General features: G+C 40.2%; 1 protein-coding gene, 1 non-coding gene and 1 pseudogene across 2 annotated transcripts; 1 reads left to right on the forward strand and 2 right to left on the reverse strand.

The window, feature by feature from the left end:
• Positions 1-19,876: 19,876 nt before the first annotated feature.
• LOC122897817 lies at positions 19,877-19,978 on the forward strand. Its single transcript, XR_006382654.1, has one exon. It is a non-coding gene; the product is annotated as a U6 spliceosomal RNA (small nuclear RNA).
• Positions 19,979-30,930: 10,952 nt separating this feature from the next.
• LOC122897014 lies at positions 30,931-32,142 on the reverse strand (annotated as a pseudogene).
• A 1,587-nt stretch (positions 32,143-33,729) lies between these two features.
• LOC122897104 (translationally-controlled tumor protein-like) lies at positions 33,730-34,215 on the reverse strand. The gene has a single exon (XM_044235262.1). It carries the CDS (start codon positions 34,198-34,200, stop codon positions 33,730-33,732), a length of 471 nt encoding a protein of 156 aa, XP_044091197.1. The 5' UTR covers positions 34,201-34,215.
• Between the last annotated feature and the right edge of the window lie 33,732 nt (positions 34,216-67,947).

A 67,947-nucleotide genomic window follows, 5' to 3' on the forward strand; every position in this document is an offset into this window, starting at 1 on the left:
TGAGAGACTCTTAAATATATTGATCCTGTGGTTCCCACAACAGTCTGTATTTCACATCCCAATTCCTTTCACCAAAACAAAAAAAAAAAACTGAGAGGATGAAAGATGACTTAAGGTTTCAGGAGTTACACATACCTAAGCTCGCACTTGGAGATCAGGGAAGGGCAAAGGCAAGGGCCTTAAACAGAAGAGTCTAGCTCACCTTATCTAATCTCCACACCTTAAATATTTACTCTGAACCTCCTAGTCCTATTTCCTCTTATCCAGTTGGAATTACTCCCATTTGCCTGCTCTTTCTCAACCCTTCAAACCCTAGCTGCAGTCTGAAAACTCAAATTTATATAAACATAAAAATCAGCCAATACATACTCCGATTTCCTTTTTTGTACTATTACTGAGGCAGAGTAACAATGGGGCATGTGAGGCCCAGGAAACATAAATGACTTGTCTGAGACCAGCCAGCCTTCTGTGGCAGAGCCAGGACTAGAATTTCTAGCTCCTGACATCAGGCCTATTGCTGTTTTAAAGAGCAGTCTGAGGAAGGGAAGCCAGGAAAATAAATAAAAAGGAAGAAGGTAGGACGCTAGTCCACCTTGCTCACCCCGCCACCCATTCCAGATCTGAAAGTACAGCAGTGGAGGAAACACTGGTTTGGAATGCTAAGGATCTTGGTCTGATCTTGGCCCTGAGTTCAACACTTGATCTTCCTGACCTTGAGTAACTAATTTTCTTCCCTGGCTTCCTTTTGTTCATCTGTCAAATAGGGCAAATGTCGTTGACTTGGATGGGAGGATGTGTGAATGTGTTCTACAAGCAGCCTTAATCATGAAAGGCAAGATGCTCTTTCTCTGGCTAATCTGTTTCCACCAAAGAAACCCAGAGGTGAACACTGAGGCTTCCTTCAGACAGACAATTTAAGCAGCTTGAGTTTTCTCAAGTTCATTGTGATGATTTCTGACAGGTTGAGCAAGAAATCAAAGTCAACTCCAACTGGAGAGTCTCTAGGTGTTTCAATGATTCCTCCTCTGGTATTTCCTGCTGTTAATTTATATAAGAAGAAAGACACCATTTCCATTGAGAATCTTTTTTTTTTTCCCATGGAGAGGGGAGGTCCAGTAATGCTAATGCTTCTTGGTCTTCCCATATTTGCCCTATTTTTCTGTTCTATCTGGGAAGCTAGCCTTTCCTTATCTCTTCTTGCTATTCTAGCAATGATTACTTGGGATTGACATGGGTCTGGAAAGCATAAGAGAAAAAGTTAATGATGGAAAGGATTATGATAAATAGCTCAGACACGCCTTTATTTTATGGGTCTGAGATGATTTAGCAGATGTAAGAGGTAATTTGCCCAAGCTAGTAGAGGGAGTTAAAGACATTAAGAATTTAAACATACTTGATTTAAGAAAGACCTATTAGGAGACTTCCTCTCCTCCCAGGCAAATTAGAAAATCCACTCACATGGACGTTAATAAACTCAGTGTAGGTACCTAAAACTATGTATCACTCTATGCAATGTTGCAACTGTAATAGAATTAGGATATGGCAATGATTTACTAATTCTACCCATATCGGAACCACATATGGGACTTGTTAAAACCCAGGTTGCTAGATCCCAATCCCAGAATTTCTGGTATAGTAGGTGAAATCTAATAATTTGCATTTCTAACAAATTCCCAGGTAATGCTGATACTACCGACACAGAGATCATACTTTGAGAACCACGGGACTATGGATATGCTAATTTTCATTTTTCTAGGATTCGACAAAACCGTATTAAGAGAAATCTGTCTTTTATCTTGTGTTAGTACATTTTCTCCCAAATCTTGGTTCTTTGCTAACAAATAAATACACTTAGAATATTGGTAGAAAAAGGCTTAAGGCAGAGGTTCAAAACTGTTAGTCTGAGTCATGTAAGTGCTTGTTAGAGATGCAGATTCCTGCCACCTTCTCCCTAACCTGACCCCTCAGAATGCAATGACCTAGGCTCTTTGATGTCAGAGATTTTGTCCTGATCATTGTTTATAGCACTAGGGTCTGGGTGTTCTATAAGGGACTGTTGAATGAGTGAATGAATGAATAATCATGGAATCATACCTTCTGGTAATAACATCATTTTGCTGTACCCTCCCACACTTCTTTCATTGTTTTAAGGTTCTACTCTAGGCTTTGCTGGTAGATATAAAATAAACACAGACAACTGTCACAAGCAGGGTAGTACACACAGAATCTCAGCTGTAGAAACCATTTCAAAATATAAATTTGCGGGTACCTGGGTGGCTCAGTGGTTAAGCCTCTGCCTTCAGCTCAGGTCATGATTTCAGGGCCCTGGGATCAAGCCCTGCATCAGGCTCCCTGCTCCGTGGGGAGCCTGCTTCCCTCTCTCTCTCTGCCTACTTGTGATCTCTGTCAAATAAATAAATAAAATCTTTAAATATATATATGCCAAAAAAATATATATGCCAAAGAACATATGTATATGTATAAATATATGTATGTCAAAGAGCAAATTTATATATATATGCCAAAGAACAAATTTTTATATATATATATGTAAAGGGCCCTGTACATACATACACATATATGTGTATATATATACACATATATGTGTATGTATATATATATATAAATTTGTTCTTTGGCATACACTGTGTCAAAGGCTGCCTATATTAATACATATATACACACATACATATATGTATACATGTGTGTACACACACGTATATACATATGTATACATGTATGTACATACATGTGTACATATGTACAGGGCCCTTTATATATATATAAATTTGTTCTTTGGCATACACTGTGTCAAAGGCTGCCCATATTAATAACATTATTATAAGATAGTAATATTTCCTTTAATAAGCAGGACAAAACCCATCCATGATCTTAAACACATATCCATCTCCTTGCAACAATTCCCATCTCTACCCAGTCATCACAAGTCACTTCTACATCTTCACAGGTGCAGAGGAGACTGGGCTTGGGCCATGTGACTTGTACCACCAACAGGACATCAGCAAACATGATGCAGAGACTTGATAAGCATTTGCATAGGAGTGAGTCTTTCCTTTTTGGAACCCAGCTGCCATGCTTTAAGAGAGCCAATCAAACCTACCAGCAGATGGGAACCCATGTGGAGGAGAACTATGCACTCTTGCTGACCAACACCAGCTTCCAGAAATGTGAATGAAACTATCTTGGATATTTCAGCCCCAGTAGAGCTCCCAGCTGATTGCAGCTACTGAATGAGCAACCCAGTTGAATGAGTGACCTTAGTCAATATCACCCAAAGCAGAAAAACCACCCAGCTGAGCCGAGCTAGTATATAGATCATGACAGATAATAAAGGGCTATTCTTCTTAGTACAAAAATAGATGTTGAATGAGGGCATTCTCTACTCTCAATGGGATTATAATCATTCATTTGCATATTTTTTATTTAATTTAATTTTTAAGATTTATTTATTTGAGAGAGAGAGAGCACAAAGGCAGAGGAAGACAGACTCACCACTGAGGAGGGAGCCTGACATGGGCCTCGATCCCAGGACTCTGAGATCATGACCCAAGCCCGAATCAAGAGTCAGACACTTAACTGACTCGGCCACCTATGCACCCCTTGCTGATTCTTTTTTAAAAAGTATGCCTTTGAAAAGAAAAGGTAACTATAGTTTAGTTGTTTAGGCTCCATATCTAAACTGATTAGGAAAATTTTTGGAAGAAACTATCATTTATTGCACAGGAATGACGTGTAAGGAAAGAGGAATGACGATCTTCATTTAAGTACATTCATAGCCTTTTTACTGGGAAACTCTCCTCTCTTAGGAAACATTCCATTGAAAGCACTTATCTTCAGGGACACTTCTTATTTGTGAAGAAACATATGGATGTAATTTCTTAAAGGACTGGGAAGAATTTTTCAAATTGTCTAGCTCAACTCCATTTATTAGAGCTTGAAGAAAAAGGCAAAGATCTCAATTACTTGCCAAGGTCACTTAAATGTAGGAAATTGCCCACCACGTGAATTTACTGCTACTGATGACTTAGAGAATAAGCCAAAGAACTCAGAGCAGAAGCCAACCTACAATGAACCAACCTACAATGAATCAACTGTGCTCTTTTCTGAAAGCAAATATATAAACATTATATATATAAATAATTAGGCCATCACTGAAAAAAAAAGCTGCAATCTTTTAAATTTTATTTTGTAAAGTAAGTACTACACCCAACATGGGGGTTGAACTCATGACCATGATCTTGATCTCATGACTTGAGATCAAGAATTGCATGCTCTACCAACCCAGCCAGCCAGGTAACCCTGTGGTCTTTTTTCAGAGTTTTCTACCGTACTTTTTGTACTCCATTCACCCAGGCTCCATTCCTCACCACTGTGCACAAAACTTAGGTCTTTATTTCTTTCATCAATCTCTCTATGTTAGAGAATGAGGAATTAAAAGCTATAGAGAAACACCAAACGTTGGCAAAGATGTGGAGCAACTAGAACTCATTTGTTGCTGGTGGGAATACAAAATGGTTCAGCCACTTTGGAAGACAGTTTGGGAGTTTCTTACAAAACTAAATATACTTTTACTGTATAATACAGCAATCATGCTCCTTATTATTCACCCAAAGGAGGTGAAAACTTGTGTCCACATAAAACCTGCACCCGAGGCTTATAGCAACGTCATTCATAATTGCCAAACTTGCAAGCTAGTAAGATGCTTTTCAGTCAGTGACTGGATAAATTGTAGTCCATCCAGACAATGGACTATTATTCAGTGCCAAAAGTAAATTAATTATCAAACCATGAAAAGACATGGAGGAAACTTAAATGTGTATAACTAAGTGCAAGAATCCAATCTAAAAAGCCTACTTACAGTGTGATTCTAACTAAATGACAATTTGACCAAGGCAAAACTACAGAGACAGCAAGATCAATGCTTGCCAGGGGTTGTTGGGCATGTGTGGGGGAGACTTAGGGATGGATAGGCAAAGTACAGAAGATTTTTAGTGCAATGAAACTACTCTTTATGATACTATAATGGTGGATACATGTCATTATACATTTGCCTACACCCAGGTAATGGAAACACTAAGAGTGAACCATAATGTAAACTATGGACTCTAGGTGATGATATGTCAATGTAGCTTCATCAGCTGTAACAAATGTTCTACTCTGGTGGGGGATGGTGATGATGGGGAAGGCTGTGGATATGGGGGCAGGGGGTATATATGAAATCTCTGTTATTTCTGTTCAATTTTCCTGTGAACCTAAAACTGCTCTAAAAAAATAAAGTCTATTTTAGGGCACCTGGGTGGTGCAGTTGGTTCAGCCACCAACTCTTGGTTTCAACTCAGATCATGGTCTCAGAGTTGTGAGATCAGACCCCACACCGGGCTCCACACTCAGTGCAGAGTCTGCTTGGAATTCTCTCTCCTTCTCCCTCTATCTCTCCTGCTAGTGCTCTGTCTCTCAAACAAATAAATAAATCTTTAAAAAATAAAGTCTATTTGAAAACCTGTAGAGATAGTTTCGACATATTTGAATGGCTTTGGCCTCTACTCATGTTCCTTGGCTGACTGTGCATTACTGGGCATTGATTACCTAGGTTGAAAACTCACCAGCTTCCCTTTCATTGCCATTTCAATTCTCTGATTTTGACCTTCTTTATTTTTAACCACATGGCTTATGTTGGCTATTTCCTTGCTTATGATAAAATAAATTCTATTAAAATTCATTCTGGTTGTACTTAAATAAGCTTAGACATTTAATTTTTTAAAAGGTCATTTTAAAATTTTGCAAAAATATTGGCACACATGAAATCACTGGCTTATGGGGAACAGAGGGGTTTTTTTCTTCTTTTAAAAACACTTGGTCCCTTGGGGTGCCTGATTGGCTCAGTCAGTACACCATGTGACTCCTGATCTCTGGGTTGTAAGTTTGAGCCCCATACTGGGTATGGAGAGTACTTAAAAATAAAATCTTAAAAAAACAAAAACAGTTGGTCCACAAATCCCTGCTCTTCAGAAATTTGTCCTACATACTTTGTACTTAATGTTTTCAAATACTGTATACCTTAACTTCTCCACTACCTTCATATCATTTTCCCTAAGTGCTGTTAATAACACTGCAGTCTGTCTACGAATGGAAATTTTCTCTTTGTAGCCTGTGTCTGGCTGCCTGGAAATGATGGTGATGTCACAATTGCTGACTTGCAGTTAGGCAACATAGCAAGAGGAACATAGTTAAAGGAGAAATAACCTCTATTTGTAAATTAGCATTTGTACGACGAGAAGAGCATATATTTGTATGGCTCTCCTTTCATGACTCCCTCTTCTTCTGGATGGGGAGATATGACATTTCTGCCTATTCAGGAGAACTTGCTATAATCTAGTGCCAATGTCTAGACACTTTGGGATGCCTGCATATTCCACAGGTGACAGAGTCCATACTGCTGTGACCTTTGGAAGCCTCCTATCTGCCAACTTTGCAGATATGGATACCCAGGCTGACATATGTGTTCAGGAATAGGGAACAGAGTGACTACATTTAACTTATGATTCACAGCTATGTGGTTATGATACTTAAAGGGACAAACCCCATTTCAAGTAAGGATTTGGGGCTTTTGGTGGTACCCCAGTGAAGTGTTTGCAACAGAACAGTATCCCCCCATAATAATGTTTATTATTTGGGAGTCTTCTCTACTACCAAGTATAAGAGAGCTTATTATGTAAACTATACTCAGGGAACACTTTATTTTCAATCTTTTGTGTTTTCTGCCCTTGTTAAAATTCTACTGAAATGCTCTTTTCTAAAGGAGGAAATGGAAATGAGGCATTCCAGCAAGGGTAAAACACCATAGATACTTATAGTTTATTTTATAACTATTAAGACCAATGTTTCCATGACTGTAGAGTGACAAGTCCCCAGTTAAAGTCTTGCCCCCTTCCAAAGGTATACAGGTTGAGTTATAGCAAAATGGAGGTTTTCCTAGACTCATTCCCTTAAAAATACCACATCCTTGGCTTTTGGCCCTTGTACTCAGGCACTTCTTGGCAGTATTCCTTTATCCCTCCCTGTCCATTGTAGTTTTGCTCTATTGTTGCAATAAGGGCTTCCAAAGTGTTCACTCCACTCTGCATGTAGGCCCTTGCTTAGTCTCCATCACTCTGGGTCTATATGCCATGATTTGTCTTGGCTAAGGGGACACTAGTAACCATGACGTGAACAGAAACTTAAAATGGGCTTCCTCATTTGGGCTACTCCTCTTTTGCTTCCTCTTTGTTAGTCCTCAAACCACCATGTGGGGAAGCCTCGGCTAGCCTGTTGGGAGGTGAGAGACCCCCATAGAGGAGTGACAAGTCATTGCCACTAAGGCCCTGCTAGAAAAACGGATTAGCAATCACTAGAAATGTGAGGCCATCCTAGAACAACCAGCATCAGCCCAGCCAGACAAGACCAGAAGAGCCATCATGAATGTCCCAAAGATCTGAGCCATCATATTCCACAAAATTGCCAGCACCATATTTTTTTGTTAAACCCCCTTTAACTTCAAGGTGGTTTCTTATGCAACAAAAGCTACATGACACACGTCATGTTGGTGTGGTTTTCTATCATGTGACGGGATGCCAACCACACAACTGGCTGCTCTTCTTTCCTCTTCCTCCACTATGGAAAATATCTTAGTCCAGTTCTTCAGTTACAAGGAACAAAACCCACTTAAGCTAGCTAAAAATAAAACGCTGTGTATACCTAGGTGCATGTGTACATGGGCACATGTGCACACGTGCACACACCGAGTGGGAGATGACAGATGGTTTTAATTACAAGATTGACAACTTCTTAGACACAGACCTGCCGCTCAATGAGGCTCTGTATATGCTGGTGCTAGAGGCCTCTGGGAACTGAGTTTACTCTAGTCATCTTTTTGTTTTTGTCTTTCTGGGACTCTTCTCTTAAACTCTTAATTTTTAAAAAAGATTTTATTTTTTATTTTTTTGACAGAGATCACAAGTAGGCAGAGAGGCGGGAGGTGGGGGGTGGGAAGGCAGGGAGCCTGATCTGATACAGGGCTCAATCCCAGGACCCTGGGATCATGACCTGAGCCAAAGGCAGAGGCTTTAATCCACTGAATCACCCAGGTGCCCCTCTCTTAAACTCTTTGAACATGTGTCCTGTTTTCTCAGTTCATTCTCAAGGCTGGCTTTCCCTCTCTATTTATGAGGCTGCTCAGGGCTCTGAATGACACCTCCAGTTCCGAGTCTAGCTGGCCCTGTCCCTTACCGATTAAAATTTGTTTCCACATACAAACCCTTGAGAAGATGCTTTGATTAGCTCATCCCATGTACCTTTTGCTTCCTTTTAATCAGGTGGTCACCCTGATCTGGTCAGCAGTGGTGACATGGGACATATAGGGTAGACAAGAAGTCTTTGTGCATCTACTCTTTGCCTGAGGTTCTACTGATCAAGGCTAGGCTCAGCTGGATGTCACTGCTTCAGGATGTAGCAGCTAGGATGGCCCTTTTTCTCACCGCATGTCACATACTGAATGGGGTGGGTCTGCTCCATGTGTGTTTTTTTTCCCCTTGGTCAAGGTGGCTTGTTCTTAGGCATGTTCATCCTATGAAGATGGCATAAGTGCAAGAGAACAAATAGCAACGTGCAAGGCCTTGGCTCCTCGTTTGAGGCCTAGGCTCAAAATTGTCATGGTGGCACTTCCATATAGATATTATTCACCAAAGCAAGTTACATGGCCAAGGCCAAAGTCAAGTGGCAGGGAAATTCACTACACCCAGGATAAGACCATGGCAAGTGCCTGCCTGCTGGTAGGGGTGAAAAACTGGGGCCAGCAATGCAACCTAGTATGTTTGTCCCTTTTCATGTCTTTGACATGCTCATCTTTGGTCCAGCAGAGATAGCTGTGGTGGAGACCAATGGTGATGAGGTGGAAGAGAGCAGTCCAAGGGCTAGAGGAGCTCACTTATCTATGGGAATGGCTTCTGAGATTGTCAGCAGTCGGCAGGGCAGGTTAGAGAGATGCTGGATAGTGGCTGGCTCTGGATCAAAACTATCATTCCAGAACATTCAATATAGTGCCACAGTTGCAATCTCTAGACCATGTCAGGGCCCTACAGTGGAAAGGGCCAGCCAGGTTGGTCAGGGAAGTGCTGTACTCCCTGGAATGAGCAAACAGCTGTGCACATCGAGAAGGCAACACAGATATACAGTCATGTCTGGCCAACATGTAAGAGGTCAGAGGCAAGGTGTTAACATGACAGTAAGCACTGGCACAAGGCTAACAGGACAAGATTACTTCAGGCCCCATGCCTGCTTTTGTCAGGCTTGGCTAGGGTCAGAGATGCAAGGCTATTGAAAGTCTTCAGGGCATGGCAAAACAAAAACAAAAACAAAAACAAAAACAAAAAACCCATGGACTGGTCCTGCTAACTCATCTGTCTTTTTTGTCTTGTAAACCCTCTGCCTCCTGCACCCAGCCCACCACACCACTTGTCCAAGTGACTCATTTGGTGATTTCTCATGTTTCACCTTAATGGTTTATTTGTCATGTATGGATCACATTGAAATCATGTAACCATTAAAAAAAGTGAAATTCAAAGCAGTCCTATGTCTGTAGATTCTGATTGTTTAAATCAGGGTGACAAAGTTGGAAGACCTAGTAAGGATGACCACAGAGGTGGTTGTTTGTTTGTTTTTGACATCAAACAGATTGTAGGAGGAAAAGGCAATGAGAGTAAATCACTGGCAGGGGTTTACTCTGATAGTCCCCAGAAGAGGTTCCTGATGTAAGCTAGTTACTGATGGCAGAAAGGAGGCTGGGGCCTGACTGGAAGTGTTAGGAGAAAAGGGGGAGGAGCTTGTTCTGAGTACTTAGGGGAAGGCATGGACAAGGGCCAAACAGCAGTGGGAACTCTTTCAACTTCCTCATCTCCAAATTCAAAGTAAGCTCTTGTTTACCTTTCCAGCCACACCCCCCCCACCAACTTCCCTTTCTGTACTCTACCCCTGCCAATGAGTGTGCTTTCCATTCCCTCCAAAGACAGTCTGCTCTTTCCCCGTTTCTGTCTGTGCCTTTGACTGGGCTGCTCGCATCATCTAGGATGCTGTCTTGTCAATGTTTGCCTGTCAAACTATTCTCATCTTTCAAAGACTATCTCCAGTTCCACTTTTTCCATGAAGTGGATTCCTCAAGCAAATATGACCCGTCCCTACTTTACCTTCCAGAGTACATCTCATCTGTCTTGTATTATCATTTTACCCATATTTGTTTTATCCATTCTTACTCCTCTTCTCCCCTGGGTACCAGGTATCTATTGGATGTCCTATAGTTTATCTGGACCTATGAAACTGCATGTCCTCAAAGTGTCTTCTTCTTAAAGCCTCTGGTTTATCTAGAGGGAGATGCAGACTGGTAAATGGGAATTGCGACACGTGGTAAAGACCAAACAGAAGTAAACGTAAGTACTACTGGAGCCTCTAAGATGGGAATTTGAACCAGCCTTCTAGAATCTGAATCCTGAGGGTAAAAGGCAGAAGTCATTCCAGCACGGCCAGCAGCATATGCAAAGACCCTGGGATTATTCAAAAACTACCGTAAGGAGTAATACATAAAATATTTATGTTCAGTTCTTGATACATTAATAACCTAAATGTATAAATTACATAAATACTTCCCTATTTGTTTTATTTTCTGGTAGCCTTCAATAAGCGATCATTCACCCCTGTTTATAAGTGAGGAAACCAGGTCAATCTGGGGGCGATCAAATTCAAAGTAGCAGAGTAAGGATGACAACAGAGATTTTTTGATGCCAGAGCTGTGCTCTTTGCTCTAAATCTTGCCTCTCAGATCTGGCTCCTGCCGATAGAAGAAAACTGGGCAAAAGGTCAAGGAGAGGATCTGGAAGAAAAGATAGAAGCTGGAGGATAAATGACATAACCTTCACAATTTTTGCCCAACACTACCTCTGCTTATGGGAAGTATACAAAATCCAGTGTCTAACAGGTAGACCAGAGTATCTTAATCCCTTCCATGGGCTGTACTTGTAAAGGGTCACACCGCTGGGGCCTCTGGATGGCTCAGTCAGTTGGTTGAGCGCCAGACTCTTGGTTTTGGCTCAGTTCCTGAACTCATGGGTTGAGGGATAGAGCCCCCCAGTGGGCTCCATGCTTAGTGGGGAGTCTGCTTAGATCTTCTCTCCCTCTTCCCCTTCCCTCACCCATGCTCTCTCTGTCTAAAAATAAATAAAATCCTTAAAAAGAAATAAAGGTTCACACTGCCATTCACATAGGCAATAAAAAAAGGGGTGTCTATGTGCAGGATGACCTATAACCTACTTAAAGAACTGACGTGGACATAGAGATGGCCGCCAACAAGAATGTCGTAACACTCTAGTGTAAAGAATTGGCTTAGAGTTGCACAATCACCTGACAGGAATTAACCTCAGTGCCCGGGACATCCTAATGGTGCCCCTCAAAAAAAAAAAAAAAAGAGGCTATTACTATATTCTAATGTAAGACAAAGTTTCATTTCATTTTCATTTACAAAATACCCCCGGGCCTTATACAACATGTAGCAGACCTAATAAAGGTTTTATGAAATCTACCAAGATTATTTTAACTCCAAAAGTTCTGCTGTCCACGGAGACAAGCACTGCCACCATCAGTAAAAGATGGAGACTGCAATTATCAAGCAAGAATATTGTACCTTAAATATAAATTGCTCCCCTAGTTAACAGTCTTGAATGATGGAATATTTGCATAGGAAGAAAACTTGGAGGTCACTTCTCACTTTCTCCATTACAGTTTTGACTAAGAGAAATTTGGTGACTTTGCCTTAGAAACATTCCTTTGGGATTGTCATCTACATGATGACATTTTATCTTTAAAACCTCACCAAGTGGACATGACAGGTGGTATTCCGATTTCACTCAAAGATCTTTTTTTTTTTTTAAAGATTTTATTTATTTATTTGACAGAGAGAAATCACAAGTAGATAGGCAGGCAGAGAGAGAGAGAGAGAGGGAAGCAGACTCCCCGCTGAGCAGAGAGCCTGATGCGGGACTCAATCCCAGGACCCTGAGATCATGACCTGAGCCGAAGGCAGCGGCTTAACCCACTGAGCCACCCAGGCGCCCCTCACTCAAAGATCTTAAGCCTTGTGGGCGCCTGGGTGGCTCAGTGGGTTAAGCTGCTGCCTTCGGCTCAGGTCATGATCTCAGAGTCTTGAGATCGAGTCCCACATCGGGCTCTCTGCTCAGCAGGGAGCCTGCTTCCCCCTCTCTCTCTCTGCCTGCCTCTCCGTCTACTTGTGATTTCTCTCTGTCAGATAAATAAATAAAAATCTTTAAAAAAAAAGATCTTAAGCCTTGCTTATCAGCACAATAGTAATGAATGACAATGCCAGGATTTTTCTGCTTTTTCCTGCACCATGTGAACCTTCATGAATTTTTACTGATCTAAAGGAAATGACAGTAAGCAACAATAATAACAAAGAAAACACATGGCATTTCACTGTTTTCTTTTTAAAAAATTATTTGTTTATTTATTTATTTGAGAGAGCATAACCAGGGGTGGGAGAAGGGCAGAGCAAGGAGCAGACTCTCCACTGAGCGGGGAGCCCCCCCACGGCCTCAATCCTGGGACCCTGAGATCCTGACCTAAGCAAAAGGAAGGTGCTTAACTGACTGAGTCACCCAGGCACCCCTACATGTTTTCTTATCAATCCAAAATGGAGATGGAGAGGGTTCCAGACTGGAGCTTGAGTTTTATTTTCAGGAGTTATGGGCCTTGGGCTAACTTCTTACATGTGTTCATCTTTGGAGTCACAAGTGTGGAACTTGACCTGTCTCACAGGGTTGGTGTGAGTCTCAAATGAGATAATGGATGGGAAACTACTGCATAAACAACAAAATGTTAAGTGACTAAGTGGTGAAAACAAGGTCTGCATGACCCATGTTTCAGAAATGTCAGGGATGATAGAAACATTAACTGTTTGCTACTAATCTGATGAGGGGCATCTGTAACTTATAAAAGAGGACTGGACATCTTTAACAGCAGAAACGAGAATCCTGAGCACAGGAAGAAATATATATGCTCTTGTTTAGGAAGATAATATAATAAAAAAGGTATCTCACAAGTTAATTTCTATGCTTAATTCATTTCTTTTTTTTTAAAAGATTTTATTTATTTATTTGACAGTCAGAGATCACAAGTAGGCAGAGAGGCAGGCAGAGAGGAAGAAGCAGGCTCCCCGCAGAGCAGAGAGCCGGATGTGGGGCTCGATCCCAGGACCCTGAGATCATGACCTGAGCCGAAGGCAGCGGCTTAACCCACTGAGCCACCCAGGCGCCCCTGCTTAATTCATTTCTGATTAAAATACCAACAGAGTGCTTAAGAGAACTTGACTATCTGTCAACTTTTTATAGAAAAAACATGTAACCAGGGGGCCTGGGTGGCTCAGTGGGTTAAAGCCTCTGCCTTTGGCTCAGGTCATGATCCCGGGGTCCTGAAATAGAGCCCCACATCAAGCTCTCTGCTCGGCAGGGAGCCTGCTTCCTCCTCCCTCTCTCTGCCTGCCTCTCTGCCTACTTGTGATCTCTCTCTCTCTGTGTGTGTCAAATAAACAAATAAAATCTTTAAGAGGGGAAAAAAAAGGAAAAACTGGAACCAAGCAATATTCTTAGAAGAGAAGGTAACAGTGTAGGATTTACTCTGTCAAACTTTAAACAATTGCCATAATTTTCTGATACTAACCTAAATAGAGAAAATAGAATGATAAAGTAGAATAGCAATAAAGAGAAGATGAATAACATTTTTAAGATGTCAAAATGTGATATGTGAGGTGATGCAAAGTAATAAAAATAAATCACTAATAAATGTGTTAAAGAAAATGAATATGAAAATGGAGAAAAATAAAACAACAGAAATAACTTGTATCACATCCTAAATATTTCAAATTAGTTAATGAGTTATATATTAAAAGCCACCCACAGACAATGCTAGAAGAAAGTGGAATCACAGATCTTAAGTCAGTTGTACAAGGGAGGTAATTTTTTGAGAATTAAAGTAATAAAAATAACTGTAGTGAAATGGATCTAATAAGTGAAATGTTTTCCCACAACGATGAATAATAAAATGAAAACAACTGAATGAGAAAGATACTTAAAAAAAATTATTTATCTGAAACAGAGAGGTAGAGAGCACAGGAGAGAGAGCACCAGCAGGGGAATAGGCAGAGGGAGAAGCAGACTCCCTGCCAAGCAGGGAGTCTGATGTGGGACATGATCCCAGGACTCGATCCCAGGACTCTGGGATCACGATCCAAACCAAAGGCAGACACTTAACTGACTGAGCCACTCAGGCACCCCAAGAAAGATACTTGTAACTGATGTGTAGGAATGGAAATTTTAACACCAAAATATGTAAGCAAGGGAGATACTGGTTTATAAAGGCAGTAACTATTTTCTAATGGAAGCATGGTCAAAGAATATGAACATACAGTTATGTAAAAAGAAATATATCAAATGTTATTCAAAAGTTAAACTTCCGCGGGTGCCTGGATGACTCAGTCATTAAGCGTCTGCCTTCTGCTCAGGTCATGGTGCCAGGGTCCTGGGATTGAGACCCGCATGGGACTCCCTGCTCAGTGGGGAGTCTGCTTCTCCCTCTACCTCTCCCTCAGCTTGTGTTCCCTCTCTCTCTGTCAAATAAATAAATAAATCTTTAATTTAAAAACAAAACAAACAAACAAAAAATATCCACAAAAGTTAAGCTTCTAGAAGAATTTCAAATTGTGTGAATCAGAGCAATTATGTGGTGTCATCTTAACTATATTTAATTAGTAAAAATAAATCAGTTGTTGACAGAGTTGTGTGAAAATAAGCTATTTTTATACTTTGTTAATGAATTCTAATTGAAATTGGAAGGCATCTGAAAAACCAACATGGAGAAATTTCTAGGCAAATGGCTATCTGTTTGAGCAATGAATTAATATTCCCAATAGAAATGACACCTTGGGACCATATAGATATGTAGAAGTAAATACATAAAATAATGATACCTAAAACAAACAATTAATACAATTGAAAAACGTTGGTACCAGTCTTATAAAACTAATGAGTCGCTGAACACTACATCAAAAACTAATGATGTGCTACATGTTGGCTAATTGAACATAATAAAAAGAAATAAAAATAAATTCATAGTATAAGCCACAGAGTTGGAAAGGACCCTGCTGCTAAATAAGAAATAATTTTTAAACAATGGTTTCTCCTCTCATTTAAACATTTTGGTTTGGCTCTATACCATTTAACTAAAAAGTTAAAACAAAAAAATATGAAAATACATTTAAAAAGTTAAGAATAAATAAGACTCTCCCCTGGGGCTGTGCATTATTATTCTCAATTTTTAAAAAACATCTATACATTGTGGCTTATTTATTGCTACTGACTGGATGTTTCTGCCCCACACCTCCAAATTAATATATTGAAACCTAATTCCCAATGTGATGGTGTTTGGAGGTGGGGCCTTTGGGAGGCGATTGGGTTATAAGGGCAGAGCCCACATAAATGGGACTAGGGTCCTTATAAAAGTCCCCAGAGAGGTCCTTTGTCCCTCCTGCCGTGTGAAGTTTTAGTGAGAAGAGATATGAACCAGGAATCTGTCTCTTGCCAGACAATGAATTTTGGTGCTTAAATCTTGAACTTCCCAGCTTTCAGAAGTGTGAGAAATAAATTTTTTTTAATAAACTACATCTATGGTATTTCATTATGGCAGCCCAAATGGACTCAGACATTAACTGTTTGTAATTGTGATATCTTTGATCCTTTTATCTTTTTTAAAAACTTTATTATTATTTATTAAGAAATCTCTACACCCAACCCGAGGGTCAAACTCACAGCCCTGAGATGAAGAGTTGCACGCACTACCACTGATCCAGCCAGGTGCCTCTGATCCTTTTTTCTTGTGTCAACTCACTGTAGACTTGGAATTAGATGTGTTCTTAGAGATTATCTAGTACAACCTAATTGTGAGAATGAGGACATTGAGGCCCAGGGAGATTTGCTCAAAGTCACAGAACTTGTCAGTTGTGAATTAATTTTTAGATTATATACAAACATTACTTATTTTGTTATAATCAGATTTGTCATTCCTCCAAATGAACATGTGAATCATCAAACAAAGCAACTAAATGTCAGAAGTATTATTCCCTCAATCCTGTTCATAATTAAAGAAATGAAAATCAAAATAATGAAATGCTGTGTATCACTTAAAAGGTTAGTAATAAATTAAAAATATATTATGGTGGGGCGCCTGGGTGGCTCAGTGGGTTAAAGCGTCTGCCTTCAGCTTAGGTCATGATCCCAGGGTCCAGGGATAGAATCCCGCATCAGGCTCTCTGCTCAGCCGGGAGCCTGCTTCCACGTCTCTGTCTCTCTGCCTGCCTTTCTGCCTACTTGTGATCTCCGCCTGTTCAAATAAATAAATAAAATCTTTAAAAAATATATATATATATATAATGGTATCTAGTGATGATGAGAGTTTGGGGAAATGGACATTGCCATATGGTGATGGAGGGAGTGTGAAATGATACAGTGATTTCTGGAGGATAGTTTGGCAATAGCCAACAATCATTTAAATGCACTTTGTATCCCGTAATGCCACTGCTAGAAACATACCCTAGATGTATGCTTGCAAAAGTTCTTCAAGTTGTGTTCAAAAAGATGTTCATTACAACATTATTATAGAGGGAAAAAAGAAATCATGAACACATTCATTAATTCTAAATTGGTCAAATAAATTGGGAATAACCTTCAGATAGAATACTATACAGCCAATAAAAGTGAGATTTGTATGTCACATTGGCAAAGATCTATAACATAAGTTAGAGGAAAAAAATCAAGGTATACAATCATGAATGGTCTCCTATATGTGTGGGATAGACACATACACAAACACACATGTATATATATACAAACACACACACACACACACACACACACACATATATGCAAATTCTAAAATAAACCCACAAGAAGCCTTGAAGAGTAGTTACCTTTGGAGAGAGGAATATGGAGGAAGGAAAAGAGGGAAAGCTTTTACTTAATATCTTGTACTAATATGTACAGTATGGATTTACTGCCTATTTACATCCATTAATGATATTTTAAAATTATCAGCAGACTTTACACAGATTGTAGAGTCATGGGTTAATATTTGTTTATGTATCTTGCCTCAACTTAGTCCTTTTCTATGTATTTTCTTTAATTGCTTTGATAAAAAGAATAAACATTTAACTTTTATATGGAGTTACATCTGAACTAACCTGAAAAAACATCCCTAGTATTTAAAGGGAAAGAGAAAAGTTGCAAAGTGAAATTTTTCATTAAAAAAAAAACCTGGGGAAGAATACATATCACATTATAACATTAGATGGGCAGGATTGGTGAAGCAGGACAAAAAACCTCTTTTTTAAAGTAAAAAAATCTAATAAGGTAAAAAAATTAAACATAAAATATTGCCAAGGAGCCATAGGGGGCCTGTTTTACTTCCCTATGGCTGCTGTAACAAATTACCACAAACTTGGTGGCTTAAAGCAACACGTTTATTACCTTATAGCTCTGAGGCCAGAAGTACAAAATGGGTCTCACTGAGCTTAAATCAAGGTGTTGTCAAGGCTGTACTCCTCTTGGGCACTCCAGGAAAGAATCTGTGTTCTTGCTCTTTCTAGCTTCCAGAGGCTGCTTGCATTCCTGGACCCAGGCCATTTTCAGAGTGAACAATGCCAGTCCCATTGTTCTCATTTGGTATCATTCTGACACTCTTTTTTCCCATTTTTAATGACCTTTGTGATTACACTGGGCCCACCGAATAATCCAGGAAAATCTCCCTGTCATGGTGTCAACTGATGAGCAACCTTAATTCAACCCCCAACCTCAATTCCCATTTGCCATGGAAGGATACTTTTGTGAAGACTCCAGAGGTTAGGACACGGAACTTTGGGAACAACCATTATTCTGCCTAAGAATGTCAGGACACCAGCCACTTCCGGGACTACACAATGATGGTCCCAACATGAGCCACAGAAGCTGGAAGGCTAGTAATTTATCTGGAGAAGCTGAATGTGGCTTTATAATCTCAGTCTAATCATATGTCTAGTAGAGTCTAAAGGAAAACCTGTTAAGACAGTTTCGTGCCTACGTTGAACCTGGAAGCAAAGAGGACGCCCAATTGTTCAAACCCCTTTTCTCCTCTCCCCCAGTTAAAAATTTGCCAGCCCTATGTTCACACCGGCGCTTCTGCTCTTTTGGGGGAATCCATCTACCAACACAACCACATCCCTAGGGTGAAAACAGGTCCATCTTCAGCACGTTTCCTGAGAAAGTTCTACCACTCACGAGAACCCCTGCTGAAATACCTTCCAATACTCTTCACTGACAGATGGTGTGTGAGGAACGCATACACAAAATCTTCTCTGGAGATTTAGGTAGGAAAAGAAATGGAGAATACAACTTGACTTCAAATAGAAATCCCATGCAAAATTAAGAAGTAAAAGTTAATTTGAAGATAATAAGAGACATTACCTCTACAACGAAACAAGACTGTACCAGTTAGGAATAACCATCTTTTCTAAGGTCTCAAGGGCATGTTTTTGTGAACAAATATATAATTCCCCCCCTAAATTTAATCATCCCTTCTAATTTAATGGCATTAGTAGTATTAGTAGGAAAAGAAATGGAGAATACAACTTGACTTCAAATAGAAATCCCATGCAAAATTAAGAAGTAAAAGTTAATTTGAAGATAATAAGAGAAATTACCTCTACAATGAAACAAGACCATACCAGTTAGGAATAACCATCTTTTCTAAGGTCTCAAGAGCATGTTTTTGTGAACAAATATATAATTCCCTCCTAAATTTAATCATCCCTTCTAATTTCATGGCATTAGTAGTATTCAACTCGGAATTTGAAGATGAGGTCAGAAAGAAAATCCCTATCTGAGAGGAAGCCAATGTGAATCAAGATGGGAGAAATTAATCATGAACAGATTCTACTTAGAGAAGTGGTATGGGTTGTGAGGGAAGTAAGTCAGCACTTAAGTACCTACCTTTGGGCTCCCAGCTCCAGAAGTTTTACTCTTTGAAGTGGAGACAAAATACTGATTAGTTGCATTTCAGAGGGATGGGCAAAGCTTCGAGGTTGAGGTGGCTGTCCCAAAGAAGAGAATCCTGGTTTGGCAAAGAACACAAGGACAGTCTCCTGTTCGGGAAGCCACTTCCTATATTGGATCTACTTGCTATCCGCTAACCGTGGGGGCTCATCACAGTCTCTTAGTAAATATTCACTTGCTGATTGATGTGAGGCTTTTCTCATGTAATGTTCTTTTTAATTTGATTTAAATGTGATATACATGAGAAACCAGGTGACAGCCTGTACAGTAGTTGATTCACAAAGAAATGATGTCAGGAGAGAGGGGATGCAGAGGGAGTAGGGTGCACTAAGGTGTGGAAATATTGCATGGCTTTGGGCATGTTAATCTGGTGCAGGGCAACCGAGAAACACAATTCCTATATCATTTTAAGGCAACATAAAGAGCTCCTTTTGTCTGCATGGGGCTCTTTATGTAATGTGGGTGTGTGTATTGGGTTGGGGCGATAAACAAGGAACATGTGTGCCTTTCTCCAAGCGGGCCTACTAGAACATTCCTGTCACCCCTGCCTTCCTCTCTCTCATTTCCGCCCTCTGTATGCACCATGTGGAAAGAAGGGAAGCAACAAAGCCCAACTCAAACTACACTCAGTAAAAAGCCAAGTATCCTTGTGCAGTTAGCATATGTTACTTAAATATGTTACTGTTGTGCTTGATTCAGCAGCACATAGATTAAAATGGGAAAGATACAGATTCGCATGGCCCCTGTGTAAGGATGATAGGCAAATTTGCAAACTGCTCCCTATTTTTGTATGTTAACTAACTAGAATTAAAATTAAAACTAGGGGTGCCTGGGTGGCTCAGTTGGTTAAGCATCTCCCTTCGGCTTGGGTCATGATCCCGGGGCCCTGGGATCGAGCCCCAGGTCGGGCTCCTTGCTCAGCAGGGAGTCTGCTTCTCCCTCTGTCTCTCCGCCTGGCTTGTACTTCTTCTCCTTCTCCCTCTCTCGCAAATAAATAAATAAATCTTAAAAAAATAAAAACTTAAAAAAATGAGTATGTTGCTGGAGCTGATGACATATCCCCAAAAGGTTATGTAATCTGCTTGTGAAATGCACAACAAAGAAAGGTTATATCTTTATTGGCAATTGTAAGCCACACACCTCTGGTTTTTCCCCTGTACTCAGAGCGACTGTATATCAACTTGTCCATCAACTTTGGAGTCCAGAACAAAGGGCACATGAACTAAAAGAGAGAAAGAGTTTTATCCTGTTAAAGAATAAAAGAAGGTCAATCTAGTGACTTCTCTAAAGCTTTATTTCCTGAGCTAAGAGCAAGGAAATATATTTAGCATTCAAAATCTAATGGTACCATGCTTTGTTTTCTCTTTGCCAAATAAGGTTTAAGTCAAGACTTATCTTTTTTGTCTGTGGATTCTTATTGCTGGAAATTTTGCATGTGTTCTATGCTTACCCTGACTATAGGTCAAAACTAGTTAAATGTCCTTCAGCAAGAAAGAACATGTTGAGAAATCGCAAATCATTGCTGTGTCTACATTTCTACTATAAAAGTTAAATATTTTTTCTAAGTCAAAGATTATTATTTTCAATCACTTCTTTTAATGAAAGTCATTTAGTGAAGCTACTCCAAAGCTAGGAAAACATGAAAATTCTGTCTTTTTTTCTTATTCTATTATGCAGAAGCAATTAGAATTCAGTCCCTGCTCTAACTTGCAGAGACCCCTAACTTACTACAGAACTAGATTTTTTGGTGTATTTTGTCTTTATTGGACAATATCTAATGGGTTTTTTAAAAAGACTTTTTTCATTTATTTGAGAGAGAGAGAGAGAGAGAACATGAATGAATTGTGGGCAGAGTCAGAGGGAGAGGGAGAAGCAGACTCCCTCCTCCAAGGAGCCCTGGGATGTGGGGCTCACTCCTAGGACCCTGAAATCCTAACTTGAGTCACCCAGGTGCCCCATAGATTTGTTAATTATTCTTTGGAAATCAAGAGGTAGTTAAAGAAGACCAAGTGGGGGGGGAGTAGAGAAAATAATTACTCAGGTGAGGAAGTCTGCAGACTTAGTTTGAAGGCTGTAATTTATTAACTGCATAACTTTGGGCAATAGATTAATCTGAATCACCTCTCTGATCTGAATGATAGGAGTTACAGATGATTTGAAGGAATGGTAACTGTAAAGCCCTAGTATGGAATACTTAGTATACTAGTATACTGATTAGGTCCTAAAAAGGACTCTGGAGTTAGACTGCTTGGGTTCAAATCCCAGCTCAAATGCCTAATGCACCATAAACAGCAGTAAGTTCCGAAACCTCTCTGTGCATCACTTCACCGTCTATAAAATGTAGACAAAAGTAGCACCTACCCACAGAGTTACAATGATTCAATGAGCTAGGATATAAAGAACACATAGAGCAGACTATGTAAGAGCTAGTTTTTATGCTGAGTGGTTTTCATATTGAAATTGGTTAATGATCATCCCATTAACAGAATAATTTGTCACATATCATACTTGAATGTGACCATCAAGAATGAGAAGAGAAAAACCTTAAAGGGTAACAACCTAAACTATATATGCCCACAGAGCTTACTGTCTACACTCACTAATGTGACTTTCTTACTTCAAACTTTGTTGTCGTCACCTTAACTTGCTGTTTCAGCACACTCTTGCCCAAGAAGGTAATAGTTGCAAATGACTTTATTGCTCATTCTGGGAACTTCCTGAAAGACATATTACTCCCTGCCAGACTCTGAATTCCTTGCCTTAAAATCCTCACCTTGTTGGGGTGACCAATCCTAAATCATGACATCACCATCCTTACATAATCCTAACCAAGACTTCCTCACCAAAAAGGCCTTCCTTGAGCCAGACTCGAATATCTCATAACATCCTGGCTTCACCTCCCCACCCCAAATTCTGTCAAGGTTGCTGTCTTTTACTGCAGTAAGAATAAGCTCAGCTTTGTCTTATCAGCAATTCATCCCGGTGATATCTACAGAGAGCCGACATTCCACGTGGATTAGTGAACTGAAGTTTGGAACCAGAATGACAAGGGAGGAGTTGAAGTCAGAGCTCTGGCACTTGGACAAGTCACTAATTTTTAGGTGCGTCTTCTAATTTTCAGGTGTGTAATGTATGTGTATAAAATATACATGTAAATGTATAGTGTGTACACAAGGGCTTATGTGGTAAAGAACACTTAATAAATGTTTCTTACGTTGCCCTTCCTTTGCTTTTAGGTTGCCTGCTGGGGAGGGGTAAACTGGGTAAATGACTATACTGTCTGCTCAAGCCATCACTTCCAGGTAAACTCTTGTGGGCCCCGAGTCAGCCACCATATGAATTCAGCCTGTGATGTGAAGACCATGGAGGATGGGGGTATTTGTTCCTGCCCGGCACCATAGTTAGTTTTCTCTCTCTCTTTTCTTTTTTCTTTCTTTCTTTCTCCCTTCTTTCCTCCCTCTTTCCCTCCCTCCCTCCCTCCCTTCCTTTCTTTCTTCCTTAAGATTGGTTCATTTATTTTAGAGAGTGAAAAAGAGCACACACACGAACAGGAGGAGCAGAGGGAGAGGAAGAGAGAGAATCTCAAGCAGACTCTGCATTGAGCACAGAGACCAGTGCAGGGCTTGGTCTCATGGCCCCAAGGTCACAACCTAAGAGAAATTAACCAACTACACCACCCTGATGCCCCATGATAGTTTTCTGATGGGAAAGCAGGTGGGACCCAGAGCAAGTATTAAACTGTTTTCAGGGTGTCTGGGTGGCTCAGTCTGTTGAGCATCTGCCTTTGGTTCAGGTCAAGATCCCAGAGCCCCGGGACTGAGACCCCGCATTGGGCTCCTAGCTCAGCAAGGAGTCTGCTTCTACTTCTGTTCCTTTCCCTGCCTGTTTATTTAATAAATAAATCTTAAAAAAATAAACTGTTTTTATCTGCAGAGAGATAGTAACTGATCCAAAATCCTGTGGCTGGAGGGCAGAGGAGGACCAGCACTCAGCTCCTTCGTTCCTCAGAACCTTGTGGGCTTGCGTGAGGTGTGCTATAAGGTCATCTCCCGGGTCTTCATCACTCTGTGCACTGCCTCTTCTCCTCCTCCTTTCTCACTTCCTGTGCCAGTTAGTGCTTCCTTGACTCTCAGGTCCAAATTTACCCTTTTCACCTGCGGGTGGGAAAATGGGTCAGGACCCTTGAAATTGTCTTCTACTAGCTGCACGGTGTTCAGTTCCGTAAGAGGTGTTTGAAGAGACACTGCCGGAGGACAGGATTTCCTACCACGGTCTGATGTTCTGATGTGTTTGCCCAGCAGGCTCATTTAGATGCTGGGCTTCACTAATGCTGCTTCTTCAGCATGCAAGTCCCACAGTGCACAGAAGCGGGCCCCATCTATTGTCCAGAAGTTTGCCTGGCACTCATCTTGAATGGTTTTACAGCAGGGTAAATTTACCCTGGGAGAGATTTTCCCCAGCAAGTTACCAGTGGGTTTCCGGCAACTTCTGCTGGCATGATACCACAACGACTTCTCTTTCATCCACTTAGTCATGACCCGGAATTCTCAAAAAGATCTGGATTTCAGCATTCAGGGAGGGGTATTTGAATTCCAGTTAACACACAGTGTTATATTAGTTTCAGGTGTACAACAAAGTGATGCAACACCTCCATACATCACCTGGTGCTCATCCCAAGTGCCCTCCTTAATCCCCACCACCTGTTTCTCCCATACCCGCCCCCACCTCCCCTCTGGTAACCATCAGTTTGTTCTCTAGAGTTAAGAGTCTGTTTCTTGGTTTGCTTCTTTCTTTTTTTCCCTTCACTCATTTGTTTTGCCTCTTAAAATCCACATATGAGTGAAATCCTGTGGAATTGTCATTACCTGACTTATTTTGCTTACCATAATATTCTCTAGCTCCATTCACCTTCCTGCAAATGGCAATATTTCATTCTTTCCTACAGCTGGGGGGATGGGCAAAGGGAGAGGGAGAGAGAGAGAATCTTAAGGAGGCGCCACACCTAGCCTGGAGCCCATAACAGGGCTCAATCTCAGGACCCTAAGATCACCACCTGAGCTGAAATCAAGAGTCAGACACTTAACTGACTGAACCACCCAGGCGCGCCTGAGCTTTTAAAGAATTTAAGTTCACATATATCTTGCTTTCACATAAACTTATTTTCTTCCAAAGTTCTGTCTATAAGAGACAAAAGGCAAATGTATATAAGAGAAATTCATTTCTCCCTCTAATACATCTTTGACTTTTATTTATTGACAAGAAACACCCTTGTTTCATTATCTTAAAAAAACATTTGCCATCACTCAGCCCCAATATACATTACAAAGCATGCCAGAGTTTCTGATAGTAACCCGTCACAATGATTGCAATCTCCTTCCTCAATAAAATGTGTATGTTTAAGAAACAAACTGAAGGTTTTGGAGGGGAGGGGAGTGGGGGGATGTGTGAGCCTGGTGGTGGGTATTCAGGAGGGCACTTATTGCATGGGGCACTGGGTGTGATTTATAAACAATGAATCTTGGAACACTGAAAAAATAAAATTAAATTTAAAAAAAAGAAAAAAAATTAAGTTTAAAAAAACTAACTTCGAGGAACAAAACAGGTCATGAACAAAATATATGTAGAAATAATTTATGAAAGGAGGAATAATTAGCATTTATTTCTAAAATTGCTTCCCCATCTGTACTAACCTCTCATTGACTGAAGTTATTTTTGCATTTTTAAAAAGATTTTATTTATTTATTTGACAGAGAAGGAGATTACAAGTAGGCAGAGAGGCAGGCAGAGAGAGAGAGAGAGGGGGAAGCAGGCTCCCTGCCGAGCAGAGAGCCCGATGCGGGGCTCAATCCCAGGACCCTGAGATCATGACCTGAGCTGAAGGCAGAGGCTTTAACTCACTGAGCCACCCAGGCGCCCCTATTTTTGCATTCTTTTAACCCACAAGGCAGCTGCCCTTTGATCATGTTTCTCATTCTTTTTAATACTTCTAAGTCTTTTATACTGATGCCAAAGTATCAGATGCAACAGTGAATATCTATCTTTGAGAATACAGCAAGAGAGTGGCTCCTCTGTGGCTCAGTCAGCTGGGTGTCAGAATCTTGGTTTCACCTGAGGCCATGATCCTGGGGTCCTGGGATTGAGCCCTGGGTAGGGGCTCCCTGCTAGTGGGGAGTCTGCTTGTCTCCCTCTTCCTCTATTCCTCCCCCTGCTCATGCTCTCTCTCTCTAAAATAAGTTTTAAAAAATGGATACAGCAAGCTAATTTACTGTAGGATAAAATGTAATTATTAAACAGTTTTAGTGAGCATAACTAACATACAATGAATTTCACATACTTAAAGAGTACATTCTGATGGCTTTTGACAGATGTACACAGATCACCAATCAAGATAAAGAGTATTTCGGCACACCTGGGTGGCTCAGTTGGGTGAGCACACCCCTTAGGCTTGGGTCATGATCCCGGAGTCCTGGGATAGACCCCAGATAGGACTTCCGGCTTGGCGGGGAGCCTGCTTCTCCCACCTCCCGCTCTTGCATGCGCTCACTCTCTCTCTCTCCCTCTCAAATAAATAACATCTTTTTTATATAAAAGATGTTATTTATTTATTGGACAGAGAGAGAGAGATCACAAGTAGGCAGAGAGGCAGGCAGAGAGGAGGAAGCAGGCTCCCCGCTAAGCAGAGAGCCCAATGCAGGGCTCCATCCAAGGACCCTGAGACCATGACCTGAGCCGAAGGCAGAGGTTTAACCCACTGAGCCACCCAGGTGCCCCACAAATAAATAAAATCTTAATAAAAAATGATAAAGAATATTTCCTTCCCCCAAAGCTTCTTCATATCCCTTTGTAATCTTTCCCTCCTGCACTCTTCATCCCCTTTCCCCAGGCAAGCACTGCTGTATTTTTTTGTTGCTGGTGATTATTTTGCATATTTCAGAGTTTTATACAAGTGGAATCACGTAGTACATACTCATTTCTGTTTGTTTGTTTTTTAATACAGCAAAGGTATTTTGAAATTAATCCTTATTACTGTATGTACCACTAGCACATTCCTTTTTATTGTTTTTAAAAATATTTTATTTTTACGTCATCTCCACATCCAATGTAGGGCTCAATCTCACAAGCCCAAGATCAAGAGTTGCATGCTCTACCCACTGAACCTGTCAGGCGCCCCTCCTTTTTATTGTTTAATAATATACCACCACATGATACATCACAATTTTTTAAGTTCATTCATTGATGGACATTTGGTATATTTCTAGGGTTTGTAAAGCTGCTATGAACATTTATATCCAAATCTTCATGTAGATGTAGGCTTTTATTTTTCTTTCATTGGACAAGTAACTAAAAGAGGAATAACTGAATCATATGGCTGGCATATGTTTAATTATTTGATAAAGTGTTAACTTTTCTTAAGTGATTGCACTGTTTTATATACACGGGAAGAGTTCCAGTTGCTCCACATCCTTGCCAAAACTTGGTGTGCAGTAGAAGCTTCTGATGATTTTAATTTGCATTTCCTTGAACTAATGATGTTGAACATCTATCAGCTTGACATCCATTTATCTTCTTTGATGAAGTATTGATTCAATTTTTTTGCCCATTTTTAAATTGGGTTGTTTTCATATTATTGAGATTTGAGAGCTTTTTTTTTTCCCAATTTATTTATTTTCAGAAAAACAGTATTCATTATTTTTTCACCACACCCAGTGCTCCATGCAAGCTGTGCCCTCTATAATACCCACCACCTGGTACCCCAACCTCCCACCCCCCCGCCACTTCAAACCCCTCAGACTGTTTTTCAGAGTCCATAGTCTCTCATGGTTCACCTCCCCTTCCAATTTACCCAAATTCCCTACTCCTCTCTAACGCCCCTTGTCCTCCATGCTATTGGTTATGCTCCACAAATAAGTGAAACCATATGATAATTGACTCTCTCTGCTTGACTTATTTCACTCAGCATAATCTCTTCCAGTCCCGTCCATGTTGCTACAAAAGTTGGATATTCATCCTTTCTGATGGAGGCATAATACTCCATAGTGTATATGGACCACATCTTCCTTATCCATTCGTCCGTTGAAGGGCATCTTGGTTCTTTCCATAGTTTGGCGACTGTGGCCATTGCTGCTATAAACATTGGGGTACAGATGGCCCTTCTTTTCACGACATCTGTATCTTTGGGGTAAATACCCAGGAGTGCAATTGCAGGGTCGTAGGGAAGCTCTATTTTTAATTTCTTGAGGAATCTCCACACTGTTCTCCAAAGAGGCTGCACCAACTTGCATTCCCACCAACAGTGTAAGAGGGTTCCCCTTTCTCCACATCCTCTCCAACACATGTTGTTTCCTGTTTTGTTAATTTTGGCCATCCTAACTGGTGTAAGGTGATATCTCAATGTGGTTTTAATTTGAATCTCCCTGAGGGCTAACAAATTAATATGAGAAGAGAGAAGAACCACATGGTCCTCTCAATTGATGCAGAAAAAGCATTTGACAAAATCCAACATCCGTTCCTGATTAAAACGCTTCAAAGTATAGGGATAGAGGGAACATTCCTGAACCTCATCAAATCTATCTATGAAAGATTTGAGAGCTTTTTTAATGAAGATTTTATTCATTTGAGGGAGAGAGAGAGAGAGCATGCACACAAGCTGGGGGGAGGAGCAGAGGAAGAGGGAGAAGCAGGCTCCCTGCTGAGCAGGGAGCTCAATGTGAGACTCATTCCCAAGACCCTGGGATCATGACCTGAGCTGAAGGCAGACGTTTAACCCACTGAGCCTCTCAGGTGTCCCGAGATTTGAGAGTTCTTTACATATTCTAGATACTAGTCATTTATCAGATATGCGATTTACATCAATTCTCTCCCAATCTGCAGCTTGTCTTTTTATTCTCTTAATAATGTTTTTTAAAGAACAGAAGTTCTTAATTTAATTGAATTCCAACTGATCATTTCTTTAATGTATCGTAGTTTGTGTCATATCTAAGAAAACAACACCTAATGTCACAGGTATTTTATTTCATGTTTTTCTAGAAGTTTTATAGTATAGGTTTTGCACTTTTGTTCCTGATCCATTTCTAGCTAATTTTTAGTACATGGTGTGAGGTATAATGTTTGCTTTTTTGCATAACGATATCCAACTGTTCTAGCACAATTTGTTGAATAAACTAATCTTGCTGTGCTGTATTGCCATGGCACCTATGTAAAAAATCAACTGACCATCTAAGTAGGTATGGGGGTCTATATATGGATTTCCTATCTTCATCAGTTGATATGTTTATGAATCTTTATACCAATACCAACTGCAACTTTACGAGTCCTGAATTCAAGTGATAAAGGTCTCCAACTTTTCTCCTCTTTTTGCAAGTTGTTTTGAGTATTCTAGGTTATTTGTATTTTGTTTTTTAATTTACTTTTGAGAGAGAAAGAGAGTAAGCAAGAGAGAGAGAGAGAGAGAGAGAGAGAGAGAGACGGAGCACAAGTGGTGGAGAGAGGCAGAGGAGAGGGAGAAGACTCCCTAGTGAGCAGAGAGCCCCATGGGGGACTCGATCCCAGGATCCAGGATCATGACCTGAGCTGAAGGCAGAAGCTTAACCAAATGAGCCACCCAGGTGTCCTGGTTATTTGTATTTTAATATAAATTTTAGAACTATCTTGTTAAGTTTCACAAATTATAATGCTTGGATTTTAACTGGGTTGCTTTGAATTGATGTCTTTATAATACTAAGTCTTCTAAGACAGGAATGTGGTATTATTTCTCCTTTTATTTAGGTCATTTTTAATTTCTCTAAGCAGTGTTTGTTACATTTTCAGTCTGCAAGTATCACACATCTTTTGTCAGATTCTTTCATAGTTATTTTATATTTCTTGTGCCCCTGTAAAAGATATTTTTATAATTTCAGTTTCCAATTTTTAATTGCTACTATATAGAAATGTAATTATTTTCTGTATTGATCTTATACTCTACAACTTATTGAACCCACTTATTAAAGTACCTTTTTTGTTATTTCATAAGATTTTTTTACATAGGAAAGTATATTATTTGTGAATAAAGACAGTTTTATTCTTCCCTTCCAATGTGGATGCCTTTTGCTTCTCTTACCTTCTTGCACTGGCTACAATGTCCAGTATAATTTTGAGCAGAATTGGTAAGGGGCAATATTCTTGCCTTGTTCCTGATGTTAGAGAGAAAGCATTCAGTCTTTCACCATTATGTATAAGGTTAGTTGCATTTTTTTCATAGATGCCTTTTATGAGGTTATGAATGCTCCTTTCTATTCCTAGTTTGTTGAGAGTCTTTACTGATTACTTTTTTAAAAAATATTTTATTTATTTGAGAGAGAGAAAGCACGTGGCAAGAGTGGGTGGAGGGGCTGAGGGACAGGGAGAAGAAAATTCCCTGCTAAGCAGGTAACCAGATGTGGGGCTCGATCCCAGGACCCTGGGTTCATGACCTAAGCTGACATGAAATGCTTAACCTATTGAGCCACCCAGTTGTCCCTTAACTGATTACTTTTTAATATTAAACCAGCCTTGTATTCCTGGGTGAACCTAACTTGATCATGATTTATTATCCTTCTTATATATTACTGGATTCAATTTTCTATTGCAATCACAGGGCTTAACTATTATGTTTCCTGTTTTTTGGTGATTATTGTCCTTCATTGCTTAATGACCAATGTTTTGAAAACTGTTGTTTCATAACTTTGTTCCTGTAAATCCAGACCCTGTTACTCCATCTCGGCTAGAAACAGAAATCCAAATGATGGGTTAGCATAAACTCTAAAGGAATCATGGCAAAAATGGTCTCTTTTAGTCTGCAAATCAATCAAGGTGTATGTTTCCATACTAAGTCACAGCAGAGACTCAGGAACAGAATAAATGGAAATAAAAATCCAAGGCTCAGGAGACATCTTCAGGTTTGAGGAAGTTAGACTTTGATGGTGCTGCTAACACTTCTATTTGAAAAATAAATATCTAAGGAAAGTAGAAATAGCTTCTCTTCTGTTGGTATTATTTACATTTCTTTTTTTAATGTCATGTTAGTCATAATACAGTACATCATTAGTTTTTGGTGTAATGTTCCACGGTCCGTTAGTTGCAACCCTAACCCTAACTCTTTCCACAATTTGGCTATTGTGGACATTGCTGCTGTGAACATTGGGGTACATGTATCTCTTCTTTTCAGTACATCTGTATCTTTGGGGTAAATACCCAGCAATACAATTGCTGGGTGTAGGGTAGCACCATTTTTAACATCTTGAGGAAGTCAAGGGTGGTATCATATAGCTTAAAAGAGATTCAATATTCATAGAATTGCTCACCACAGAAATTTAACTTTTAAGATAAGCATACTTGTTACTGGTTGTTACATAAGCTCAAGAATAGTTCAACTTTGAGAATATATTCCAACTACTCCAATCTTTTTTTCTTGAAAAGTTAAGAATTCCTTAGTTATTTATTGCTGGTACCACTGCCACAATTTACAAGGCAATATACCTGATGTAATGAAAATAAAAAGAAAAAGACAAAGCTACAACAGATAAAAGACCTCAGGAATGTACATCTAATCGACACTACATTGCATTAAACAGTAGCTGCACTTTTTGCAAACTGTGGTTATGATAGCCCTGAACAAGAAGAGTTTCCTGTTTAAGCTGCAGTAACTTTTCTGACTATGGATCATCATTCCTTTTGTGGCAGATTTTTACAGTTCCTCTAATGCATTTGGGATGACTGTCTTAAAGTAACCTGCAGCTTTCCTGACAACTCCTCGCTCTCTCTCCTGCTAAGAACTGTAACCCTTTTCTTCTGAAAAATTTTTAGAACCTTCTGCTACCATATGCACCACTTCCACCACCAGATCCATAATCACCACCATAAGGACTGCCCGAGCTTCTTCCACCAAAACTGCCCCCCTTCATGGGTCCGTAATTGAATTGTTGTTGTCCACTATAATTTCCAAAATCATTATAGCTCCCACCACCACCTTATTTACCACCTCCAAAATTTCCTCCTTCATTGTAACCACCATATCCTCCACTACCACCTCCATATCCACCTCCTTGGTTTCCATACCCTGGTCCACCACCACCATAGCCTCCTCTACTACTATAACCAGGACCACCACCATAGTTGCCACTATCACCTCCAAATCCATTTTATCCACCAGCACTTCCTCCATAACTACCTCTGCTGCCACCACCTCCACCTCCACCACCGTTGCCTCCTCTTCCACCAAAGTTTCCACCATGGCCAAAGTTACCACCACCTCCAAAGTTTTCTTCACAACCCATAAAGTTGCGAGATCCACCTCCACAACCTCTTTGTGATCCAGCATACTGCAATTCTTGTTGAGAAAGCACCTTATTCACTTCATAATTATACCATTTAATAGTGTGGTATTTCTAAACAACTATTTTATCAACTGTATCATGATCATGTATCAAAAGTTACAAAAGCAACTCCTCTCTTTTTTCCACTCTGTCTTCCATAACTTTTATGGTCTCAATCTTGTCATACTTTTCAAAGTAGTCTCTCAAATTATATTCTTCTATATCTTTTTTAACACTACCAACAAAAATTTCCTTCACTGTTAGATGAGCACCAGGCTTTACAGAATCCTTGTTAAAAACAACTCTCTTTGGTTCCACCGCACGCCCATCAACCTTGCGTGGTTGATTGCTGCGTCCACCTTTTCAACACAAGAGTAAGTCACAAAACCAAAACCCTTAGAACGTTTTGTTTGGGGGTCTCTCATCACCACACAATCTGTAAGTGTACCCCATTTTTCAAAATGTTCTCTTAAACTACCACCTGTATTTTCAAAGCTCAAACCACCAATAAACAGTTTTTTCAACTGCTCTTGTTCCTTTGGATCATGGCCCTCCTCCCCCTGGTGGCAGCGGTGATGGCTCGAGTTGGGCCAGGGGCGACTGGGCAGTGGCTCTACCTCCATTTTGAGACTGGACTCACCTCTTTGAACTCAAGTTCAATATGGGACTGAGAGCCCAACTACTCCAATCTTTTTAAACTCCAAGGGAAAATTAAACCTCCCCGGCAAAAACTGTGGTTCCAGAAACATCTGGTGTTTATAAACAGAAGCTTGTATGTGAAGACCATCTCTCCTTAATTTGTTAGCAGTTCAATATTGCACTGACAGACTAACTGGAATGATCTATAAGCTAGAACTTAATTGTGTTGGCCAATGTAGCTACAGAATCACTCTCCTTGAGCATTTATTTTCTTTTCCTAAGGATTTGGATTTAATTTCACTTTTTAATGATGTATTCATTAATTCATATAACTGCTTTTAAAAAGGTCTTGAGATAACAGTCTCAGGATCTACGTGGAAGGCTCAGGCCCAGCAGGAAGAAGACACAGCCACAATAGCTTCCTTTAGATACATTCTTATCTCTGCAGTAACTCACTTTCCCCAAAGTGAACTAAGATTCCTCTGAGAAGGTTGTATAAACCCTTTTTGCTTTCATCATACTTGACTGTTTTACTAGGCAAAGATCCAAGGGAAAGCTACCATCATAATTTTTTAAATCTTAAATTTAATCTCCTTTGAATAGAGTGAGATCTCAGCCACTGGAGCACATTAATTAATATGGCACTTTATACACATGACAGTTGGAGATCTCCTGCTTCACATTTTCCATCAATGAGCTTTCCATTTTTCCAAAATGTAATATTTATGAAGCAGCTAAATTTCTCTCTCAAAAAACCATTAATAGAAAGACAGCATACTTTAAAGAGGTATTTACAAGATTGCATACTTTGAGCTATGGTTTCAGATTGACCTAAATTAAAATCTTGGCTTTATTACTTAACAGCTGTGTAAGTGCTTCAGTTTCCTCATTTGTTCAGTTTATTTTTTCCTGAAGATTTATTTACCCATTTAAGAGAGAGAGAGAGAGAGCAAGGGGGTGGAAGGAGAGGGAGGGAGAGACAGAGATTCTCCAACAGACTCCCCACTGAGCGTGGAGTACTATGTAAGGCTTGACCCCACGACCTCAAGATCATGACCTGACCTCAAATCAAGAGTTAGTCACTCAACTAACTGAGCCACCTAGTCACCATCCCCCCGCCCATGCTTTTAGCTTAAATGTATTTTATTTGTAGATACCCTGACAAGTTTTTTTTTCAAGATTTTATTTATTTATTTGACAGACAGAGATCACAAGTAGGCGGAGAGGCAGGCAGAGAGAGAGAGGAGGAAGCAGGCTCCCTGCTGAGCTGAGAGCCTGATGTGGGGCTTGATCCCAGAACCCTGGGATCATGACCTGAGCCAAAGGCAGAGGCTTTAACCCACTGAGCCACCCAGGTGCCTCCTGACAAGTTTATTTTTTAATTTTTCTTTCTTTCTTTTATTATTATTTTTTTTTTATAAATCACTCCACTTGAGATAAATCAAGGTCAAAAGAAATGAAGAGCTCAAGACGACATCAGTTCCATTTGTCTAAGTCCTGGTGTCATGTGGGTGAAGAGCAGCAGTCAGCGATGACAACAGGTGATACATCCAAAGTCATAGCCAAATTCATTAACATTTTTCCATTTCCACACCATCCTTAAAGAAAATCCTGTGTGGGTTCCCGCCATCCTCAGAATAGTCCCACAGAGCAAGCATGCCCTCTCGGTCCATGTTTTCATCAGAAAAGAACTGGTAGTTTTTGCAGTTAGCAAGAATGTGCTTGATGTGTTCTGTAGCCCCTGTCATAAAAGGTTTCACTCTTTCTGGCTGCTGTTCTTCAAGTATGCCTTTGACTGATTTGATGTAATCTTTCACGTGCTTCTTGTAGGCTTCTTTGGTGCAGCTGGTTTCCGTAAGTGATGGTTCAGGACCAGCGGTGACTCGGTTTTCTGTACCCTCACCCTCGGGGCCTCCTGTGGAGGTGTTTCCACCAATGAACAGGTCATCAGTGTTGCCCTCTGTCCTCCTGACCATCCTCCCCTCCACCTCCAGGCACAGCCCCTGTGTCATCTCCCAGATCTTGTAGATGGTGGACAACATCTCATCCTAGCAGATGAGGTCCCAGGAGATGATCGTGGTGGTGGCTGGAGAAAAAAGGGTGATGGTGCTAGCTTAGCAGAGCTGGGAGCTCTGAGAAGTCGTGGTGCAGCCAGAGCAGTGCTGGCAAGAGGTTGCGGAGGGCGAAAAGAAAGCTCAGTTTCCTCATTCTTAAAAATGGGATATGACTAGTATCTAACTCATGAGACCATGGAAATGAATAAATGAAATTAAATATGCAAAGGGCTTCTCAGTGTGTCTAAAACATGGCAAGTGCTTAAGGAATTACATTTTTCCATCAGATTAAAACCAAAATAGTGGGAATGTTTTTAAAGGAATGTAGGGCTTTTAAAAAGACAAAAAGTTTCTTATTTTCCTGAGAAAATAACAAATAGAAGTAGGCTATTGGAGTTTGGTGACCTTGACCCTCTGAGGATGATCCTGCTCAGTTTCTTTGCTTCTATGTCTTAGCCTGGCCAACTGTTTCTCACGCATACCCAAGCATAAATGGAATAAACGGACTTCCATGTGTCATCACTTGCTTCTCCAGTTGTGCCTATGAGGATCCAGAAAGATCCATGTCATAAACTAAGATGCAAATGGCACCCTTGAGTGTTCAGAGCACTCATGGAACTGCACTTGGAACTAGTTGACATTCATGTGACCATCACTTCTTCCACACTGACCACATCGGGGTTCCAAAAACTCCATGGCAAAGACTAGGATGTGAATGACATATCTTGAGCACACGATGCCTGCAGTCATACTCAGTTTACCTTTATGAACCTCAAACTTAGCTCTATATGAGCATGGATAGAAAGGTGCATGGTGCAGATGGTGATGTGAATGGCACTGGAGTCTGGAGAGCAATCAACAACATATGGAATACTCCAATATATTGTGGCCATTATATACCTCCACAGTAAGAAGCGAAGAGTCCATAAATATCTACCGATAGGTAAGACAGTAAATGGCTCTCCTTCAGTTGTGCAGTGCCCTGAACTGTGCATGGAATAAGTCTACTTTCATGTGGGCATCACTTGTTACAACTTTAAGAACAGAGGAGTCTAGAAAACACCATGGACTGGGCCACATAGTATATGAAATCCATTCATTTGTGCACTGCATGCTTATGTGTATTGAATATATCTACTTTTATTTGGCAATCTCTTACCCCTGCATGAACCACAGGAGGAGATCAGGAATGCACACTGTATATAAAAGTATATGAATGGCACCCTGTGAGTTGTGAAGTGTACCAAAATTTCAAGGAATATTTCATTTCTATCATGCCCTTGGTTACCTCCATATTGACCATATTAGAAGTCCAGAAATATCCATGGCATCAGAGTGTTGTATGAGTGGCAATTTATTTGACACAGAATGAGAGTGTGTGTGCGGCAGGCAGAGGGAGAGGCAGAAGCAGACTCCCTTCTGAGCAGGGAGCCTAGGTGCCCTGATGCAAGTCTTTCTTTGCATGACAAGAGCTTTTAAGATTTACTCTCCTAGCTACTTTCTTTCTTACTTTTTCTTAAAAAAAAAGATTTTATCTATTTAGGGGCACCTGGGTGGCTCAATCCGTTAAGTGGCTACCTTCGGCTCAAGTTGTGATCCCAGGATCCTGGGGTCACTGGGTCCCAGGGTCCTGACTGCTGCTCCCACTACTTGTGCATGCTCTTTCTATCAAACAAATAAAATCTTAAATATAAATTTGTTTATTTGAGAGAGAGAAAGAGAATCAGTGGGGTGGGTGGGGAGGCAGAGGCAGAGGGAGAAACAGACTTCCCGCTGAGCAGGGAGCCATACACAGTACCCTAGGATCATGACATGAGCTGAAGGCAGAGGCTTAATGGACTGTGCCACCCAGGTGCCCCTCTCTTAACTACTCTCAAATATGTAATATAGTATTATTAATGATAGTCACCATACTGTACACAACATTCCCATGACATATTTTATAACTGGAAGTTTGTACCTTTTGATGTCCTTTACCCACTTTACCCACCATCACTCTCCCCCTCAGGCAACTACCAGACTGTTCTCTATACCCCTAAGCTCATTTTTTTTTTAAAGATTCGATACATAAATGAGATCATATGGCATTTATTTTCTTTGGCCTTATTGCACTTAGCAAAATGTCCTCAAGATCCCTCCACACTGGGATGCCTGGGTGGCTCAGTTGGTTGAGCAGCTGCCTTCGGCTCAGGTCATGATCCCAGCGTCCTGGGATTGAGTCCCACATCGGGCTCCTTGCTCGGCAGGGAGCCTGCTTCTCCCTCTGCCTTTGCCTGCCATTCTGTCTGCCTGTGCTCGCTCTCTCTCCCTCGCTCTCTCTGATAAATAAAATCTTTAAAAAAAAAAAAGATCCCTCCACACTGTCAAAAATGGCAAGATTTCATTCATTTTTATGGTTGAATAATATTGGGCCATATATATATTTTAATAATAATATAGTATGTATATACTATATGCAAGAATTATATATACACATGCAGGCGTATTATATGGTGTATTATAGGGAAATACATATATATCTATATTATATATCATGTGTACATATAAGATAAATGATATATAATACATATATCTTACATATATATATACACACACATACACACACAAACATGTAGATACCATATTTTCTTTCTTTAAGTTTTTAATTCCAATTAGTTAACCCACAGTGTCAGTGTCAGGTGTACATTACAGTGATTCAACATTTCCATACATCACCCAGTGCTCATCACAACAACCATACTCCTTAATCCCCATCACCAGTTTAATCCTCCCCTCTGGTAACCATCAGTTTGTTCACTGTAGTTAAGAATCTGTTTACTGGTTTGCCTCTTTTTTTTCCCCTTCACTCATTTGTTTTGTTTCTTAAATTCCACATATGAGTGAAATTGTATGGTATCTGTCTTTCTCTGATGTATTTTGCTTAGCATAGTACTCTCTATCTCCATCTGTGTTAGTGTAAATGGCAATATTTTGTTTTTATGGCTGAGTAATATTACATTGTGTGTGTGTGCATATGCGCACGTGCGCGCGCGCACACACACACACCCCACATCTTCTTTATCCATTCATCCATCAATGGACACTTGGGCTGCTTCCATGTCTTGGTTACTGTAAATAATGCTACTACAAACATCACAGTGCATGTATCCCTTTGGATTAAGTATTTTGGCATTCTTTGGGAAAATACCCAGCAGTACAATTTCTGGATTAGAGGGCAGTTCTATTTTTAATGTCTTGAGGAAGTTCCATACTATTTTCCAGAGTGGCTGCACCAGTTTGCATTCCCACAAACAGTGCACGAGGGATCCCCCTTCTTCACATCTTCACCAACACCTGCTATTTAATGTGTTGTTAATTTCTGCCATTCTGGCAGGTGTGAGGTGATCGCTCACTGTAGTTTTGAATTGCATTTCCCTGATGATGAGTGATGTTGAGCATCTTTTTGTATGTCTGTTGGCCATCTGGATGTCTTCTTTTGAGAAATGTCTACTCATGTCTTCTGCCCATTTTTAATCAGATTATTTGTTTTTTGGGTGCTCAGTTTTACAAGTTCATTATATATTTTGAATACTAAACTTTTATTTGATATGTCATTTGCAAATATCTTCTCCCATTCAGTAGTTTGCTGGTTAGTTTTGTTGATTGTTTCCTTTGCCAAGCAAAAGCTTTTTATTTGATATAATCCCAATGTTTTATTTTTTCTTTTGTTTTCCTTGCCTCAGGGGACCTATCTAGAAAAAAGTTGCTATAGCCAATGTCAGAGAAATTACTGTCTGTGTTCCCTTCTAGGATTTTTATAGTTTCAGGTCACACATTTAGATCTTTAATCCATCTTGAATTTATTTTGTGTATGGTGTAAGACAGTGGTTCAGTTCTTTTGCATGTTGCTCTCCAGTTTTCCCAACACCATTTGTTGAAGAGACTTTTTCCTGATACCACATTTTCTTTAACTGTGTCATCCAGTGATGGACATTTAGGTTGTTTCCATGTCTTGGATATTGTAAATAATGTTACAGTGAACATGAGGGTACGTCTATCTTTTCAAATTAGTGATTTTTATATTTTTTAATTTTTAAAAGATTTTATTTATTTATTTGCTAGAGAGAGAGATCACAAGTAGACAGAGAGGTAGGTAGTGATGGGGAGAACAGGCTCCCCGCTGAGCAGAGAGCCCAATGTGGGGCTCGATCCCAGGACTTTGAGATCATGACCTGAGCTGAAGGCAGAGGTTTAACCCACTGAGCCACCCAGGTGCTTTTTCAAAAAATGATTTTATTTATTTTTGTGAGAGAGAGAGAGGAAGCAGGAGCAGTGGGGAGGGGCAGAGGGAGAAGCAGACTCCCGCTGAGCAGCGAGCTGGAAACAGGGCTCTATTCCAGGACCCTGAGCCAGAGGCAGGTGCTTAACTGAGCCATCCAGGGGCCCCTAACTTAGCACTTTTTAAAAAAAAGATTTTATTTATTTATTTAACAGAGATCACAAGTAGGCAGAGCAGCAGACAGAGAGAGGGGGAGAATCAGGCTCCCTGCTGAGCAGAGAGCCTGATGTGGGGCTTGATCCCAGGACCCTTGGACCATGACCTGAGCTGAAGGCAGAGGCTTAACCCTCTGAGCCAACCAGGCGCCCCTAAATTAGCACTTTTTTAAAAAGATTTATTTATTTATTTTAGGGGGAAGAGACAGAAGGAGAGGGAGAGAGAGTCCTAAGCAGACTCCACACTGAACACAGAGCCTGATATGGGGCATGATCTCACAACCCTGAGATCACGACCTGAGCAGAAATCAAGAGTTGGATCCTTAATCAATTGCCACCGAGGCACCCCTGTTTTGTTTTGTTTTCAGACAAATACCCAGAAGTATAATTGCTGGACCCCATGGTAGTTCTGTTTTTAATTTTCTGAGGAAACCCCATACTGTTTTCCATAGTGGTTGTACCAATTTATATTCCAACCAACTGTGTACAAGAAGTCCCTTTTTTCCACATCATTGTCTATACTTATTTTTTCAACCTTTTGATAATAGCCAGGTATGAGATGCTGTCTCATTGTGGTTTAGATTTCCATTTTGAATAACCCTTCTTTACTGTAGAAATCACTTACTTCCTCACTGAGCATATGAGGAGCCCAGAAAGATCTGTGTCACAAACTAGGATGTGATTGACATCCTTAAATTTTTTAGTGCACCAAAATTTACACAGAATATATTTACTTGAATGTGGCATTTACCCCCACAAGTATATGGGTCTAGAATTCTTCATGGGATTGGCGGCCTTTAAACTGTGTAGTACACTCAACCTTTATGCAGTAAATCTAATTTTATAAGGCCATCATTAACCTCCATACTGGCCATATGAAAAATCTTTCTAAGATCCATGGCAAAGACTGGAATGTGGCTCCCAGTCCTTGAATAGCACAGTATATCCAAGTGTAAGTGAAATAAGTATAAATTGATATGGCCATCACTTACCCCCACCTTAACATATGACAAGGCCAGAAATAACCAGGGACTTTACCAGATAGTGACTAGTACTTCTTCAGTTGTATAGTGTACCCAAATGTACAAGGATACATTTATTGTCATGCAACCATTATCTATCCCCACACTGAGCATATGAAGAGATTAGAAAGATCCATGGCATAGACTGGGATCACCACTTCTGTTTTGCAGTGTACTTAAAATACATACATTTAAAATACACATCTAATTTCATGTGGCCAACACAAACTTCCATACTGAATATATGACAGATCTAGAAAGATTCATGAGATAGACTATAATATTAATAGAATCCCTTAAAATGTGGAGTATGTTCACATTTACTTTTATGAGACTGTCACTAACTACACATTAACCACAGGAGGAGTCCAGAAAGTCTCATGGTATACACAACCTAAATGACACCAACTGAGTTGTGCACTATAATTATCAGTATTTACCTCTATTTTGAGCATGTCAGGAATCAAGAAATAAACCTGGCATAGATTTTGATTTGAATGGCAACTTCTGGGTGTGCAGTACTCACAACTGAAGATGGAATAAGTCTTCTGTTATGGGGCCATTTTTACCTCCACAGTGAAGATATAAAGAGTCCAGAAAGATCTCTGGATTGCTTCTCAGCCTTTTGGCTAAGATGAAGTGCAGAAAAATCTGTGGAACAGAACAGAATGTGAATGAATGCCCCCCTTAAGTTGTGCAGTGCACCCAGCTATATACAGAATGCCTACTTTCACATAGCCATCACTTACCTTCATGCTCAGTACATTAAAAATCAAGAATTTTAAATTAACTATAGACTGTACAGGGATTAGTACCCCTGGATCTGTAGTGCTTTCAATATGTATAGACTAAGCATATTTTTATGTGTCATTCAGTAATTTGCATTCACAAATGAGTAGCTCTGAATCTTTTATGGTGTACACCATGGAAGAAAGAGCATCCCTTCAGTTATTAAGTGTAGTAAACTGTACATGGTAGACCTCTTTCCAATATCTATCCATTCTTTCTCCCCTGAATCCCCAAGTTCAGATTCCCAGAGTTTTAGCCAGGTCAATAGACACCAAGATAAAGACAATAGTTCTCAGCCTCCATTGTAACTAAGTGTGGCTATATAACTAAACTCTGGATCGTGTGTGTAAGATATGGGAAACTCCCAGGAAGTGTCTTTTTTTAAGAGATTTTATTTTTATTTATTTGATAGAGAGAAAGAGATCACAAGTAGGCAGAGAGGCAGGCAGAGAGAGAGAGAGAGAGGGAAGCAGGCTCCCTGCTGAGCAGAGAGCCTGATGTGGGACTCGATCCCAGGACCCTGAGATCGTGACCTGAGCCGAAGGCAGCGGCTTAACCCACTGAGCCACCCAGGTGACCCCAGGAAGTGTCTTTAAAAGGAAGTAGACACTCTTCTTCTTCCCCTTTTCCTGCAAACTTGAATGAGAATGTGACAGTTGAGGCTAAGGCAGTCATTTTGGGACATGAGGCAGAAGCTACGTGTTGAGGATAATGGAGCAACAAACTGGAATGGGTTTGAACACTTAATGATTGTTGAGTCACTATACGAGCTCTGGACTGCTACTTTTGACTGCTGACTTGAAAGCTGACTTTCTTGGGACACCTGGATGGCTCAGTCCATTAAGCATCTGACTTCAGCTCAGGTCATGATCTTGGGGTCCTGGGATCCAGCCCTGAGTTGGGCTCCGTGTTCAGTACAGAATTTACTTCTCACTTTCCCTCCATCCTTACCCATACTCATGAGTGCTCTCTCGCTCTCTCTCAAATAGATAAGTAAATAAAATCTTAAAAAAAAAGAAAGCTAACTTGCTTAAGCCATTAATTTAGGATATGAGTTACACAAGCATTCCAAATCCCGAGAGCAATGGTTAATTTTTTGTGTCAATTTGGCTAGGCTACGGTGTCCAACTGTTTAACCAAATACTAACAAAGATGCTGCTGAAGGTACTTTTTAGATGAGGTTGACATTTAAATAACTAGACTTTGAGTAAAGTAGATTATTCTCCCTAATGTAAGTGGGCCTCATCCAATCAGTTTAAGGTCTTAAGAGAAAAGACCACCTTGAGGAAGGAATGTTGTCTCCAGTTGGCATTCCAACTTAAGACATTCATTTCTTTGTGGGATTTACAGCTTGTCAGTGGGCCCTGCAGATTTAGAACCTTCTAGCTCCTGCAACCATATGAGGAAATTGTTTGAAATCTCTCTCTGAAAGAAAGAAAGAGAGATCTATGTGTCTATGTCTATGTCTATATATTTCTGTGCAGAAACCTAACTTATACACCAACTAATTCAGTTTCTAATTTATTTCAGTTTAGTATAGCCTGTTTTTACAGGATGATGGCAAATTCATAGACCACCAAATATTTTTTTAAAAGATTTTTATTTATTTATTTATTTGAGAGAGAGACAGTGAGAGAGAGCATGAGTGAGGAGAAGATCAGAGAGAGAAGCAGACTCCCTGTGGAGCTGGGAGCCCGATGCGGGACTCGATCCCGGGATCCCGGGATCATGACCTGAGCCGAAGGCAGTTGTCCAACCAACTGAGCCACCCAGGTTATGTTAGTCACCATACAGTACATCATTAGTTTTCTTGATGTAGTGTTCCATGATTCTTTGTTTCCGTGTAACACCCAGTGCTCCATGCAATACATGTCCGCCTTAATACCCATCACCAGGTTCACCCATCCCCCCACCCCACCCCTCTGAAACGCTCAGTTTGTTTCCTGGGGTCCATAGACTGTCATGGTTTGTCTACCCCACTGAATCCCCGTTCATTTTTCCCTTTCTTCCCCTATGATCCTCTGCACTATTTCTTATGTTCCACGTATGAGTGAAACCATATAATAATTGCCTTCCTCTGACTTATTTCACTTAACATAATCCCCTCCAGTTCCATCTATGTCAAAGCAAATGTTTGGTATTCATCCTTTCTGATGGCTGAGTAATATTCCATTATATCTATAGACCACATCTTTATCCATTCATCTGTTGAAGGGCCTCTTGTCTCCTTCCATAGTTTGGCTATTGTGGACATTGCTGCTATGAACGTTGTGGTGCATATAGCTCTTCTTTTCACTACATATGCATTTTGGGGTAAATACCCAGTAGTGCAATTGTTGCATCATAAGGTAGCTCTATTTTTAACTTTTTGAGAAACCTCCATATTGTTTTCCAAAGTCGCTGTACCAACTTGCATTCCCACCAATAGTAGAAGAGGGTTCCCCTTTCTTCAAAGCCTCTCCAACATTTGTTGTTTCTTGTCTTGTCAATTTTTGCCATTCTAACTGGTGTAGGGTGGTATCTCAATGTGATTTTGATTTGAATCTCCCTAATGGCTAATGCTGTTGAACATTTTTTCATGTGTCTGTCAGCCATTTGTTTGTCTTCTTTGGAGAAGTGTCTGTTCATGTCTTCTTCCCATTTTTTGACTTGATTTCCTGTTTCTGGGATGTTAAATTTGAGAAGTTCTTTATAGACCTTGGATGCCTCTAGTGTCATTTGCAATATCTTTTCCCATTCTGTGGGTCCTCTCTTTGTTTTGCAACTGTTTCCTTTGCTCTGCAGAAGATTTTTATCTTTTTTTAAGGATTTTATTTATTTATTTGACAGAGAGACAACGAGAACAGGAACACAAGCAGGGGGAGTAGGAGAGGGAAAGGCAGGCCTCCCATGGAGCAGGGAGCCTGACACAGAGCTCCATCCCAAAACCTGGAGATCAAAACCTGAGCCAAAGGCAGATGCCTAACGATTGAGCCACCCAGGCACCCCAGAAGCTTTTTATCTTGATGAAGTCCCAAAAGTTCATTTTCACTTTTGTTTCCCCTGCTTTTGGTGATGTGTTTTGAAAGAAGTTCCTGTGGTTGATGTTGAAAAGGTTACTGCCTATGCTCTCCTCTAGGATTTTGTTGGATTCCTGCCTCACATTGAGATCATTGATCCATTTTGAGTTTATCTTTATGTAGAGTGTAAGAGAATGGCCAAGTTCCACTCTTCTGTATATAGCTATCCAATTTTTCTAGCACCACTTATTGAAGAGACTGTCTTTTTTCCCATTGGATATTTTTTCCTTCTTTGTTGATTAGGTGACCATAACATCGAGGGTCCATTTCTGGGCTCTCTTTTCTGTTCCATTGATCTATGTGTCTGTTTTTGTGCCAATACCATGCTGTCTTGGTGATTATAGCTTTGTAATATAGCTTGAAATCAGGCAGCGTGAAGCTCCCAGTTTTGTTTCTCTTTTTCAAGATTCCCTTGGCTATTCAGGGTCTTTTCTAGTTCCATACAATTGGATTGTATGTTCCAGCACTTCGAAAAATGCCATTGGTATTTTGATGAGAATGGCATTGAAAGTATAGAATGCTCCGGGAACACTGAATGTTGTAGAAACCAATAGTGTGACTTTTGAACAAGCCATTTTATAGCTCCAAAATTAGGCACAGGTAGGTAATAATTAGGTAGTAATACCGTACATTTATCACAGAAGTGCTTTGAGAAAAAAACAGTTGTGTTGTTTGGAAAACAAATAAAGGAATTTATGGAAATCCTTTTAAGGTGTGTGGGTGGCTCAGTTGTTTAAACAACCAACTCTTGATTTCAGCTCAGATCATGATAACAGGATTGTGAGACTGAGCCCTGCATTGGGCTCTGCACTGAGCATAAAGCCTGCTTAAGATTCTCTCTCTCCCCCTCTTTCTCTGCCCCTCCCCGCTGTGCACATGCATAATCTCTCTCTCTTAAAAAAAAAGGAAAAAGGGGCGCCTGGGTGGCTCAGTGGGTGAAAGCCGCTGCCTTCGGCTCAGGTCATGATCTCAGGGTCCTGGGATCGAGTCCCGCATCGGGCTCTCTGCTCGGCAGGGAGCCTGCTTCCCTCTCTCTCTCTCTGTCTGCCTCTCGGTCTACTTGTGATTTCTCTCTGTCAAAAAATAAATAAAATCTCTAAAAAAAAAGGAAAAAGAAAATCCTCTTAAAAATTATAAAGTACTTAATAAATGTAAGACCACCATTTATTTTATTTTATTTTATTTATTTGACAGAGATAGTGAGAGAGGGAACACAAGCAGGGGGAGTAGGTGAGGGAGAAGCAGGCTTCCCGCCGAGTAGGGAGCCCAATGTGGGGCTCAATCTCAGGATCCTGGGATCATTACCTGAGCCAAAGGCAGACGCCCAACGACTGAGCCACCCAGGTGCCCAAAGACCACTATTTTTGACATTGAAAACAAGTTATTTGTCAACTGTCAGGCAAAACAACTTATTAAGCAGCTACAAAAGCATACTTTGTAGCTTGTAAAGAGCAATTACTCTACTTTTAAGTGCTTCAGTCAAAATTGGAAAAGTATGTTTGCAAAATTCCATTCATAACTGGGGTATTTTGTCTTGTTACAGGATCTAAGAGAACAGGGAATTGGTATACTGGGTGCTCAGGCCCAGATGCCCACCATCACAATTTTAAGGGATTTGGAGGTCTTGTCAAAATCGTGTACCAAGGTGCATGCCATCTTCACATCTACCTGGATCTCGTCATCCAAAGTTCATTAGCTAGAGAAGCATCCCTTGTCCTTTACTTGAATTGGAGCCTATGTTTCAGGACTGCTCCTATGACTTCCCTTTGTTATAAACAACTACTGTAAAAAAACAAACAACAAAAATTCTTCTCTTGTATGATGTATTCCACATACATAATTATCAATATTTGGAGTTTTGCAGGGCACCTGGGTACCTCAGTCAATTGATCATCAGCTCAGGTCATGATCTCAGCATTGTGGAATCAAACCCCACATTGGGCTCCATGCTCAGTGAGGAGTCTGCTTCTCTCCTTCTCCCTCTGCCCCTCCCCCATTATCTCTATTTCTTGCTCTAAAATAAATAAACAAATCTTTAAAAACATATTTGGAGTTTTACCTCACTGTCTTTGTTGCATCTCCAAACTCCTTTTATTACAGGGTTTTAATTACCTCTGTCTATTGGGATTCCAACCCTCCCTAACACAAACCATCTCCAAACATCCTTTTGTTTGCCTTACTGGTTTCTGCTGCATAAATATCTTCATTGTTCCTATTAAGTCTTCCTTGCTGTGCACCCTCCCCACCTTAGAACTGATTATGCCTTCATCACACTAAATCTCTTATTCCCTGGAATATATCACCCTTTGGTAACCCTCTTGGGTCTATCTATGTGTTTTTTCTTGCCTCTACATATTTTGGACCACTGTAATATATTTCAAGAGGAATCTCTTTTACTGGAGAAATCTGAGCTTCACCTTTCTTAATCTTAGGTGTAATTGTCACTCTTGCTCTTCAGGCTGTTCTTGCCCTTGGAAAAAGGTCAAAGCTACCTCTTGAAAAGCAGTATTTTGAACAAATTGGCAATAATTTTGGAAAATTACGTTTTTTTAAAAAAAATAGATAACAGACACACATGGTACAAAAGCAGGGAAAGTTCCCTAGATACGTAATTCCTTTCTCCGCAGGTAATGAAAACAACTAGTTTCATCTGAATTCTTCCAGAGATATCCTTGCATTTAAAACACACCCCCGCCCCAGTATTCATGATAAGTTGTGTTATACACAACTGATAAATTATTGAATACTACAACTGAAACAAATTATGTACTATAAGTTGGGTAAATAAATTTAAATTTAAAAAAAGAAAACACACACATACATAGGGTTGGAAGAATAAATATTGCTAAAAAGTCTATACTACCTAAAGCAATCTACACATCTAATGCAATCTCTATCAAAATACCAACAGTATTTTACACAGAACTATAACAAGGAAACCTAAAATTTATGTGTAACCACAAAAGTCCCCAATTAGCCAAAGCAATTCTGAAAAAAAAAGCGAAGTTGGAGGCATCACAATTCTGGACTTCAAGTTATATTACAAAGCTGTAGTCATCAAAACAGTAGGGTACTGACACCAACAGACACATAGATCCATGGAATGAAACAGAAACCCCACAAATAAACCCACAATTATATGGTCAATTTATATTTGACAACATAGGAAAGAACATCCAATGGGAAAAAGACAGTCTCTTCAACAGATGGTGTTGGGAAAACTGGACAGCAACATGCAAAAGAAGGAAACTGGACAACTTTCCAACACCGCACACAAAAATAAACTCAAAGTGGATTAAAAACCTCATTATGAGATATGAAACCATTAAAGTCCTAGAAGAGAGCACATGTAATAATGTCTCTGACATCAGCCATACCAACATTTCTCTACATATGCCTCTTGAGTCAAGGGAAATAAGAGCCAAAATAAATTATTAGGAAGACATCAAAATAAAAAGCTTCAGCACAGTGAAAGAAACAATCAGCAAAACTTAAAAGAAAACCTAAAGAATGGAAGAACATATCTGCAAATGACATATCTAATAAAGGGTTGGTATCCCATAGCTATAAAAACTCAACACCCCAAAACTAAATAATCCAATTAAAAATGGGCAGAAGACCTGAACAGACATTTTTTCCAAATAAGACATCCAGATGGTCAACAGACACATGAAAAGATGCTCATCATCACTGACCATCAAGGAGATGCAAATCAAAACTACAATGCTGTATCACTTTATACCTGTCAGAATGACTAAAATCAACAACACAAGAAACAACAGGTGTTGATGAGTATGTGGAGAAAAGGGAACCCTCTTGTGCTGTTGGTAGGAATGCACACTGGTGCAACCACTCCGGAAAATAGTGTGGCATTTCCTCAAGACATTAAAAATAGAATGACCCTACAATCCAGCAATTGCACTGCTAGGTATTTTCCCAAAGAACACAAAAATACTAATCCAAAGGGATACATGCACCCTGATATTTATAGCAGCATTTTTTATAATAGCCAAATTATGGAAGCAACTCAAGTGTCCATCGACTGATGAATGGATAAAGAAGTTGTATATTTATACAATGGAATATTATTCAGCCACAAAAAAGGGAATAAAATCTTGCCACTTGCAATCACATGGATGCAGCTCGAGAGTATAATTCTAAGTGGAGTAAGTCAGTGAAACAAGTATCATGACTTCACTCACATGTGGAATTTAAGAAACAAAAGAAATGAGCAAAGGAAAAAAGAGAGAGAGAGACTGATAGATAAATCAAGAAACAGACTCAATATAGAGAACTGATGGTTGCCAGAGAGGAGGGGAAGGAGTGGATGTGTTAAATAGGTGAAAGGGATTAAGGAGTACTCTTATCATGATGATCACTGAGTAATGAATAGAATTGATGAATCACTGTATTATACACCTGAAACTAAGATAATAGTTTATGTTAACTATATTGGAATTAAAATTAAAAAAAAACAGAGGGAGGGAGGGGGTATATTGCACACACATTATTCAAGTCTTGCTTTTCATTTAACAATGTATCTTGAAAAGTGTTTTGTATCAGTGGACATACAATGCCTTCATTCTTTTTAAGTAATTGTATTACACTCCATTATATAGATGAATCATAATTTATCCTATTCCTTATTGGAAGACACTTGGGTAATTTCTAATTTCTTTTTATAAACAATGCTATAATTTTTTGAATATACCTACACCCTGATAATTGGATAAATTATAAATAAACCATAATTTATACAATTCTTCATTGGGAGACACTTAGGTAATTTCCAATCTCTTCCTAGTATAAAAAAATGCTACAATGGATATCCATATACACACATTTCACACACATGTGAAGATACCTCCGATAAATACCGAAGACTAAAACTGCCTTGTTAGAGGGTCTGTGTAATTAATTTTTTATAGGTATCTTTGAGCATTTGTCTAAGGGACAATGGAATCACCTGGTTCCAATTTACATTGCTTGATTACAGTGAAATTGAGTATCTTCTCTTCCTAAATTTTACAAGGACTTCATGTCAGTTGTTTCATCTGATATCCAGATGTAGTAGTCTTGCTGACTCTGAACAAAGACTCCAGTGTTCTAGAATATCATCCTGTCTTCAAAGTTCCCTTAAGGAATTATGGAGAGGCTGGGTGCTCCCAGGCTGAAGAGTCCCTAGTGGTGAGACCCAGATGGTAGAGATCCACCATTGTTTCTGTCTTCTGCATTTCCTCTCTTTGGATTCACTGATGGTTATCTCAGTTTTTGGGTTTTTTTCCCACCCAAGGGCTATAGTATTTTCAGCCTGTTGTGGAAGGAAGCCATTAGAAATTCCTTCTATTCATCTTGGCTAGCCAGGGTTGATAGACTCTCTGTTTTGGTCAGTATAAGAAGCAGAACTACTAGATTTTTACACACACACACACACACACAAATTGAGTATTACATATAATTAGAATATTATACATATATTATCTGTATGCTATATATGATATTGTACGTATTAAATATCTATTACAGGGATTTGACCTTATCCAACTTTGGGAGCTAGTTAAAAAAAATCTACATAAGTCTGTTGTTCCTAAGGCTGTTAATGTGGGAGCTTGAGGGCTCAGGCAGGAAGTTGGGAACGAAACAAACAAGAATGAGTTGGAACCTCTGAGGTTAAACCGGGACCTAGGAAGGTAGACTGGAATCCTTGTTATCTCTCATAGCCTTGAAGCCTCCAACCTTGATGAGGTAGGGGTCCTGAAGGAGAAGCTGTAAACTTTTGTACAGAATTAATAAGCACACTGTTGAAATGGGGTCAGAGAAGCTAGGGGAGGAGGTGACAGAGGTTGGAAGAGTTACAGAGCCTGCTGCTGCCACATGCCAAGCAGGCAATCTCGCAGATCAATGACATGTGTGTGAGCTGCACCAGCACCTCATACCCCAATCCAACCTTCTGAATTCAAGAGAAAATGACTTTGATTCTCCTTCCATCTTGTGAACAATGTGCAGAATATCTCATAATTCCAGCTGTACTGGAACTCTGCAGGGAAGAGAGTTCTGGGAAATGTAGTTTCAGCTTACCTAAGTTGACACACTACAAATCCTCCACAACTCCCAAAGTAGCCTGGTCATTCAGGTTTATGCTCCCTGGATCAAATGGTCAAGCCTACTTAAGCAGCTATTCCCACTGATTCTCATCTTGGGGATGTATCCATTTGTTTTTATCATGTAACAAACCATGGCAACACTTCATGGTTTAAAACAACAAACTCTTACTTGTGGTTTCTCCTGATTATGTGTGCCAGTGGACAGTTGTTCTTCTGTCAGCAGACTGTGCTGGAGGGACAGTGGTCTCGGACATTGTTGCTTACTGGTCGTGGTCTGCCTGTTTTGCATGTGACCTCCGCTGCCATGGTTTCTATCTGCTGTGCTAGGCATCATCTCATTACCTCAGATTGCACTGGCTCTGCCTCTCCTGATGAGCAAAGCCTTCCAGCACCCCTTCAGCCATCTTAAATGTACATCTAGCTATTCATTTTTTGAGTCTTGACTGGGGCCTCACATAAGCTCATTACCTGTCATCTCAAGGTCTTCCCCTTTAGTACTCTTGTAGAGATCTGTTGCCCACAGAGATACTGCAGATTGGGACCTAGACCCCACCAAATATGGGGAGGTCTCCACTCCATGATAATACTGCTGTTTGCATCAAGTGAACTCTCTTCGTGCTGTAACCCTCAAGGTATCAATATACCATCACATTTTCTGTAATCCCTGAAGTACCAAATTCAGGTGATTTTTTACATGCAGAAGTGGGGAAAATGTCCATTCTCTCCCAGTCAACGTTTATCTCCTGGACATTGGCCCAGACCTGGGTTGCACCTCTGTACCAACATTTTCTTTCAAAACCACTACCTCAGCTTCTTTCTATAGGCCATATTCTCAATGTTAAGTCTTGAATTCAGGAGCAAGGAACCTGCAGTGGGGACAAACTTCAGGCTATCCTTTTCATTCCCTAATGGTATCCTTGTACAAATAGTTGTGCTGGTCATACCAGTTCATCAAGTAAGCCTGAACCCCAACCCAAGTGAAGGCTGGAGTCATGGCTCTGCAGGCCTGCTAGGTCCTTCCTGGTGAGGGTACCTACCCTATTTTCTTGACCCTTCCCCTTCTGTTTCTCTTCCATTCACCCTCCCCTTATGTCCCTACCTCCAGGTCTTTGTGCTCTAAATAAGTCAATTATTGGCTATTCCCTCAATGTGCATCAGTTTTCATATCTCCTTAATTTTACCCATGCTCTTTCTCCTTGGAATATTCTTTTACCAATTTCTACTTGAAGATTGTTTTTTTTATTCTTCCTGAGTCAGCTCCCATGTTTATTCACCTGTCAAATTTTCCGCAAGGCTTTTGACCATAACTAATTACTCCAGTAGCACCTTTTAAATAATTTCTCTACTCAAGTATTTATGGTATTCTGACTCAAAACTATTTATGACTCAGCCTTGGCAAGTTTGTACCTGGGAAGTCAAATGCAAATAGTTGCTTGGTTGTAGGAGCTCTCTCCCAGCCTCTGCCACAAAGTTTAAGGTTAAAAAAAAAAAAAAAAACAAGATGGCAATGACTGAGTAGATAAGGAAGGAATAATGTAGAAGACGAGAGAGAGAGAGCACGTGGGAGTCACATGGCAGTGCCAAGGGTGAGGGCACGTACAAATGCCAAGTGTTACCTTGGTTCTAGGGGTGACATGTTATTTCAGAAGACTAAGAATGGGGTGTTTTGGAATCCTTGACTTCTTGGACAAGGTGCTTTGATGAAGGTACAGTCAATGGGAGGAGACACAGTTCTCGAAACCAGAACTTGTCCCAATCTAGGCAGTTGACTGAAGGTATGGGTACACCAGGTATTAGGGATGTCCTAGGGGGTCTTGAAATAAGAGTAACCCGTGGGGGCTCCCAGATCTTGGATTTCAGAGGTTTGATAATGTCTGGATAGACACAAAGCTGTGCCTTGTTGGTGTGTATTTATAATTAGAAATGAGGCACATGATTTTAATATGAAGGGGATAAATAATAAAAACTAGGTCAAGTCTTAAACTGGCAACTATTAGAAAGATACACATGGAAATGTGTCTGATACCTTTCTGTTAACAGTCTTTCTCCCTGTCTTTTTTCTTGCACCTTGAATTTCTATGATTTCATCTTTTTTGTATGGCAATATTCCAATTATGTTTTTAGGAGTTTGTTTCTTAGGGCAGCTGTAGGTTTACAACAAAATTAAGCAGAAGGTACAAAGATTTCTCATTACTCCCTGCCCCCATGCATGCTCATTTGATTTTCTACTTTATCATTTTTCTTTTTTTAAAAGATATTATTTATTTGACAGACAGAGAGAGAGAGAGAGAGCTACAGGGAGAGCACAAGCAGTGGGAATGGCAAGCAGAGGGAGAAACAGGCTTCCTACCAAGTAGGGAGCCTGACACAGGGCTTGATCCCAGGACCTGGCGATCATGATTCGAGTTGAAGGCAGATACCAATGACTGAGCCACCCAAGCACCCCACTTTATTATTTCTCAATAAATAAATCATAGAAACTTCAAATAAGAAGAAAGGGTGGGGAAGAACACCTTTTCAAGATAATCACTGTTAATTTTTTGATGGCTATGCATCAAAATGGCATGATGGCCTTATGCAAACAAACCTCTTTCTTTTTTTTTTTTTAAAGATTTTATTTATTAATTTGACAGAGAGAAATCACAAGTAGGCGGAGAGGCAGGCAGAGAGAGAGAGAGGGAAGCAGGCTCCCTGCCGAGCAGAGAGCCCGATGCGGGACTCGATCCCAGGACCCTGAGATCATGACCTGAGCCGAAGGCAGTGGCTTAACTCACTGAGCCACCCAGGCGCCCAACAAACCTCTTTCTTAATAATCTTGGCTGTAACATAACTGAGTGGAAAATACCTTGCCTCACACACTATAACTTTTCTAAAGGTTTACTCTCTTCTATAGAAAAGATAACAGATATACATAATACAAGCTTCAAAAGTCACCAAAGGGTATATAGCTTTTCTATACCCTCCCACAGATAGTATATGTATTTAGAAATATACCTATTTTTCCCCACAAATGGTAAGCATGCTCCAAACCTTACACAATATCATGCTTCTGTAACTTACACCAGATCTTGGAGATCTATCACATTTTAATTCACTAAAACTTTCAATGTTTTGGCTAGGTAGCAAGAACTAATAAAGTTGAAGCTATCTGTTTTTGGGTAAGGCTAAAATGTCGCCCTCGACCCACAAGGACAACAAGAAGCCCCAGTTCAGATGTATCTTCTCTCCCTATTTCCGCAAGTCTACACACTTATATACGTTTACATGACCAATCAGCGAGCAGGGTGACCAATAAGGGGCCAAGCAATGGGGAGAGCCAATGAGAGTCCTGTTACTATGCTGATTAAATTTGAAACAGCCAATGACTATGTCTTCCTTTAGGCGAGCTTCACCAGAACGTTCGTTGTTTACTTGCAGCGTATTTTGCCGGCAGTGAGCCAAGCACCATCTTGTAATGGCGGGGATTTTCCCGGCCGGAGGCGGTCCCCGACACTAAAACAATTAAGCAAACTGAGAGAGGGGTGCCTGGGTGGCTCAGTTGGTTAAACCTCTGACTCTTGATTTTGGCCCAGGTCATTATCTCCGGGTTGTGAGATCAAGCCCCATTTCAGGCTCTGTGCTCAGCGTGGAGTCTGTTAATCTCTCTCTTTCTGCTCTTCCCTCCACAAGCATGCTCTCTCTCTCTCAAGTAAATAAATAAACAACTTAGGAGAAGCTCATGTCTGTTGGATGATGCTGACAACTGCTAATACCAAGAGGCACAGAGGATGGGGGGAAAAACAACTATGGAGTGGTTGGTAAGACTTGGGCAGGGGCTGGGGAATGGTGGGGAAGGAGTTACCCCTTTCTAACTGGGAAGAGGGAGGCTGGGGAGAATGGGAGGGGCACTAGAGATAGGAAGGGAAAAAGAAATTTGGGGAGAAGAATGAGCAAGAACTACTGAAATCCTAAGAAACTGGTGGTTTTGTTCTACTATGTATATGGAAAGGGAAAATTCCTACTTAGCTGCAACCCCCAATTTAAGCTTCATAGCGCATCTTCATGGCCCTTCTATTCCAGTTGCTGTCCTAAGTTGGTTCCCATGCCTCTTGCTATCCTTTCTTCCAAAACAAGGCCACCCTGATGTGAGGGGACTCTCCAGGCCAGTCTGTGGCTGTTTTGTGAGGCCCTGCTTAAACTGCCTTCTTTACCATGCTGGGACAAAGCCACAAAGGACCCAATGTCCCCTCTCCTGAGACTCTTTTCCTGTTCTCCCAGGGAGCCAAGACCCTCACTCAGTACACTTTGTAGCACAGTGCTAGAGCTTCCACTTTTCACAGATTCTGTTCTTTCCCGAGAGATGAGAAGACTTGGACAATCAATGGCTGCTCCGTGTTTTCTAAGGGAGCCTGTCTTCTGCCAGCCCTCTAAGGGCCCAGGCTCTACTTTGCGATAAAATTCTGGCGATGGGGCAGGGATTCCTGCTTACCCCCCACTGAAAGCCCTCCGGCTGCCACAACGGACTGGTCTCTTATGAAAGTCTGGACTGTTTTGTACCATACCTAAAACAGTGCTTAGGACAAGCTCTGTGTTCCAAAGATATAATGAATAGAATTAATGAGAAAAAATAAAGGAGTAGACAGAAATGTGGTTAGGTTTTCAGGCTAGGAAAGAACAGCTCATTTCAGTTGAATGGAAGTGGAGTGGATGTGAAGAGAACTACAGATCAGAACCACTAGGTATAGCAATACTTCTGGGATAAAGTTTTCTGACCCCTCCAGGCAGCTCTGAAATGGGAGAGTAGATCCTTCCAGTTCCTAGCTTCAGATGAGGGACTGGAATTCTAGGGTTGGGGAGTAAAGACTCTAATGGGAGTGGGAAGGGTTTAGGGGGGATAAGGTTGTATTAGGTTTGGAGCTGAGGGGCCAGGGTGGGCAGGAGGGAAGTGATAAGCCTGGGGAAGAAAAGTTCCTGCAGATTAGACAGTGTCTTTTATCTTTTCCTTTCTCCTCCATAGGACTAGGGAATTCCTGTGGGTGATAAGCAGAGACTGAAACCTCATGGGGAGGAAGGAGTTGTTGGTTCTTAGTAACCAAACAAGATTTTGTCTTCCCTGCTTTCTTGCAGGTATAGGCCTCCTACTCCAGGAAGCTTTCCTGCTTCCGCAGGCCCTTTCTGGCCTGTAGAGACTCTCCGCCTTGCCCTGCTTTGACTTGGGAAGACAAGAAGATTGGCAGAAGACCTGTTCCAGAGGTAGACATTTTCTTGAGCACACAGGGATGGAAGGAGCAAGCAGGGGGCAGCATTTATATGCTTTTTCATAGATAAAAACAAATAATCTTTCTTTCTAGATGAGGGGGTTTCCCATTGGCTGGAGAAGTGGAGTTCCACTTCAGAAAAAAGAGCTCTGATCTTGGAAGTTAACACGGAAAGCCATTCTAGTGGATTGAGTAATAAGACTGCTGCCATTATTTTTAGAAAAAGGAAATAAACCCCAAGACAACTAATTCTTGAGGTGGTAAATGGTAAAGGAAATGGTTCTCTTGTTACACCCATGATTGTTCCAGTGCCCTGGTCTTCTCCAAGAACAGATGTGCTCTCCAACGGGTGTCTCTCATATGCTCAGTATGACAGAGACCACATCATTTTCCCATCTGCACACTGGGTCACCACATCCTGATCTTGAAAAGCTGAAATGTAAACTGAACTATGCTCCTTATAGGACTCGAAGTGATTTATGTGAATTAACTTCTTGCCTAAATTTCCAGACACTTAAGGTTTTTCTACACATGTTTTTGCTTTGCTTTGAGGAAATGAAACATATAAACCAAGACCTTTTGATCACATGCTATTTTATATGCCAAGAGGTGAAAGTATTTGTTTCATATATATAATTTTAGGTTTCTCAGTGTTTTTAATTAGAAGATGTTTTAGCAATAAAGATTTATTTTAGAGAGAGAGAAAGAGAGCATGAGAGTAAATTGGGGGTTGGCAGGGAGGGAGGGAATCTTCAAGCAGACACCTCACTGAGCATGAGCACAGAGCCTAACTCGGGGCTCAATCTCACCACCCTGAGATAATGACCTGAGCCAAAACCAAGAGTCAGATGCTTAACTGACGGAGCCAGCCAGGTGCCCCAATAAAAACGGTTCTGGAATTCAGTCTTCTTGGGTTAAAATCTTAGCTCCATAGTTATTAGCTCTGTGTCTCTGGAAAAGCTAAGGAACTTCCCTGGGCCTCTCTTTCCTCACATTTAAAATAAGGCTAATCTGGGCCCTGTTGGGAGGATGAAATAAGCTAATACATTTAAAATTTTGAGAATGGTTTTATTTATATTTTTTTCTGAGAACAGTTTTTAGTAAGTGTTCATTAAGTCTTATACCTGTCATTCAAGCCTAGAATAGTTCAATAGAAGGAACGGCAAGAGAACAAGCTTAAAATCACCAAGATCTAGATTTTCATCTAAATTCCTGGTCCTTGCTTCATCTAGAAAATTACTGAAACTTTTTGAGCTTCAATTTCCTTATTTGTGAAATGGGAATAATGCTATCTACTGTGTGAATGTTACTGTGAGGCTTAAATAAAATAATGAAATAACTACATATGGTAGATATTCTAGATTCAGTGATGTAAATGTAAATGAATGTTCAACTTGCCCTACCCAAATCCCCTACTAACACTGCTCTCTGCTCTCTGGTCTTCTAGGTCAGCAGTTCTCAAAGTACAGTCCCTAAGACACTTCCAGGGAGAGCAGGAGGTAGAAACCATTTTTGTAATACTACAAAGAGGTTATTTGCCTTTTTCACTCTATTGACATTTGCATTGAATGTGCAAAGCAATAAAAAAGAATTCTGGCTCCTTAGCACAAATCGAGGCGGGGCACCCTGCTCTATAAGTAGTCATTTTATTCTTCCCCACCACATGATCACAGATTTAAAAAAAAAAAAGTTGAATTCAAGAATGTCCTTGATGAAGCTGCACAAAAGATTAATTTTATTAAATCTTAACCCTTGAGTAGATTTTTAAAAATTACAGGGAATGAAACATGAAGTACACATGAAGCACCTTTGCTGCATATGGAAGGAGTATGAATTCCTCCAGGAAAAGTCTGTGAGTGAGCTGCAAGCTGAACTAGCAGCTTTTCTCATGCAACACCATTTTTACATGAAAGAACAATGGGGACAAACTATGGCTATTCATACTTGGAATTTTGGCAGACATTTTCTGGAAAATGAATAGGCTCTGTCACTTCGAGGAAAACAACTGATCGCATATGTTGTCTATGATAAAAATTCAAGTTTTTGAATGGAAAATAAAATTTTAGAAAATTTGGTCCACCATTCTGATCTAGGCAGCTTCCTAATACTTAAAGTCTTTCTGTTGAGACTGTGATATTAATAAATGTGATTTTTTAAATCTTATTCAATATGAAATGTGCCAGCATTTGGAAAAGCTGCAAAACTCAGTGAATTAGTTTTTCAAATGACCAACACATATTACAAAATCATGCATGAGTAGAAGATACATTCAAAGTGTAAGATACGCTAATGGATTTCAGTGGAACAAGGCATGAAAAGTTCACCGATATGGTTTCAGACTTCACATAATAAAAAACCTTCATGAAGTTAGCACTTAGTGAATTTTGGTGTTGTGTCAAAGAAGGATCTCCACAATTATCTGAAAAGCCTGTTAAAATACTCCTCTTTCCTTTTTCAACTGCTAATTTCTAAGAGGCTAGATTTCCTTCATATACTTCAAGGTGAAGTCTTTAACCAAAACAACATAGTCTGATTAAAGGCAGAATCTAGCTGTCCTCTATAAGCCAACATTAAGGGGATGTACAAAATTGGAAAATGATTCTACTCCTCTCAATGTTTTTGGAAAACAAATTTTTCTTTAAAATTATGGTATTTATATTATATTACTACTTAATGAGTCTATGCTTCTTTTTTATTATCATCATTCTTAAAATGAATACTTATTAAGAATTTTCCTTCGTTTTAATTTCTTTTGTGAGAAATAGCAATATAATCCACCTAAGTGAAAGCTCTTCAACATCCGCACTCCTTTTTAGGTGTACAAAGGGATCCTGACACAAAAAATTTGATAACTACTGCTTTGGGCCATCATTTCTGAACACAAGAACAGATGCACACTAGAATCACCAGAGAAACCTTTCAGATACACCAGTGCCTGGTCCTACCCCTGGATAAATTAAATCAGGAAACAGTTGGAAACTATTGCCCTAGTCCAGTGTTTTCCCAAACTTGTCTAAATATAAAATTCATCTGAGACTGTTGTTAAATGTACCAATCCCAGGTCCCTTTGTAAATTTCATGAACCATATCTCTGGGGAAAGTGGCTGGGGAATCTGCCTGTTTTGTTAGAATCTCTGTTGACTTTATTTATTTATTTGCATGCGATAAAGAGCAGCAAAAGCAGGGTGGCAGGCAGAGGGAGGGGGAGAGAGAAAGAATTTCAAACAGACTCCCTGCTGAGCATGGAGTCTGATGCAGGACTCCATCTCCAGACGCTGAGATCATAGCCTGTGCCAAAATCAAGAGTGAGATGCTTAACCGACTGACCCACCCAGGTGCCCCATCTCAAGTGACTTTTTTTTAGATTTTATTTCTTTATTTGACAGAGATCACAAGTATGCAGAGAGGCAGGTAGAGAGAAAGAGGGGGAAGCAGGCTCCCTGCTGAGCAGAGAGCCCAATGGGGGCTCCATCCCAGCACCCTGGGATCATGACCTGAGCTGAAGGCAGAGGCTTTAACCCACTGAGCCACCCAGGTGCCCCTCAAGTGACTTTTAAAATGAGACAACTTTGGAAAACATCCCACCATTCTCTTCCCACTCTCCTCATTCTTGGTGGCAGGCTAGCTAAGGCCTTAGTTGTTAATAAGGGTCTTACTTGACTAAGTTCAACCTACAAAGTTTGGAGTACACACCTTCAAACTTCCCCTGGGAAATTACCTTCTAATGTGAGGTGTTGCACGCAAAATGACTTTAGAATTTAAAGGTATAAAGACAGAGTAGTTAATTATTTGACAAGGTACTATTCTTGTATGGAGGGACTTTTCTCCCTGGTCACTTAAGTTTCACACAGTTCTGCGGGAAGTACTTCCTAATTCGGGTTGGGTGAGGAAATTCTGCACACAGTGCTGACTCCTCAGCCCTAGTGTGCAGAAGGGAAGCAGTGTCAGAGGACTGGCAAGAACCAGTTTTTCTTGATTTCATTGTTTTGTACCTGGGATAAAACCTTTGTCAATAAAACAATTTCATTTCCGCATGAATTTTAAGGAGGCAAACAGATCAGGGGAGGGGTTCAAATGGATTACCTTGGAGCATAGCCTGGAGAGTGGTTTATGGGAATCACTGTGGAGAAGTGAAACTTGCCTCAAGAGAACACGCCTTCAAATTCCTACTTTTTATCTTTGGGTAAAACAGGAAGAAGGCACTGCCAGTACTGAGTAGTAATTTCCTGTCTGTGCCTTCAGAGTCATTCTTTTTCCTGGTCAGAGAGACATAGAAATCACTTCACTCCAAGTGAGTGGAGGTAGAAATTGAGCCTTGGTAGTTTTCATGTGCTAAATGACTAATGCTTGGCTCTCATAATAAATGTTCAGTAACAGTACTGATCACTTGTCTAGAGCTCAATGCCAAAAAGGTACAAAAATATTAATAATTCTATACAGACCATTTCTTCTTTTTTTTTACGATTTTATTTATTTATTTGACAGAGAGAGATTACAAGTAGACAGAGAGGCAGGTAGAGAGAGAGAGAGAGAGAGAGGGAAGCAGGCTCCCCGCTGAGCAGAGAGCCCGATGTGGGACTCGATCCCAGGACCCTGAGATCATGACCTGAGCCGAAGGCAGCGGCTTAACCCACTGAGCCACCCAGGCGCCCTGAGACCATTTCTTTAATGTAACTTGTGTTCAGTGAAGCTCACACTGCAAATTGGCAAAAACCTCTAAGAAAAGCTGAGTACTGCCAGAAAAGAGAACCATAAAGCCGGAAACTGTATTTCTCTCTGAGGAGTGGAAATAAGGGGCCAGGGGAGTAGACTTTTTTTTTATAGCTCTCTACTATTATGCATTTTTAACCATGAGTAGCTAGTTTATAGACTTTTTAAAAATGACACATTGACATTTTGAATAACATAATCATACATGTGGAACCCTTGAAAGAACCTTGGAGACTCCTCCCCTCCCTCAGCCCCAACCCTCTGAAAAGGCCCACCTTCCTCTTCACTGGCCTTGGTTGGAATGCCGACAACTCTCTTCCATCAAGACTTACCATCTTTTGAATATGGGTTGGCCCTGTGATTTGCTTTGATCAGTGGGAGGTTCACAACTATGCCACAAGCAGAAGCTTAAAAAACACTGGTTCACTGGGGTCTGCACTTTGGTGCCCTTCTCATTATATAGCTTGTTGATGATGAGAGACAAAGGCCTATTTGTGCTCAGTGCCTTAACCAACCACTAGACATGTTGGCAAGGTCACCTGGGGCTGCCATCTGATCTCCTACTGACTGCAGACACATCAACAACCCCACCTAAGATAAGCCCAGCCTGGCCCAGATCTGAAGAAGCCTCTGATGGGACTGGGAACTAAATCAATGGTGGTTGATTTTTTAAGTTTCAGAGTTTTGATATGGTTTGTATACAGCAATTGGTTAACTCATACAGTCTTCAAATGATCAATGCTCTGCTCTAATCACATAGGTCCATTCAATCTCCACCACAAATCACTGTTCATGTACTTCTGTTCATACCATTTCCCTAAATGAGCTATCTTTAGTTTTTAGTCAAGGGCTATCTCTCTTCTTTGAAGATATTCTCAATTCCTCTACTTCTCCATGATCAAGAGCATTCTTTTCTAAACTTTTGAAATGGGCTTTCTATCTATTAACTGTGCTACTGCTAGATTTTGATTTCTATGGACATTTCCATAGTTAAATCAAGGGAGATTAATGAGAATTAAACCAAAGTAATTTTTCCCTTTCCAATTTTATTATTATTAAACTCAATTTTCCATACTTCTTTGATACTTGCAAAACACTTAAAATTTATGTTTTTATGTGTATGTCCAATTTCTGCCATTATCTTATTTTTTTTTGCCCTTTGTATTGTTGACTTCCAAAAGGGTAGAAATGCTTCCTTAACTCTCTCTTGAAGTGCTCTGTACAAGAACTTATATGTAACACATACACAGTAGTGCTCTTCTTTGGTGTCAGAAAAGCCCGAGTTCAGATTCCTGGGACTTACTAGTTGGGTGACTTTGGCAAAAGAATTAACTTTTGAAAACCAAACTTTTCTTATTTTAAAAAATAATATTTACTTGACAGAGTTAATTTGAGGGTTAAAAGACATAATTTAAATTTCCTTATTAGTATTGCACACACAGTGGTCATGCTACAGATAAAAACTTTGGGGAGCAATAAAGTCTCATGTTAAGAGGCAGAATGCAGGTGCCTTAAGACTGACTACCCAAAGTGTGGTCCTCTGCTGACAAACAGCAGGGTCAGGCCCTGCGAGATTGCTAGAGAGGTCAGGCCCCACCGCAGACCTATTGAATGTGGATTTTGACAAGATTCCTAGGTGATTTGTCTGCATGTTGACATTTGAGGGGTGCCTGGGTTAAAGCCTCTGCCTTCAGCTCAGGTCATGATCCCTGGGTCCTGGGATCGGGCCCCCACATCGGGCTCTCTGCTCAGCGGGGAGCCTGCTTTCTCCTCTCTCTCTCTCTCTCTCTCTCTCTCTGCCTGCCTCTCTGCCTACTTGTGATCTCTGTTCTGTCAGACAAATGAATAAAATCTTTGAAAAAAAACTCGAGAAGCACTTCCTTAAAATACCTTAAAGTCAAGAGATCTGTACATTGATTTAACATGATATCTGGGCAATTAAGCACTCATAGCCACTGGATTAGATGCTCATCTAATCTCATTATTTGATGGGAATTTCTGATAATAAGCCCCCAAAAGAAAGCTTGGATCATCACCCACATCACAGTATCTCTTCCAAGAGAGCTGAAGTAAAGGATTTCTTTTTTTTTTAAAAGATTTTATTTATTTATTTGACAGAGAGAAATCACAAGTAGATGGAGAGGCAGGCAGAGAGAGAAAGAGAGGGAAGCAGGCTCCCTGCCGAGCAGAGAGCCCGATGCGGGACTCGATCCCAGGACCCAGAGATCATGACCTGAGCCGAAGGCAGCGGCTTAACCCACTGAGCCACCCAGGTGCCCCAAGGATTTCTTTTTTATCTAAACTTCAAAACCAATCAATTTATTTCTGTTAAATGTGAATGTAGAGAGACTTACAGGTTTAAAACTTGGCTTGAAAGTTTTGTTTTGTTTTGTTTTAGTTAGCCTCAAACATCTTTCTTTTCATCCCTAGGAGTTAGAGAGCAAGGGAAAGACTTAAAAAGAAGAGAAATTACTTTGTTGTTGTAAATGGTACCTATAAATAGAAGTTGCTTAAAGAAAGCTAGTTCTTAAATCCATAATCTGACATAGGCATTACTTCAAATTTTACCCTACAAGGACAAGAACCAAAGGAGGGTGGGATGTGGCTAGTAGGAGATAGAGATGGGAAATTTCTACCCCAGAAGGCTCTCCACAAAGGGAGGAAATCTGGAGGCTTCAGGGCTCAACGGCACTATTTTCACTTCCCTGTTGCTCTGTGAACTGATGTTATTTGGACTGAAGTTCTAGTGTCTCCTCCAAAGGCCTCACGTGCTCCTGGGTGCCTTTATAAACATGAGTCAGTACAATGGTATGATAAAAATAGAATCAAAGGGTGTTGGGTGTGGAGGGGGGAGCAGTTGGAACTTAGAACAAGCATGCTGAAGAGAATGTCAATTTTTAAACATCTGGTACATTCTCTGGGGTGTTAGAAATTTCTACTTATTTTCAGTTGTATACTCCCCCTTGCTTCAGCTTTCTGCCCTTATTGTACAATCTGGTAGGACCAGAGTCCACAAAGATGAGGCAGGTTTAACTTTTCTAGGCCAGCATCTAAGAGCTGTTCAGTCAGCTCTCATGAATAAACCTATGAACTTCTAACTGCTTGGGGACAGAAACTCAAATTTTCATTAGAAGCCTGGGTGTAGGGAATAATTTAACTGTTTAGAACCTTTGCCCTCCAGAGCCACTGTCCTCAGTCAGGTTAGGAGAGAAAATGCATTTGGGTTTGAAGTTTTACTACACTCATTCTCTGTATTATAGTTCAGATTATCCTAAAATGCAGAGACAAAGGTGCTCAAGGGAGTAGAATCCTTAACTTCTCTCAAAACCCAGTTTTTGCCTATTGGTTTAACATATCCTTCTTTTTCTTCTAATTCAGTCCCTCAGGGAGGCACATGTAGGAAAGGAAAGTAACAAATTCAACTTTCTCCTTTATTTCCTTTGATAGAAGTTTGAAGGGCTGAAAAAAAAGGATAATGAGATACACTTGGGTTGAGGATTAAAAATGATGCATAAAAAATGAAATTCTCCACAGATTTGGCTAAGTCTTTGGCCTCTTGGTCTTAATAGAAATAAATGGTTAAGAGGCTAAAGCAGAGTTCATGCAAATACTCATCTGTGTGAACTGCAAAGAAAAGGTAAACAAACATCAGTAAAATGGAAATTCTCAGTAGCTCAACTAAGGGACTTTCTCTTCAAGACCTATTTATGGTAGAGGAAGTGAAGCATTATCCTGACTTGTGTCCCTGTGTCCCAAGACCAGAACATTATATTGGGGAGAGAGGTAAGACATTAGTAGAGGAAAATAATAAAACTAGGGAAGAGGGGCAGAGTTGTGTATAAATGGGTAAAAAGGAGCAAGAACTTGTAGCCAAACTATTGAATACTTCTGGGGTCACTTATTTTAGAGTAAATGAGAGGGATTTGAGTTTTGGTGTTAAGAACGTTTTGCTAGGTTGTTAAGGCAGAGAACATCAAGTAATAGCAAAGACTAACAATTAGAAAGCAGAAACCAAAATAGTTCATGGGGTTGCTAATTCCTTAGACATTCAGGTACTTGCCTTATCACCTTTCATTAATGCCAATTACCAGGTAATAGCCAATGAGGATGAGCTATTCTCTACACTACACGTGGACTTCAAATGAAACCTATGGGATGAAATTCAATTTACCATTTTAATTTATATCACATTTCAATTTTGAATCATTTTTCAACTGAAAGAATTCCAAAATGCTTCAGAAACTTTACAAATGCGGTAATCATATTATTTGATGCCAAAATGAAAATCTCTCTGAAGTGGAAAATGGGAGTTATTCAAGAGCAAACAGTACACATTACAATCAATTATATCCTAAATAACAAAATCTCTAGTGCACAACAAACCATTACAGCTTCATAGGAATTCAGAATGTTGTACTTAATAAAGCAATTATAATCTGTCATTCCATCCTCAAAATAAACAGTACTGCCCCAGAGCTTATGTTATGGATTTCTTTAGTATAAATTAGACTTACTGAAGTATAAACCAAGAATTTTTAAATGTCATATTCATTTTACTCCATGGAATATGTAACATGTTCTAAAACTCTACCATGTTTGTGTTAATTTGTAGAGAATATCAATTAAGATTAATCTTCTATGGAGGGAATGCATGAAAACTTTCTATATAAAACTATAATTGGGGGCGCCTGGGTGGCTCAGTATGTTGAGCTGCTGCCTTCGGCTCGGGTCAGGATCTCAGGGTCCTGGGATTGAGTCCCGCATCGGGCTCTCTGCTTGGCAGGGAGCCTGCTTCTCTCTCTCTCTCTCTCTCTCTCTCTGCCTACTTGTGGTCTCTCTCTGTCAAATAAATAAATAAAATCTAAAAACAAAACAAAACAAAAACTATAATTGTGTCTGCAGGAAAGCGTGATTCTAAAAATAACTAAGATAAACTATAAGAATGAATATGGGAAAACAGGATTGTTTTTCAAGATGCTATGAGTTATAAGTGGCTATGAAAAAAGCTTATTCTTGGGACGCCTGGGTGGCTCAGTTGGTTAAGCAGCTGCCTTTGGCTCAGGTCATGATCCCAGGGTCCTGGGATCGAGTCCCACATTGGGCTCTTGCTCGGCAGGGAGCCTGCTTCTCCCTCTGCCTCTGCCTGCCTCTTTGTCTGCCTGTGCTCGCTTGCTCTCTCTCCCTCTGTCTCTCACAAATAAATAAATAAAATCTTAAAAAAAAAAGCTTATTCTTTTACCATACGTACGTGTGTCACATGGACACGAGGGCTTCTGTTTTGTTCGCTTCTCCTAGAGGCACAGCTCAAATTGATTTATAAACTACTCTGGTCTATTGAGGTGAGTTGGCAGGTACTGGTGGAATTAGAAAGAATTTCAAAGCACTTGTGTAATGCTATCAGATAGGTACAGATGTAAATTTGGTGGCCAAAGATTCAAGATTTGACCACATTTATGCGAAACAGTCAAATATCCACAACTGAGAATCTGGAGATCATAGGAGAGACATCTTGAGGACTGGTACAGATTCACAGATTATCCAGAGAAGATAATGGCAGGTATGCCAAGTGCTGAGTTCACCAAGAGAAGATACTGGGGGACAGAGGAGGAGTGGGGAGGAAAAGCAAGAATTTCAGTTCTAGGAAATGGAAGGTTGATAGGAAACCAATGAAAGTTCTTAGAAAGGAGAAAGTGGGGGAGGTAGGAGAATGAGGAACAGTGTGCAATGACACAAAATCCACTGGGTGGTCGTGGTAAGGAAACCTTCCTAAAGGAGAGGTTCTACCAATAAAGAACTGGGTACATGTATTACTGGAACATTCTATAGACATTGAAAGTCTGTGTAGCTGTTAAAAAGAATGAGGTCAATCTACACCTATGGACATAGAAAAATTCATACAAAAAAAGGTAAGGGACAAAATTGCCTCTGTAGTATCCAATCACTGGTATACAAAAATCTTCAGAATGATACATAAGAGAGTGACAATCCTAACTGCCTCTGGGGAGGACATCTGAGAACTGAAGATCAGATGGAAAGAGAGGTTGAACTTTCATTGCATACCTTTTGGTACCATTTATACTTTTACCACATACATGAACCTTTTAAAAACAAACCACTAAAAAAGAAAAGTGAAAAAAAAGAAAAAGGAGAAAAGTGAGGGACACCTGGCTGGCTCGTTGCTGAGTGTTTGCCTTCGGCTCAGGTCACGATCCCTGGGTCCTGGGATTGAGCCCCACATCAGGCTCCCTGGTCAGCGGGAAGCCTGCTTCTCCCTCTCCCACTCCCCCTGCTTGTGTTCCCTCTCTCGCTGTGTCTCTGTCAAATAAATAATTTTTTTTTTAAAAAGAAAAAAAGTGATTTGTGAACTGTGCCAAATTCTATAGAAACATCTATTCTATAGAGACCAAGATAGAGATCATTAGACTTGGTTAAGGGGCCTCGGTAACTTTGAGAAAATAGGTTCAGTTCAGTCATTTGATAGTGAGACAGAGAAAAATGTATTGTATGTGGCTGGAGAACATAATTCAGGAAGACAAAGAATATGTCTTGGAAGTGCTGAAGTTTCAAAGATCAGGCTTATGAACTGATCAGGTGTGTGTTTGTGCATAAATACACCGACATACACACACATATCCACCTTTCTCTGGTCATGGGAAAAGCAATAATAGATTTTACTGGTAACTGGCAATTGGCAAGTATGATGTGACACAATGACCAACAGCTGAGGAATGAGAGTGCTGGTAAGAGCACTGGGAGAGGAGTGTAGGGGAGAGGAGAACTATTGAGAACTAGGGGTGAGCGAAGTGCGGATGAAATCATAATGGAAATAGCTTGGAGGAACTTTCGACACCAGAAGAGGTAATTGAATAATAGGAAAAAATATCCTGTTAGAGGCACAGAAATCAAGGCAGTAACTCTTTACCTACCATCCAATAGAATGGCAGGAAATCATATTATAAGATTTTAGTTACACAGGATATAATTCTACCTTATTATAGCCAGTAAAGAGAAAGTAGTTTAAAGCCAATTTCATAAGCTCGGGTCTTCTCAAAAGAAAAATGGTAAAGCAAACTGACATGGTGCCAACTTCAAAAAAAAATTTTTTGTAAGTAGGCTCTACACCTAACACAGGGCTTGAAACCCATGACCCCAAGTGATCAGGAGTTGCACGCACTACCTACTGCGCCAGCCAGATGCCTCAACAGGGAGCTAACTTTGATGACAGAAAATATTTTCTGCATAAGACGATTTCCATAAAATGCACAACTTGAGACAAAAATCAAGAGTGTGCTACAAATTCTGTATATTCTATTTGAAACAAATGATAAACTTGAGTTAACGTAACCTAGAGCAGATGGAATCCCCCCAAAACGGCCATTGTGTGGTAGTACCGGGTGAGCTCTTTGGGAACCCATCAGAAAGTGTTTCTGGAGATAGATGTGACCCATTGTAGAATATCCTCAGTCTATCTGGTTGGGATTGAACCTATACTCAAAACAATACAAAAATAAAACAATTGGCCCTCAAGTTATGACAACCTCTTGCTCACAACCAAGCTCTTAATGGTCAGATTCAACACTAATTCATATTATGGCTTACAGGTGGGAACCTGCCTTTCCAACTGGATCTAAGTTATGTCCATGAAATAATGCAGAAAATACCCAGAGACATTAACATACATAAAATACCAGCACACTTTTAAAGATAAAACTTTTTAAAGCAAGTCATAAAGCAAAGGTAAACAAAACAGGGGCGCCTGGGTGGCTCAGTTGGTTAAGCCTCTGCCTTTGGCTTAGGTCATGATCTCAGGGTCCTGGGATAGAGCCCTGAATTGAGCTCTCTGCTTAGTGGGGAGCCTGCTTCCCTCTCACTCTCTGCCTGCCTCTCTGCCTACTTGTCTGTCAAATAAATAAACTCTTAAAAAAAAAAGGTAAACGAAACAAACCCATTAAGTGGACATATTCATGGTTTAGAAAGGGAAGTGGGTGGGGGATGGGGTAATTGGGTGGTGGGCATTAAGGAGGGCACTTGAAGTAATGAGCACTGGATGTTATGTAAGACTGATGAATCACTACATTCTACCTCTGAAACTAATAATATACTATATGTTAATTAAATTGAATTTAAATAAAAAATTTTAAAAAGACAATTGCTTCTTCCTAGTTTCTTCCATCTCCCTAGAGAAATAGTCTATGTGTAAGCAAACATATATATGTGTTTGCTTACATACCCTTTTAAAGATACAAATTGGAGCCTATTATATGTTATATGTTCTTGCTGAACAATGTATCTTGGAGATCTTTTCTTATGATTCCATGTAAAGCCATATCCCTCTAATAAC

This window comes from Neovison vison, chromosome X, assembly GCF_020171115.1.
Source record: "Neovison vison isolate M4711 chromosome X, ASM_NN_V1, whole genome shotgun sequence".
NCBI classification, from domain to species: domain Eukaryota; kingdom Metazoa; phylum Chordata; class Mammalia; order Carnivora; family Mustelidae; genus Neogale; species Neogale vison.

Coding starts and splice junctions, on each gene's coding strand:
- LOC122897104 (XM_044235262.1), bottom strand. CDS start 34,200: ATGTTGTCCACCATCTACAAGATCTGGGAGATGACACAGGGGCTGTGC.